Source organism: Hyaena hyaena, unplaced genomic scaffold (assembly GCF_003009895.1).
Source record: "Hyaena hyaena isolate Hyena2069 unplaced genomic scaffold, ASM300989v1 scaffold_160, whole genome shotgun sequence".
Lineage (NCBI taxonomy): Eukaryota > Metazoa > Chordata > Mammalia > Carnivora > Hyaenidae > Hyaena > Hyaena hyaena.
This window is the reverse complement of record NW_024080793.1, coordinates 1,071,680-1,140,911: the sequence shown is the minus strand read 5'-3', so window position 1 is coordinate 1,140,911 and position 69,232 is coordinate 1,071,680. Positions and strand designations below refer to the sequence as shown.

General features: G+C 46.8%; 4 protein-coding genes and 1 long non-coding RNA gene across 6 annotated transcripts; 2 read left to right on the top strand and 3 right to left on the bottom strand.

Moving 5' to 3' along the window:
- The first annotated feature begins 17,003 nt into the window (after positions 1 to 17,003).
- Positions 17,004 to 36,707, top strand: CLTB (clathrin light chain B). Of its 2 annotated transcripts, XM_039239775.1 has the most exons (6): positions 17,004 to 17,384; positions 22,668 to 22,714; positions 30,381 to 30,498; positions 30,777 to 30,888; positions 32,951 to 33,004; positions 36,242 to 36,707. In XM_039239775.1, the coding sequence occupies exons 1-6, from the start codon at positions 17,198 to 17,200 to the stop codon at positions 36,411 to 36,413; spliced, it is 690 nt and encodes a 229-aa protein (XP_039095706.1). In that variant the 5' UTR covers positions 17,004 to 17,197; the 3' UTR covers positions 36,414 to 36,707. The 2 variants fall into 2 exon arrangements, with proteins under 2 accessions (XP_039095706.1, XP_039095707.1); XM_039239776.1 differs by lacking the exon at positions 32,951 to 33,004 and having other exon boundaries at positions 17,006 to 17,384.
- A 1,901-nt stretch (positions 36,708 to 38,608) lies between these two features.
- On the bottom strand, positions 38,609 to 39,569 carry HIGD2A (HIG1 hypoxia inducible domain family member 2A). Its single transcript, XM_039239777.1, has 2 exons — positions 39,359 to 39,569; positions 38,609 to 39,008 (listed from the first exon to the last, which is right to left on the bottom strand). The coding sequence occupies exons 1-2, from the start codon at positions 39,510 to 39,512 to the stop codon at positions 38,842 to 38,844; spliced, it is 321 nt and encodes a 106-aa protein (XP_039095708.1). The 5' UTR covers positions 39,513 to 39,569; the 3' UTR covers positions 38,609 to 38,841.
- Positions 39,570 to 39,718: 149 nt separating this feature from the next.
- Positions 39,719 to 44,510, top strand: NOP16 (NOP16 nucleolar protein). Its single transcript, XM_039239755.1, has 5 exons — positions 39,719 to 39,903; positions 39,993 to 40,101; positions 41,229 to 41,298; positions 43,042 to 43,148; positions 44,076 to 44,510. Exons 1-5 carry the CDS (start codon positions 39,797 to 39,799, stop codon positions 44,217 to 44,219), a joined length of 537 nt encoding a protein of 178 aa, XP_039095686.1. The 5' UTR covers positions 39,719 to 39,796; the 3' UTR covers positions 44,220 to 44,510.
- LOC120236774 lies at positions 40,477 to 47,486 on the bottom strand. Its single transcript, XR_005529767.1, has 3 exons — positions 46,414 to 47,486; positions 45,793 to 45,795; positions 40,477 to 40,490 (listed from the first exon to the last, which is right to left on the bottom strand). It is a non-coding gene; the product is annotated as an uncharacterized LOC120236774 (long non-coding RNA).
- Positions 47,487 to 47,514: 28 nt separating this feature from the next.
- On the bottom strand, positions 47,515 to 55,502 carry ARL10 (ADP ribosylation factor like GTPase 10). The gene is made up of 4 exons (XM_039239754.1): positions 55,236 to 55,502; positions 54,354 to 54,555; positions 51,428 to 51,603; positions 47,515 to 49,733 (listed from the first exon to the last, which is right to left on the bottom strand). The coding sequence occupies exons 1-4, from the start codon at positions 55,416 to 55,418 to the stop codon at positions 49,560 to 49,562; spliced, it is 735 nt and encodes a 244-aa protein (XP_039095685.1). The 5' UTR covers positions 55,419 to 55,502; the 3' UTR covers positions 47,515 to 49,559.
- Between the last annotated feature and the right edge of the window lie 13,730 nt (positions 55,503 to 69,232).

Below are 69,232 nucleotides of genomic sequence, written 5' to 3'. Positions count from 1 at the left end.
AACATCTCCTATAATGATAGATCCAGCGAGACTAAATGAGGGACTGCAAAACCATACATCCTCCAGAGTTGTTGCATGATTCTAATTTAAGATATATTCCTTCAACAGACAAACTTTGTAGTTATATTAAACACTATTGAATGTTCTTCACTTCCTCAAAAAAAATATTTTTTTTTCTTGATCTACTTTTCCGTTTTCTTTGAATTAAGACATTGTTACAAGAGATGTTCTACTTTTTTTTTTTTTTAATTTTTTAACTCTACCAGTAAGAATTTGCCTCAGTGTAGGGAATACAATATGGCAAGGTGGAGAGTCCATTCCCTGTCCAAATGTGGTTTCTGCTTTTTAGCTGTAGTTAATGGCTTCCATGTAAGGCCAGTACTTCTAGAACTTCCCATTTCTTTTTATAGGTAATACCTTTATTTTATTTTTTTAAGTAAGCTCTATACCCAACTAGTTAGGGGCTTGAACTTATAACTGTGAGATCTAGAGTCACATGCTCATGATGGAGCCTGTCAGTCCCCCTAGAGCTCATTTTTAAAAGAGCACCTACAAATTTGGAACTGCATACAAAATCTCCCCATTTTAACATGGTGACAACTTACTCAGATTTTATGAAAACTGCTCTGTCAACTATAATTGCAAGCCACATTCCAGCCTATGAACTACCAGTCTGCCCCTCTGACCTAGATAGAATCCTGATGGTCTCTGTTTGCCATGGGAGAAGTTGGAATTGGAAGAAACCTAAGATTTTTTAATAAGTTCAAGGTGAAAAGTATGGAAAGTGTAATTAATTAATGGCTTGTCCTCTCCTTTAAGAACCGTTTTTCCCCCGAACTTTATTCTGCCTGTTAGGGCAGTGCTGTTCAATGAAAATATAATGTGAGCCACATGTGTAAATTTAAATACTCTATTAGCTACATTTAACACAAGTGAAATTATTTGTAATAATGTAAGCCAGTATATGCAAAATATTCTTTTTTTTTTGTATTAAGTCTTCAAAATCTGATGTGTATTTTATACTTACCCCACATCTCTATTTGGACTAGTCACTTTTCAAGTATTCAATTGCCACATGTAGATAGTGACTACTGTGTTGGGTAGTGAAGTTCTAGAATATTCTAAATACCTTTTTAATAGATTTATTAATTATATTAATCTATAGATTTTTAGGAATTCACTGAACAAATATTTATTGAGTGCTTATTCTGAGCTAGACTAAACTGGATGCTACAATGATAAACAGGACTTGGCTGCCACCCTCTAAGAACACACAGTTTAATGGTAAATTAAATGAATTTCATCACTCTCTGGAAGGATGTGTGTGTGTGTGTGTGTGTGTGTGGTAGGTTTTTGAGGCCCATTTCTATGCCTATAACTAGGATTTGTGACTGATAGCTATTTTAGAGAATTTAATGAATATATTTGTTTCTCTAATTCTAGTAATAGGGCTTTGTTGATGCCTTACCATTTTATTCCTGATAAAGGACAAAATCTGTCCTGCCAACTCATGGAAATCCTCGAACAAGCCTTCAATTTCTAAGTGGCTGGAACATAAGATATTTTCTATCAGGAACACAGCATCTTGATTGTTGAGTAAAGCAGACCATTGAGATGTCAGCTACAGTTTTTTGTTTGTTTGGCCTCCTGCCCCAACAAATTAATGAGACAAAACCTGCTCCCAGGCTTCTGCTAGGAGTATTTGGGCTAATGAAACAAATCAAGCTTGGAGGCAAAGTTTTGGCTTACATAAATCACAAAGTACATCTCATGCTCTTCAGGGAGGCCCAAGTACAAACTGATGCCACCATTAATTGACTGTGTGACTTTGGCAAGTTAACCTCTCTAAACCTCAGTTTGCTTATCGCTTAGCTCTAAACTAATAGTCCTTACCTCATCAGGTCATGGCAATGATTAAATCAAAGGGGACATGTAAAGTCCCTGACCTAATCGTATCTACTTTGCAGACTTGACAAGAGGATGGGACAAAATACTGGATTAAGCAAAGGGTTTGTCAGGGTGCCCCAGTGGCTTGGTCACTTAAACATCTGACTCTTGATATCAGCTCCAGTCTTGATCTTAGGACTCCACTTTGGGTGTGAAGCGTACTTAAAAAGGAAGAGAGAAAAAAAGGCTTTGTCATCGCTAAAGTTCTTTACAGACGTTAGTACTATAGATTGATTCAATATGCATTTGTTACTGTCTTACAGTTGTTGGTTCTTGGGATGACTTGACATCAGGAATCTCCTAGTCTAGCAGGAGATTAACTGCAGTATCAGGTAGGAAGTAACAGAGACCCAAAAGTATGTAGTTGGTAGTAGACTGTATCAGTAACATAGGCCCTATGGCTGCCATCTCATCTCTCACCTGGGTCACTGTAGTTGCCTACTAACTGGTCTCCTTAGTTTTACTCTTACCCTTCTCCAACTCAATCTCATCACAGCTGCCAGAGAATCTTCTTAAAAAACTAAATCAGTTCCTAACATTCCCTAACTTAAAACCTGCTATTGGCTTCCCATTGTCCTTGGAATGGAATCCAAACTCTTTAATGTGGCCTACAAGGCCCTATGCAATCTGGCCCCTACTGGTTCTCTGACCTCATTGCTGGGAACTCATTACTTTCAAACCTCCACTTCATTATTCTCATCTATACCTCAGGGACTTTGCCCTCTGCCTGGAACACTCTTCTTTTTTTTTTTTTTTTTAATTAAAAAAAAATTTTAGGGGCGCCTGGGTGGCGTAGTCGGTTAAGCGTCCGACTTTCGCTTGGGTCATGATCTCGCGGTTAGTGGGTTCGAGCCCCGCGTCGGGCTCTGTGCTGACTGCCAGCTCAGAGCCTGGAGCCTGTTTCAGTCTGTGACTCCCCCTCTCTCTCTGACCCTCCCCTGCTTACGCTGTCTCTCTCTCTCTCTCCTAGAAATAAATAAAAAATATTTAAAAAAAAAAAAAAATTTTAATGTTTATTTATTTTTGAGAGAGAGAGAAAGAGAGAGTGAGCAGGGGAGGGGCAGAGAGAGAGGGAGAGACTCAGAATCTGAAGCAGACTCCAGGCTCTGAACTGTCAGCACAGAGCCTGATGTGGGGCTAGAACTCACAGACAGCGAGATCATGACCTGAGCCAAAGTCAGACGCTTAACCCACTGAGCCACCCAGGCATCCCCAGAACATTCTCTTGAGTCCTTACATGGCTGGCCCTTTTTTGACATTTAGATCTCAGCATATGTGTGCTATATCCTCAATGAAGACCTAAACATATTATATTTTCTTCAAAGCACTTATCACTAGGTGCTCTTATCTTATTTACCTGTTTATTTTTTTATTTCTCAGCTCTGCGTGCCATGAGGATAACAGAGGCCAAGTTGGCTTGGGCCACCACTCAGTCCTCAGTGATATGAACTGTACTGGGCACAGAGTACAGGGTCTGTAAATATTTTGCCCAGGCTAGATCCTTAGAGCAGGGCCTGGGGTGGGAGTCAGGGGGCTTACGAGAGTAAAGACATGGAAACTAAAATGGGAAATTAAGCTACTGCTTGTAGGATATAGAGGGATGATCTTTAATTAGAGCATCTCAAATCAAAAGATAAAAGACCACATCAGTTTTGGGTGATGAGGGAAAAGAGTGATGAAACAGGTGACCTTTAAAGCAGAGATATTTTATGGCTCATTTTAAAGCCCCATGCCCATAAAAAAATTACATGATTTGCGAACTGTGAATGAGTTCAAACAACACCTCAGTTGGCAGAATGGGAAAGGGAGGAAAAACAGGACAGCTATTTACAGATGGTTTAAATAACCCAGATGCATTTAAATTGTCCCCACAATCTTAGGCTCTGACTCAGAGAGGAGGAGCATGTTTCCCAGAGGACAGAGTGTTGGTTCCACTGGAGTGGGTGCTGCAGTTACCATCTGGACATCTTGGGGTCCTGATGGCTGTGAACCTGGAGATGGTGGGGCTACCACACTGGCGAGGTAATGCCTCTGATTACAATGAGGGGGCCAGTGTTGCCGTTACACACCATGGAGTCAGAAGGATTATGTATAGTGTCCAGGGGATTCACTAGAACATCTCTTGGTACTTCCATACTCAGCGATAACAGAAAATAAGCAATTGTAACAACGACAACTTGACAAAGGAAAGGCAACTAAAGGCTCAGACCCTTCTAAAATGAAAGCCTGGGTTAGTCCACTGACGAGCCATCAGGCCAACTGAAGTCTAAGCCAAGAGTGAGGGAATCTAGAATGAGTAATGGAGGAAAGAGATGCTATGATTATCACTTACAGGCTTGGGACCAGCTGCAGCTTCAGACAACTGTAGCTTATCTCCCTAACTTACTTGCCTTCAGTCTCTATAGAGATTCTGCCTGGCTACTACATTAGAGGGATTTTTGTAAGTGATTGAATTTGCACCATCTTTGAAGGAGTGAAGGCATTTTGTCCCCACAGTGGCAGAGAACCCATATTATAGCACGAGACTGGACATAAGGAGGGGAAGGAGCAGCACTGAGCAATACAAGGAGGGTTATTGTATCAAACCTCTTAGGTTTTACCTCAGATCATCTGTCTCCAAGGCCCTGGGCCTTTTGTTTCTCTTCAGCCACTTCTGTGGTGAACAACTCTATGTGGATTCTGTCTAGCCAACACCCTGGTGACCATCTTCATCAGACACAAACCCACAGTGCCTCACCTCACACATGCACCACAGGCGTTCTGCCTCCCATCCAAAGCCTGCCTATTGCCACTGAAGCATGAAACACCACAGGCCAGCACAATGACCATACATGCAAAAATCAGAAGTGCAGGGAGATGGGGCAAAACACTGACAAATAAGATATGGGATCTACGAAATAAAAGCCCATTTCCTGAATCCATGATGAGCTATCTGAGATGCAATCCTTCATACGCTTTCTCTGAGGACAGACCCAATGGATGGAGCAGCACACTTGCTACCAAGCAGCAGCCAGACCCTTGTATTTGGCCTCCCTCTTTCCCTGTCCCACTCCCTTATTCCCTGGGTTGCACTCCCTGGTGAAGTACAAACAAGTAAAGCTTTTGATTCAGGGAGGCCATGTTTTCTATGGGCTATGAGACTTTATATCAAGTCAGTGGCTCAACTACAGAGAAAATAATAATTTGAAGTGAATTTAAAACACAGTAATTTGCCTATATATTCCCAATAGGTTTTGTTCTAAAAACAGAAAGAATAGTGAAAAAATCTTAAGAAATATATTATTATTGATGCTATAATTACTAAGATACTCAGTAAGATACTCAGTAATTATAGCATCGATAATAACATATTTTTTAAGATTTTATTTTTTTAAGTATTCTCGACACCCAACATGAGGCTTGAAACTCACAACCCTGAGGTCAAGAATTGCATGCTCTAGCAAATGAGATAGCCAGGCACCCCTCAGTAATAATATTGATGTTATTACTTTAAAATTATATATATATGTAAGTAGAGTGAAAGTATGTTATACATTAGAACTAAGATTTTTCAGTGAAAGGGAAAATATCTCAAAATAGATTAAGAGAAAATGTAATATTAAGTTTGAATTAGAAATATTATTTGGGGCACCTGGGTGGCTCAGTCAGTAGAGTGTGTGACACTTGATCTCAGGTTTGAGCACATTTGGTGCAGAGCTTACCTACAAGTAAAATTTTCAGGAGTACCTGGACGGCTCAGTTGGTTAAGCATCCAACTCTTGATTTTGGCTCAGGTCGCAATCTCATGGTTCATGAGTTTGAAGCCCCACATCGGGCTCTGTGCTAACAGTGCAGAGCCCGCTTGGGATTCTCTCTCTCTCTCTCTCTCTCTCTCTCTCTCTCCCTCTCCCCTGTACTCTCTCTTTCTCAAAATAAATAAACTTAAAAAAATAAAAAATAAAATCTTTAGGGGCACCTGGGTAGCTCAGTTGGTTGAGCATCCAGCTCTTGATTTCAGCTCAGGTCATGATCCCAAGATTGTGGGAATGAGTCCCACATTGAGCTCCGTGCTGAATGTGGAGCCTGTTTAAGATTCTTTTTCTTTCTTTCCTTCTGCCTTTCTCCCTCCCTCTCTCTCTCTCAAAAAAAAATTAAAATAAATAAATAAAATCTTAAAAAAGTAAATATTAGTAAGAACACAATGCAATTTTTTCTTTCAAAAAGAAAATGTATTTCCTAGTTCTGGAGACTAAAGAGGTCTATAAGAAGTACTTAACTACTGAAGGGCACAGACAATGGTTTCTACCTATCATTTCCCACTAGAAGGTTGTAGAACCCTTTGAGGAAATGACTGATTCATGGGGCTCCTAGGTGGCTCAGTTGGTTAAGCGTCCAACTTCAGCTCAAGTTATGATTTCACAGTTCATGGGTTCTAGCCCTGCGTCAGGCTCTGTGCTGACAGCTAGCTCAGAGATTCAAGTCTGGGACAGGAAATGTACAGAATGAGCCAGGAACACCTTGCTGTACCAAAAAGCAAAGAAGGTATCAAATTATTCCAAGGACCCAAAGATGGGAAAATTTAAGCATCAAAAAGTCCAAGTATTGGATATGTTTATTACCTTTATTGTGTTGAGGGTTCCTTAAGTGTACACACATGTCAAAATTTATCAGCTTAGAAACTTTACATATGTGAAGTTATTGCATGTCATTAATACCTAAATAAAGGTATCTACTTAAAAAGTATAATGCTGGGGCGCCTGGGTGGCTCAGTCAGTTGAGTGTCAGACTTTAGCTCAGGTCATGATCTCAGGTTTGTGGGTTTGGGCCCCATGTCGGGCTCTGTGCTGACAGCTAGCTCAGAGCCTGGAGCCTGTCTTCAGATTCTGTGTCTCCCTCTCTCTCTGACTCTCCCCTGCTCATGCTGTCTCTCTGTCTCTCTGTCTCTCTCAGAAATAAATAAAACATTAAAAATTTAAAAAAAATAAAAAGTATAATGCCCACAATAAATTGAAACACGCTGAATATGTATAAATACAGGAGTTCATTATGATATAAAACAAAACAAAACAAAACAAAACCCAGCCCAACAACAACAGCAACCCACAAACAAATAGCTCATTAACCCCTTTTGGAGATAGCATATCAACTCACTCACTTTTTTCTGAAAGCTGGAAATTAAGAGAAGTAATCAAGCATTTACTTGTTCTCTATGAACTCTACCTCTGGGTAATCAAACTGATAATGAGTGAGAGTTCTTTAAAAATTTCCAGCTAATGACAATGAGATATCATCTTACACCTGTCATAATGGCTAAAATTTAAAAACAAAACAAAAACAAGAAATGCAAGTGTTGGTGGGAATGTGGAGAAAAAAGAACTCTCTTGCACTGTTGGTGGGAATGCAATCTGGTTCAGCCACTTTGGAAAACAGTATGCAGTTTCCTCAAAAAGTTAAAAATAAAACTATCCTCCAATCCAATTGCTGCCGTTGTTGGTTGTTTGGGGTTTTTTTGAATCATAATGAACTCCTATATTTATACATATTCAATGTGTTTTAATTTATCGTAGGCATTATACTTTTTAAGTAGATATCTTTAGGTAAAATTCACATGCAATAAACTTCACATATGTAAATCCAGTAATCGCACCACTGGGTATCTACCCAAAAAATACAAAAACACTAATTCAAAGTGATGCATGAACCCCTATGTTTATGGCAGCATTATTTACAATAGCCAAATTATGGAAGCAGCCCAAGTGTCCATCAACAGATGAATGGATAAAGAAGATATGGCATGTGTATACATATATATATACATATGTATATATACACATACTCAGCCATAAAATGGAATATTTCTCAGCCACAAAACAGAGTGAAATCTTGTCATCTGCAATGATATAGATGCATCTAGACAGTGTAATGCTAAGCAAAATAAGTCAGTCAAAGATACCACATAATTTCATTCATATGTGGAATTTAAGAAACAAAACAAATGAGCAAAGGGAACAATAGTGGAGGTAAAATCTAATCCTAAAAAATATTCAGATGATAAAAAGGAAGCAAAAGGGGCACCTGGGTGGCTCTGTCAGTTAAGCATCTGACTTCAGCTCAGGTCACGATCTCATGGTTCATGGGTTCGAGCCCCACATCAGGCTCTGTGCTGACAGCTCAGAGCCTGGAGCCTGTCTTCAGATTCTGTGTCTCCCTCTCTCTCTGACCCTCCCCTGCTCATGCTGTCTCTCTCTCTCTCAAAAATAAGTAAAACATTAAAAAAAATTTTTTTAAAGGAAGCAAAGAACAGAAAGCAGGAGGGAAGAGAGAAAATAAATAGTAAGGGAGTAGATTTAAACCCAGTCTGATTGATAATTGAATGTAAATGTTTAAACACTCTAATTAAAAGGCAGAGAACATCAGATGTGATAAATAAAGCAAGACTCAATTACATGCTTTCAACAAGAAAAAAAATTGTTTTTTGAAAGAGAGAGAGCATGGGAGGGACAAAGGGAGAGGGAAAGAGAGAATCTTAATCAGGCTTCATGTTGTCAGCTCAGAGCCCAAATTAGGGCTTGAACTAATGAACCATGAGATTATGATTTGAGCTGAAAGCAAGAATGGGTTGGACTGAGCCACCTGGGTTCCACAACAAAAAAATTTATTTTATTTCATTAAATTTTTTTTTTCAGTTTATGGGATTGTTTGGGGGGATTGATTCTGAACCTTATTAATATTGATGGACTTAAAACATTTTTTAATGTTTATATATTTTTGAGAGAGAGAGAGACAGAGCATGAGTGGGGAGGGAGCAGAGAGAGAGGGAGACACAGAGTCTGAAGCAGGAGCCAGGCTGTGAGCTGTCAGCAGAGAGCCTGACGGGGCTCCAACCAACCAATTGTGAGATCGTGACCTGAGCTGAAGTCAGATGCTCAACTGACTGAGTCACCCAGGTGCCTTTGATTGACTTTTTTTTTTTTTTTAAAGAATTGACTTTTAAGTAATCTCCACACCCAATATGCAGCTGGAACTCACAACTAGGAAATTAACAGTCCCATGCTCCACCCACCGAGCCAGCCAGGCGCCCTTTGAGTAACATTTTTTTTTAAGTGTCTTTATTTTTGAGAGAGAAAGAGAGTAAGGATGAGTGGGGGAGTGGCAGAGAGAGAGGAGACAGAGAATCCCAAGCAGACTCCGCTACCAGTGCAAAAAAGAGATCATAACCTGCATAAGACAGTTAACCAACTGAGCCGCCCAGGTTCCTATGACTTTTTATTTCTAAAAAGTTTATTTACTTATTTAAGGGCAGGAGGAGGAGAGAGGGAGGGAGACAGAATCCCAATCAGGCCCTAAGCTGACAGTGCACAGCTCAGTGTGGGGCTGAAATTTATGAACCATGAGATCATGACTTGAGCCAAAGTCTGATGCCCAACCGCCCAACAGACTGAGCCACCCAGGTGCGTCCCCTTGAGTGACATTTTATCTAAACGTTTCCTTTGTGTTATATGAAAATTTAAATTTACAGAATAATAATGGAACCCCTCCCCCCCATATAGTACCCACATTTGCCCATGTTCCTGCCATAATTTGAGAGCTTTGGATTTTTTTCCTCACACCTATTTTTTCTTAAATTTTTAAAAAGTTTTTTTATTTATTTTGAGAGAGACCGAAACAGCACAAGTGGGGGAGGAGCAGCAAAAGAGACTCCCAAACAGGCTCTGTGCTGCTAGCACAGGACCCTACATGGGGCTTGAACTCAGGAAACCTTGACATCATGACGGGGAAACTCAGGAAACCTGGAACTCAGGAAATCAAGCGTTGGACGCTCAACTGAGCCACCCAGGCGCCCCCTTACACTGATTTGAAGCCTGGCAGCTTGGGCCCAATTTACAGGGCACTAAGTACGTAATTGGAAAATAAAAGAATGAGGGTGTCCTATTTCAAAACTTAATTCCAAGATCTAAGTCAGATAACATCAACCCACATTTCTGCTAAGGGTTTATCCAAAGAGGTGAACTACTACTCTCTGGCAGCTAGCCAGCCAAGTTGGCCTATTGCCCCTGGGTACTGAACACAGCCTTTGTTTCCGGATTTAGGGTCAGGCTTATTTTCCAATTGTTAGGCCTGACTGTGAGTGCATGGGAGACTGTGGCCTCCGAGGTGCCTTTGCAGGACAAGCTATTTAAACCAGTAAACCCGCGTTCACCTAGTCCCTCCACCTCTGCCTCGTCTCCGCAGATGCTCCACAGGTTCCCACTAATTCACGGGTCTCCACCTTCCTCTTTCCCTCTCCCGGGTGACCAGACAACTCCTGGTGGCCCCTGCTTCCCAGGAGAAATGAGGATAAAGTTGGAAAAACTCAACCAGATCTAGAGTGGCGTGCCAAAACATAGTTGGGGGAGGCTTCAGCGAGCCAGAAAGGGAAAATCACTTTAAATATAAAGTCACATTTAATGGGTGGGGAAAATATCATGCCAACACTGATCATAAGCAAGCTGGAATGGCTATATTAATATCAGACCACACAGATTTCAGAATAAGGAGTATTACCAACAACGAAAAAGACCTTATCATCATGGTAAAGGATTAAATTCATGAGGAGATCTTACAGTCCAAATTGTATATGTACCTAATAACAGCCTCAAAATACTGAGGAGGCAAAAATTAGTAGAACTGAAAGGAGGAAAAGACAAATCCACTATTACTGTTGGCAATTACTTCTCTCTGAGCAATCAATTGAACAACTACAAAGTAAATCAGAAGGGATATAGAAGACAAACACTACCCACCACCTTGACTTAAATAATATAAAATACTGCACCCCCAAACTGCAGAATACATATTTTTTTCAAGAGCAAGTGATAGACTCTATGCTGGGTCATAAAACAAGCCTCATAAAATTTCAAATTATTAAAATCACGTACAATGTATTCACTGTAAAGCTCTCAAATATTTGTAAATTCACACACTTCTAAATGACTAAATCAAAGAAAAATTCATGATGGAAATTAAAACTTTTCACTTAATTAAAATTAAAATGCAATATATCGGGGCTCCTGGGTGGCTCAGTTGGTTGAGCATCTGACTTCGGCTCAGGTCATGATCTCACGGTTTGTGGGTTCGAGCCCCATGTCAGGCTCTGTGCGACAGCTCAGAACCTGGAGGCTGTCTTCGGATTCTGTGTCTCCCTCTCTCTCTCTCACCCTCCCCCACTCACACTCTGTGTCTCTCTCTCTTTCAAAACTAAATAAATATTAAAAAATTTTATAAAAAAGTAAACATAAAATGCAATATGTCAAAGTTTGTGAGATGCACCTACAGTTTGATAGTTTTAGCATTTATCTTTGTGTCTATGATCCGTTTCAAGATAATTTACATGTGCAATGTGAAATAAGGATAGAGGTTCATTTTTTTCTATATGATGTCCACTCGTTCAAGCTTCAAATGGCTCAGTCAGTTCGGCTCAGGTCATGATCCCACAGTTTATGCGTTCGAGCCCTTCATCAGGCTCTGTGCGGACAGCTCAGAGCTGGAGCCTGCTTTGGAGTCTGTGTCTCCCTGTCTCTTTCTGGCTCCCCCACTCCCCCAATGCTCTGTCTCTCTTGTTCTCAAAAATAAATAAACATTAAAAAAAGAAAACAGTTCAATAACATAAAATGGTACAACCACTTTGGAACACAGTTTGGTTGTTCCTCATAAAGTTAAACATAAACTTTTCACACAACCCAGCAATTCCATTCCTAGATGTTTACCCAAAAGAATTGGAAATTTGTCCTCACAAAGACTGAACATGAACTTTCATAGCTTCTTTAGGCATCATAGCAAAAACTTACAAACAATTCTAATGTCCATCAACAGGTGAAAAGATATACAATTTATGTTACATTCATATTACAGAATTCTGCACAGCAGTGAAACATTGAAACATACTAGATGGATGAATTAACAAAAAGTAACCTAGGGGCGCCTGGGTGGCTCAGTCGGTTGAGTGTCCAACTTTGGCTCAGGTCATGATCTCACAGGGTAATGGCTATGTTTCATATCTGGAGTGTGCTGGTAGTTACACAGGTATACATATCTGTCAAAACTCAGGGAATTTTACACTTACATGGGTGCACTTTATTGATTATAAATTTGACCTCACAAAATTGATTTCTCAAACAGACCTAAGCATAAATAAATGCAATGTGGAGATGTTGTTTGGATCCTGATTCTAACAAGCCAACTCCAAAAAATTTATAAGACAATCATGAAAATTTGAATACTGACTGGATATTTGCTGGTATTGATATTGTTGAAATTTTTTAAGCTATGATAATTATTGTAGTTCTATTGAAAGAGAGAAAAGAATTCCTTCTCTTTTAGAGAAGTACTTATGGATGGATTGATAAAAAAATCATGTGAAATTTACTTTAAAAGAATTAAAGCACAAGGGCAGTGGAAGGGGTGTGGATGAAACAAGTTTGGCCAAATACTGATACCTACTGAGGCTGGGGGATGGGCACAGTGGCATTTACTGTATTATTACAATTAAAATTTCATTATTGTACTTTGTTATCACCTCCACATTTGTACATGTGCTATACATATTTGCAATGTGTTGACCTTGTTTGGATCCTAAGTGAGTAAACTCAAAAAGATACTTATGGGACAATTGGGGAAATTTGAATACTCACTAGCAAAAAGCTGACATTGAGGAATTTGGGGGGAAACTTTTTTGATGTTATAATAGTTCTGTGGTTTTGTAAAAATGAAGTTAAAGATGAAGATGGAGGAGGAGAAGAAACTGCAGCCATTATACTGATCACACCTGGCACACGGACCTTGGCTTTTCATTTTCCACTCAAGGGTACCAGGAGTCTTCTTTTTTTTAATAAATATTTTTTAAGTTTATTTATTTATTCTGAGAGAGAGAGGTATCGTGGGAGAGGCAGAGAGAGAGAAGGAGAGAGAGAATCCCAAGCCCGCTCTGCAATTTCAGTGTGGAGCCCTATGTGAGGCTTGAACTCATGAACTGTGAGATCATGACCTAAGCTAAAATCAAGAGTCAGCTGCTTAACCAACTAAGCCATCCAGACATCCCTAGAAATGGCTTATTCTTTTTTTCCCTTAATTTCTTTTTTTAACGTTTATTTATTTTGAGAGAGAGACAGAGTGTGAGCAGGGGAGGGGTAGAGAGAGAAGGAGACACAGAATCTGAAGCAGGCTCCAGGCTCTAGCTGCCAGCACAGAGCCCGATGTGGGGCTGGAACCTGTGAGCGAGATCATGACCAGAGATGAGGACAGACACCCAACCGACTGAGCCACCCAGGTGCCCCTAGTAATGGCTTATTCTTAAGCCTGGAACATTTTGTTGTGCCAGAAAGTAAGACAGCACTCAAAGATGATGAGGAAATAAAAACCAGGAGTCAGCTTGAAGGGGCTCTCACGGATCCAATCTTGGAGCATTTGAGCACTAAAAGAAATAATGATAGCAAAGTATCACAGCCCATGGGATAAAATAAGAGACTGTGAACCCATGTAGACTGAAACAAACATTTTCTTTGTAGTAAAAAGCCAACTAGTAAATGCATAAGGAAGAATACTGCTAGAAAATTACCATTTGGCAACTATCATAATACCTGAATCATGCAAAAATAAATAGACGCTATAATGAATGAATAGGTGAAAGTTTGAGGAGTGACGTAAAATTTACACAGTCCTTTTTAAAAAATATTTTTTAGTGTTTATTTTTAAGAGAGACAGAGTGCAAGGGGGGAGGGGCAGAGAGAGAGGGAGACACAGAATTAGAAGCGGACTCCAGGCTCTAAGCTGTCTGCACAGAGCCCAACGTGGGGCTCAAAGCCATGGACAGTGAGATCATGACCTGAGCCAAAGTTGGGCGCTCAACTGACTGAGCCACCCAGGCATCCCAAAATTTACATAGTTTTAATATTACCTATGCACAGGATACTTATTAATTATAAAAGGAAAAATAGTTTTGCAGTGGAGAAACCTGACTGACACCACCTTAACCAAATGATCAATGTTAATATCACTAGTATCTGGACAATTGACATAATATACTTCCTGATATGATGCGCTGAGAAGTCAGCATCACATTCACGCTAACCCTGCCAAAAATGCTGACATTGAATTTAACCATGAAGAAACATAAGACAGCTCAAGTTGAAGGACAAAATAACTGGCTAGTAATCTTCAAGACATCAATGTCATGAAAGACAAAGAGAAGAACTGCTTCAGATTAAAATAGATCAAAACAGATAACAATGCAATGCATAATCTTGGATTTCCTTTTCCTCTATTATCGAGGCATTTTGGTGAAATCTAAGTTATGTCAGTTAGATAATGGTATTATATCAATATTAATATCTAAACTTTTATAATTATAAAGTGGTTATGTAAATAAATGTCCTTATTTTTAGGAAAACAATGAAATATTTAGGAATAAAGGGGCATTGGGTCTGCAATTTACTCTCCAATTGTATGGGGAAGGAAAAAGGATAAAGGCAATGTGATGAAATGTTATTATTTGGGGGAAAAAAAGTTTTTTTTTTTTGCATAAGCATTCTTTTGAGTTTTAATGCAAGCATTTTGGGTCATATTTTAAGTTGTATTTTTTTTTTTTTTACAAATTTTATTTGGAGAATCTTGATGAAAGAGGCACATGGGAATTATTTGCAACTTTATGTAAGTCTGAAACTATGTCAAAATAAAAAGTTGGAAAAAGTGAAAAAAAAAAAAAAAGCTTTGAGAGTCAAATCAACCAATCCAAACAAAACAAAAAAGAAATTATTAGTGGGAATTGTGCTCGCTTCGGCAGCACATATATTAAAAAAGAAATTATTAGTGGGAATGTAAAATGCTGCAACTGCTATGGGAATCAGAATGGCAGTGCCTCAAAAAATTAAAATGGGGGTAGCTGGCTGGCTCAGTCAGCAGAGGATGTGATTCTTGATCTCTTCTTATGTTGGCTTGAGAATTTCTCTTAAAAAAGTTTTTAAAATTTCTCCACTTTAGACTTCATAAATTGAAATTTGATTCTGTGAGATCACCTTATATGTTTACTCAACTTCACTGATGTCTTTTGAGCTTTATTGAGTTTCACAAACAAGTGGAGAATTAGAAAAGTAGGGCTGTCTTTAAAGGTCTGTAAAGATGTGCATGGAGGCATCAAGGTACTGGGAATCTCCAACATATAGAAATGCTACATGGTTCAGAGTATAACTTTAATAATGATTTTTGGGATGCCTGGTTGTCTCAGTAGTTTAAGCGTCTGATTTCAGCTCAGGTCATGATCTCACAATTCATGGGATTGAGCCCCGAGGCTCGGAGCCTGCTTGGGATTCTCTCCTCCTCTCTCTCTCTACCCCTTCCCCTCCCTCTCAAAATACATAAACTTTTTTTTTAAAAAGGAAAGGGAAAAATGTCTTAAAAAGTAATGATTTTTAATATTAATGTAAAAAAGTAAGAGTAATGTATAAGGGCAAGCACAGTTGCAGAATAATCTAGACCAGTAACTTGTATAACTAAGCATGGAACTAAATGCTGCTGACAGCTAAATTAGGAGAGCTCAAGAAGGAAGTAGTTGGGAAGGGCTTCCACAGTGGATTTTGCACATGAAAATGCTACGTAGTGTTGCCAACATTATAGGAATCAAATAAGAATAGCCTACGGAGGTCACAGTGGACACAATGTTCATAGTCCTTCTCTCTCCACAAAACCTGGAGTGGACATTTATGGCTGGTTTGTTAAGCTAGCAAACTTTCTAGGTCTTCACAGCACCTGAGCCTGGGGTTGGGGGAACAAGAGACATATGGTGATGGCGGGGAAGTGTGCTTGGATCAGGTTGTGATGGGTCTTTAGTGTTTTTCTTTTTTACGCTCCTTATAAATAACTATATTCTCATTATAAGATTGAGACCTACATCGAAGTATGACTGAGCAGGAGAGAAATTCCCCTTCCCCTCAGCTCTGCTTCTACCCCCCACCCCATAAGGGAACCACTACTCACAGTTTAGGGCGCATCTTTTCTTTCTCTCTTCCATTCCAGTCCACTCTCTTTCAAGTGTCAAATCAGAAAGAGAAAAATCCCAACGTCCAAATCTGATGGTGGCTCTCTGGGTCTCCCAGGGACAGTTTTAAATGTATTCACATGTTTAATGCTTCATTGTGAGAGCACCTCACAGATGATGCTGTGATGGGACATTTATCATCTATTGGTCTCATAGACTGTAATTTCTCCTTGGTCAACGCTATCTTTTTCTGCCACATTTTGGTGCCCTGGTGCTTGGCCAAGTGCTGGCAGGGAGGAGGCAGAAACTTTTACTGAGGGTGGCTGGGTGGAAGAGTGGCAGGGAGCCTGGATAAATTAGGTCTGCCCGTCTTGGGCAGTTTCATACATAAGGGACGTTTAAGGGACCCAGCCTCTAAAGTAGAGGCCCCATCAGGTCATCCAAACTCTGGCAGTCTGAGCAGAGGCCGCCCTAAATGAAGAGAAATGCGTAAGGAGTATACTTTAGCAACCAGGCTTAGTGGGGAATGCCCTGGACTTGCAGGGGACGGTGGGACGTAGTGTCCACTTCTCCAAACCTCCTTTTCCTCCTCTTATAGAGGCTGAGGCTCAGAATAATAGCATTCACAATATCTGCCCAGCTTAGGTGAAGAACTTCGCAGAATGACTCAGGAGCAAGGTCTGCGCAGCCACTACCCCCCCTCGGTGCTCCCCAAGCCAGGGTTGCCTCCCTGCGGTGGATAAATTAGGTCTTTCTCGGACCAGTTCATACGAAGGGACATTCAAGGGGCCAAGCCTCCAAGTTGGGGCCCAGTCGGGCCGCGCAAGCTCTGGAGGTCTAAGCTGTTCATACCCCGGCCACTTTGCCCGGTCCGCTCGCCTCCAGACCGGCCGGGCGCTGTGCCTTGTCCTGGTGCCCCGGCAGAGAGCAATGCCGGCCGGGAGCTGGGAGCGCGCCGCCGTCCTGCTGCCGCCCTCCTGTGGCCGCTGCGAGGCGACCTCCGGCCGCGCCGCGGGCCCCCTCCCTCGGCCGGTGACATCACCGCATTCCCGTCCCGGCTCCTCCCGCCTGCAGCTGCAGTGACAGGCGAGCCGGGCCCGGTGGCGGAGAGGAAGTGCGGGGCCGCCGCGCCGAGCCAGTCCCAGCCGAGGCCGGCTCCCGGGGCTGCTCGGGTGACAGTGTCGCGGCCGCCGGGCGCAGCGCCGGGCACGCGCCGGGCAGAGCCGAGCGCCGGGCGGACGCTTCAGCAGAGACGCGGGGAAAATGGCTGATGACTTTGGCTTCTTCTCGTCTTCGGAGAGCGGGGCCCCTGAGGCGGCGGAGGAGGACCCGGCGGCTGCCTTCCTGGCCCAGCAGGAGAGTGAGATCGCGGGCATAGAGAATGACGAGGGCTTCGGGGCACCTGCCGGCAGCCATGCGGCCGTCTCCCAGCTGGGACCCGCGAGTGGGGGTGAGTCAGTACAGGGGCCTGGGCACTGGGGGGCCTGGGGCTCGCACCCGGATACCCGGCTGCGCGGACCCGGCCTCGGGGCCCTGCGGTGGAGAGAAAAGGGCCTGCTGTGGCCAGCCAGGAGCAGGCCTGGGGCTGAGAGGGACCTGGTGGAAATGGGGAGGAATCTTGTTGGAGAGTTCTATCTGAGGCCCTGCCTGGGGCTGTGGACCTGGTGACTCCACGAACAGGAATTCGTCGTGACATTTCATCCCAGGGCCCAGCTCCACCGCGGCCTTGCCCCGGAATCCAACATAGCCTGGCCCGGAGAGTCCTTCTGAACCTCCCCCCTTGGCTGGTTGTCCCAGGCTCCCAGCTAAGCCCCGCAGATGTGGACAGAGCCACAGACCTCCCAGCCCCTCAATCCTAGCTCTTCCATACAGCTGGGAAAAGCAGGGGATGCCCAGGGCCAGGAGAAGTGACAGACCTTTCCTGGGGACCACCTACCATCCTGCAGCCACTGGGCTAGGCACTGTACTTATATTTAATCATTTCCTATGCATTATTAAACCCATTTCAGAGATGGCAAAACCGAGGCTCAAAAGGTACACTACTGAAACAACTAGTACGTGGCAGTGAGGATTTAAACCTGTTTCTGTCAGACTTTAAGCCCTCTCTGCCTGACCACACTGTCTCCCATGTGCCTGGCTCTGATTTAGACACCAAGGTGGGGGCAGGGGCTCAAAGGGCACCAGGCATGGTGCTAGCCTCTGGGGGTTTCTGTCTACTAATGGTTTTCTAAAGGTGGTCCGGAGCTACTGTGGTTAGCTTTAGAATCAGGGCTCAGGGCCTGGTGTCTGGGATAGCATGTTTATCAATGACACTGTTGTTCTGGTTCTGGCTGGAAAGAACAGTTTCTTAAAATATTTAGCTAAAAAGTAGATACCTTCATGGGTGCATCCGAAACAGCCTGTGCTTCTTGTTAATGTTTTCATTTTGGTTGGAGTTTATGGGCCTGTTGGAATTAGTGGTAGCTTACATATTTAAAAAAAATGTTTACAAGTTAGGTTCCTTATAGTCTTATTTGTATTTATTCAACCTTTACTGAGTGCCTACTGTGTGCCAGGACCACTGGGGATATAGAAATGAATAAGACAGCTTCTGTGGCTGTCGGAGCTTGAAGCATCTCAGTACCCCATTGATCAAAGAAATGTAACAAGCCTTTTGTTACATCTAAGGAACTGGAGGCCCAGAGAGCCTGAGTGTCTTGCCCAAAGTCACACAGCCCTGAGTGACAGATCTGAGACTTGATCCTAGCCCTCCCAACTTTGGGTCCCACACTCTTTCATATGATGTAGCAGTCACTCTCGGAGGTAATGGGATGGAGGAGTGGCTCTGTGACCCAACCTGGCCAATAGTGGAGGTCTTCTGAAACAACAGCTGCTAGCACGTCGTCATGGACCCTCTCATCCAAGGGAACTCCTAGGAAGTACCTGCCTGTAGTTATGCACCAGTAGTCATCAGTCCATACCACCTCCTTCAAGCCACCAGCTTTCTCAATCTGGCTTGGTCTGGGGGAGGCCCTGCTGAGAAGAGCTGATATAAGAACCCTCTGGGAGAGAAGGGCAGGTAGAACTTAGAATAGGGGCACCTGGGGGGCTCAGTTGGTTAAGCGTCCAACTTGGACTCAGATCATGATCTCACGGTTCATGGGTTCGAGCCCCGCGTCGGGCTCTGTGCTGACAGCCAGCTCAGAGCCTGGAGACTGCTTCTGATTCTGTGTCTCCTTCTCTCTCTGACCCTCTCCTGCTCACGCGGTCTCTCTCTCTCTCTCTCTCAGAAATAAATAAAACATTAAAAAAAAAAAAACGAACTTAGGCTAAGGGCAGCTAGAGGTGTCTGGGAGTTGAGCAGGTTGTGGCCTTTCCAGGGACAGTGGAGCTCCATGAACTTACAGCCTGGATGGTAGGTTTCCCTCTGTGGCAGGGGTGGGGCACAGATTGACCCCAGACTGGAGGCAGCAGGGAGAAAAGCAGAGACATGGCCCTCTGAAGGCCTTCCAGATCATACTTACTGAAGCGCAAATGTTCAGCTGCCCTCCAGCGTGAGGCCTGTGGATGTGGGAGGTTTTATGGGTTGATGGCTTAGTTGGTGGCCAGACAGGATGGAATTGATCTGACCTTCGCAGGCCTCGATGGTGCTGAGCAAGTAATGGTCCCTAACCGGCGATAGTGCCAGAAGCCTGGATAGGATGGAGAAAAAGTGCCCTGGCTTGCTGGGAGCTAGGGGAGGCTGGCTTCCGGAGCTGCCGCCAATCAACACCTTCTGTGGCTGTTCTCCTAGATGACGCCACTGTGCTCACTGCCCTGCTGTTGGGCTCCCTGCTACCCCTGGGGAAAGAGGTATCTGATACGAGCCTGAGCCTCAGCCACACTGAGCCTCTCCTCTGGGGCTGGATCTGAGGCCAGCCCGAGCAATGGACACTTTGTTTCCATTCATCAGCCTTGGGTAGGGCCCAGAAGTTTACATTTTCACACCCAGATTTCTGAGCCCAGGCCTGGCCCTGCCCCTGACTTGCCCAGTCAGTTCCTGGCAAGCCTGTTTCCCCTGCTGGGACTCAGTAAGCTCCCAGGAATGTTCTGGACCCTGTCTGCCCTTGTTCCAAACAGGGTCAGGAATCTGAGGGAAGAAACACCCACAGGGTTATCCGTGGGACCCATATCTGCGGCGCTTCTAGTCTGCAGGCCTCTGACTGCGGACATATGATTATAAATGTGCAACAATCAGAAAGCATTGTGGGAACAGACACTCAATTCTGTGTGTAGGTGTGTGTGGCTTCTCAAAGGGCCTGAAATTTCACTTCCAGAGGAGTGCTCACGGGGCTGAGAAACTGAGGCAGAGAGACTTTTGAAAGGCCAGGGTAGGCACCAGGACTGGGACCAGGGACCTGAGACTGGTCTGGTCATAGTGGGGTGGGGTGGTACTGATTCCACTCCAGAAAGGCCAGGTGTACAGACTGGCATAATTATGAATGTACCCTGGTAGCATTAGGCCCTGGTAGAGGACGTGCCCCTGCGGGAGAAGCCCCTTTGCAGATGCTGCTGCCATTGAAACCCCATCAGCCACCACCCCCTCCCCCGACTGAAGGACGAGGCCACCTATGCAGGAGAAGCCCTAGCTGAATGGGTAGGAATGACAGCTGACATAGTGGGTCAGAAGCAATCACTGTTTGAAAATAGCCAATTATAATTGATATCAACCAGGGATTATTTCCATAAGATTAAGTATCCCTCCCTTCAGTCCCCAGGCTGAAATCACTGTGGTTCCTGCTTACGGCTCTATCTGGCTGGTAAAGGGGAACTTGTCCATCTGTGGGAAGCTCGTGTGGCCTCCTGTGGCTCTTTGGTAGGAGCCATCACAGTTTCCGAGAGGCCTCAGGCAGGTCTTGCAGGTAGCAGTGAGCCCAAAAGAGCAACTTACCTTCCCCTTAGCCAGCAATCGCTGCTCAACGGTTCACCCATTCTGTGCAGGAACCCATAGGAGCTGAATACGATACAAAGACTGGCTTGACAAGGGAAGGTGTGCCTCTTGGAAGGTCACAAATAACTGCATAAGAGGGTGGCGACGCTATACAGTATTCTGGGATATCCCAGAGGTGGGACCTTCCATCGGTTGTCTCGGGAAGGAGGGGAAATGATAGAGGGCTTCCCAAAGGAGGTGACTTGTGAGCTGGGCCTTGGAGAATGGCTCCAAAGAGCATTCTTTAGAGAGAGAAGCAGGAAGAAAGGCAGGGGGTGCAGACTGGTGTGTTTGAGGAAGGAGAAAACCAGAAAAGGGTTTGTGAGAGGGACTGGTGGGAGGCGAGGTAAAGAAGTGGGCAGGGCCACAGCGGGGAGGTTCTCACTGAGGTCTGAGGTTTGACGTACTCCTTCGACAGATATTTATTGAGCCCCTAGTATGTGCCAGGCGCTGTTTTAGATGCTGGGCCCTAACAGCGGACAAAACAAAGTCCCTGCCCTCATGAGGGTCCATTCAAGCAGGGAAGCTAGATAATAAGCACATTCACAAAGCAGCCTATCAGGCAGGGGTAAGGAGAGAAGTATTGCAGGGGCAGGAGGGAGCGGTGCCGGGGGTACGTGTCCAGGGTAGTCAGGAAAGGCCTCTACGAAGACAACGTTGGGGCAGAGGCTGAAGAGCGTAAGGGAACAGCCTGTGTGGATATGGGTAGGGAAGCCCTCCCAGGCAGAGGGAACAGTACCTGCTGAGTCCCCAAGGCAGGCACAGGCCCTAGAGGCCACTGTGGTTCACGTGAAGTGGATATTAATTCGGTTTTGTCAGAGGAGGGACATAGATAAATGTGTGCTTTACAAAACGTCAGCCCTGGCGGATGGTTTGAAAGAGGGTTGGGAGAAGGTGAAGCCGGAGTCAGGGAGGCCTGTGAGTGCACAGAAGCCATCCACTCTTTTTCTGATGCGTGTATTCGTGTTTATTTAACACACGTCTCGGAGCTCTAACTGTGCCCACCTCTGGGGAAGACAGTGGGGAGGAGAGAAGACACAAGTCTGGCCCTCGAGGTGTTTGCCATTAACAGGGCAGATAGACCACACAGGGGGCAGGCAACAGAGGGCAGCTTTGGGGGTCACTGTTGCGGCAAAAGCCACAGGAACTTGTGACTAATCAGCTGCCAGGGAAAGGGACCAGGAGGAGTCATTGTTGAGGGCGAAAGAAAATCCTTTTGGGAGGAGCAGAAGGAGGAAAACCAGGCCAGGTGCTGCCTGGTGGGGGCTGCAGTTCCAGCTCTCCCAGGTGGGGCAGTTGCTCAACGCATCGCAGGGACAGGCAGGGACGCGCTAGGCCCCTCTTCCTCAGCTCTCACAGACACCGCCCGGAGCCTACAGCGCCTCCGTCTCCTCACCAGGCACAGGCTCCACAGACAATCGGGCCATTCCTACCCATGGCCGAGGGTGAAGTAATCTCAGGTAGGTGAGGGGCTATTACTGGCTGGGTGGCTCTCAGCAATCACAAGCCTCTCTGGACCTCAGTTTGAGTATCTGTAAAATGGGTTGATAACACCATCACAAAGTTGTAGTGACAATCAAATGTGATAATGGCTGTGAGAAGCCTTTGTGAACAGTCATGGATGGAGCCCAACTTATTTATGCAGCCAGTATGTCTACAAGGGGAGGGGGTGTTAATACACATGTGGGCATAGGCAAGGGATGACTCGGGGAGCTAATGTAGAACCATCCTGTGCTTGCTTTAAGCCGAGCTATGAATAACGCCATTTCTTTGTTCTCTTTCTAGCTGGTTCTGAGGACATGGGGACCACCGTCAATGGAGATGTCTTTCAGGTAAACGAGATTCTGTCTTAGCCGTGGTAGAGACCGACAGCCTGGGTCTCAGTAACTTATGGCCCCTTTATCAGGAGGATCAGGGCTCCAAGTCATTCTGGTCATTACATCTGATGCATTGGGATGGGGACATAGAGAAGGGTTCTGACATGTTTTTTTTCTCTCTTTCTTTCTCTCTTTCTGCCTTCCTTCCTTTTTCCCTTTCTCCCTCCCTTCCTTCCTCCTTTCCTCCTTCCTGCTGTGTAGGGGAAGGGAGTGAAGAATAAGGACCACTAGAAGCAGGGATTGACGGTATGGGGCCTCAGGTTGCCCATGGTGATGTCCAGTAGGGAGAGAGAGATAAAGTGGCCCACAGTGGCATGGTTGCACACTGAGCCCTGCACACATGTGTACCATGGATGGGAGGCTACACTGAGTGGCCATTTCTAACATGCCTGAGCATTTTAAGTGGGCAGATCTTTGATTCACTGATTCTACTTCACAGAATTTTCTCTAAGGAAAGAATTGGACAAGGACTCCCAGACTCCAGATGTTTGCAGGATTATTTTTTTTAATGTTTATTTTTTTTAGAGACAGAGACAGAGCATGAGCAGGGGAAGGGTAGAGAGGGAGGAAGACACAGAATCCAATACAGAGCCCGAGACCGGGTTCAAACCCACAAACTGTGAGATCATGACCTGACCCAAAGTCCGATGCATAACCAGCTGAGCCACGCAGGCACCCCTGTGGGATTATTTATAAGAGCAGACAAACTATATGGTGAGCATAGAATAATATATACAGAAGCTGAGTTCCTAAATTGTACACCTGAAACTAATGGAACAATGTATGTCAACCATACTCAAATAAAAAGTTAAAAAAAAAAAAACAAACTGGAAACAACCTAAGTGTCCAGCATCAAGGGCCTGAGTAAGTAAACTGGAAGATCCTGCTATTTCTTACAAGAGCAATCATAAAGGGGCACCTGGGTGGCTCAGTCGGTTAAGCGTCCGACTTCGGCTCAGGTCATGATCTCACAGTTCGTGGGTTCGAGCCCCGCATCGGACTCTGTGCTGACAGCTCAGAGCCTGGAGCCTGCTTCGGATTCTGTGTCTCCCCCTCCCCTGCTCATGCTCTGTCTCTCTCTGTTTCTAATAATAAATAAATGTTAAAAAAATTAAAAGAGCAATCAGAGCTTTCTGTATTGACATGAAAAGAGGCCCACAATATATTAAGTGGAAAAGCACAGAAAACTATGCACAGTATGATCGAGGTTTTTCTTGTAGAAATCTGTTTGCACAAAATATCTGAAAGGATGTGCACCCACTGTGAACAATGGTTAACAGTGGTTAGCCCAAAGGTTGGGCGTGAGATAAGAAAAGGGCTTTCATTTTCACCGGATTGTTTTAAAATTCCTCGGTAGTAGTCTTATACCCCCCTCCCCCCCCACCTAATAAGGATATTTCTAGTTAGATTGCTCTCTGTACCCACCTACCACCTCCCCTCATTTATACACAAATTGGTTTAAGAGTCTATACACTGGGAGAACTTGGACCACTAATGGCATCCCCAGGACCCCCACAGATGCAACAGTCCCTCCCCCCCCCATGCTTGGTTGAGGTAAAGTCTTCCCTGGATGAGGCTTAATTCCCACTGGCTGGGCCGAAGACCCTTGACACCTGGGGCTGCAGCTTCAGGATCTCCTGAGCCCCACCCTATTGAAGAGCTGTCCTTGCAAATCCTCAGTGGGGAATAAACAATACTTTCTTATGTAAGGGGGATGGGCTAGTACCTTACACAAGGAACCTAGCCAAGTCCCATTTCTGGAAAATTACTCAACTATCAGAGAGCTAGAAAAGTCAGACTCTAGGACTTTAGGAGCTTTGTATCCCTTCGGGCCTGAGAGCACCAAGAAAACAGTATTTATTCCTGTATAAATTGGTGGGTCATTGAGACCCAGGCGGCCCCTGTCCTGGACACACTCAAAAGGACTTCACCTGACCCAAAAGGTCTGTGTCCTAAAGTGGACCTGGAGCTGGAGATACACTTAGGACCACAGAAATACCTAGAACACTGTGAGCAAGATAATTTTCCCTTTCTATAGGTTAGGATCTTGAGGTCTTCTCCTTCCCTGGGCCCCCGGCCTTACTTTCTATTTGGCGGCTATAGGGAACCCCAGGGCTCCTTCCCAGTCTCAATGGGGACTCTTATTCTCACCGCTACTCACAATCTTGGTGTATTTATTTGTTAATCATTTCACTCCATGCCATCCTAGAATCATTACAGGCAGGGGAGGGGTCATGGATGAGGTGAGTTACTCAGAAACCTAGTGGCAAAACTCAGGTTCCCCTAGATCTGCTACCCCTGATCTGGTGCCCTTTGTCCCACCCCCGTGGAACTGGCTGGCCGCAGCGGCTGAATCTTAGGTAGAAAGCCCCTGCTGACTTTTTTAAGATTGAGCACAGACCTGGCTCTGGTTTGTGCTGCAGAAGGAGGATCTGGGGAAGCCTTGCTTGTACATGCCCAACACTTTCAAGTGTCCTGGGCAGAGCTTTCTTACTATATTTCTTATTCTTTCCTAGCAGCCTCTGGGCCACAAGGGGTTCAGCTATAAACCTAGTCTTCAAGGCGTAAGGATAAGTCTGCCCACACCTATTCCCGTTCCATCTGGCACTGCCAGGCACAGGATAGAAGGCCCCAGCAGGACTCCCTCCTCCGGCACAAACTCCCTCTCCCCCCACGCACTGCCATCATCCCCCTCTGAGCTACTTAGAGGAATCCACGGCTCAGCTTAGCTTAGCTTTAGATGGACAATCCCCAAGATGGATATGCCTCATCCTCCTGACTGTCTCCAGAGGCGCAGCACACCCTGGGCCTGCCTGACCCAGGGAGGCCCTTGCAGTGATATCGCCCAGCGGGGTCTCTCAGGAGAGGGGCGCTGGGCAACTGGACCAAGATAAGCCTGGCCCTGACTGTGGCTTTCTGCTTTTTGGTCCTGGCCATTCCTGCCCCCTTCCCTGTTGAGCTTGGGGGTGCTCAGAGCATTCCTGCAGCCACTGGGGAGCCCGCCTGGGCTGCCAGCCTGCAGCTGACCCAATTTCCTCTCTGGGACACTCAAGTGATTAAAGAGGAGCCCTGCTGTGGGCCCCAACCTCGCTGCTCACTGGCAGGGGCAGGAAAATAAGTCCACAGAGTGGCTGGAGAAGAGGAGCCAGCAAATGGCTTCTCAGGGCTCAGCGTGCCGGCAGCATCACGTGCGCTTCCTGGACCTGGTGCAGCATGGGCCCCAGCAGTGTGCCACACAGCCCTGCTGGCCCGCACACGTGCACATCCTCTACAGGGTACAGGGCGCCCACCGCACTGTCCCATGTGGGCTCTGCTTCACACTCCCGACTGGGTTGTTGCCACACCCATTCATTATCTATTTATATTTTTAAGAAAGTTTTTATTTTGAGAGTGTGTGCATGCGAGCAGAGAGAATCCCAAGCAGCCTCCGCACTGTCAGCACAGAGCCCCATACAGGGCTCCAACTCACGAACCGTGAGATCATGACCTGAGCCAAAATCAGGAGTTGGACGTTTAACCCACTGAGCCACCCAGGTGCTCTGTTGCATTCCCATTTAATAGGTGATGAAACACTAGGTGCTCAGGGAAACGACTTCTCAAAGGTCACACATCCAGTGAGTGGCAGGAAGAGACCGAAAACCCAGTCCCTCTGATGCTGTGTGCCAGGCTGTTCCTGCACCCTCCACGTCACTTTGCAGGCAGCCATCATCCCTTCATTTAGTCAACTCAACTGCTGTGTGCGCCACGCACTAGGCTTGGGGTGGTGTTTTTTTTTTTTTTTTTTAATTTTATTTATTTTGAGAGAGACAGAGACAGAGTGAGCAGGGGAGGGGCAGAGAGAAGGGGAGACCAAGAATCCCAAGCAGGCCCCACACTGTCAATGCAGAGCCCAATGCAGGGCTTGAACCTGTGAACTGTGAGATCATGACCTGAGCCGAGCTCAAGAGTCAGATGCTTAACTGACTGAGCCACCCAGGCGCCCTTTGGACTGGTGTTTGTAAAGGCAAATCCACTAGCTGTTGTCCCCTTCAAAGCAGCTCTCTTGCAATGGAGGACAGAGACCTGGAGAGGAGTGATGCTAGTGCAGGATGATAAGGCTCAGATACAGGGGTGGCATTAAGAGCAAGGAATCTGAGGGCGCCTGGGTGACTCAGTCGGTTAAGTGTCTGACTTCAGTTCAGGTCATGATCTCAAGGTTCCTGAGTTCAGGCGCCCATCAAGCTCTGTGCTGACAGCTCAGAGCCTGGAGCCTGCTTCAGATTCTGTCTCCCTCTCTCTCTGCCCCTCCCCTGCTCACGCTCTGTCTCTCTCTCTCTCTCAAAAGTAAATAAATAAATAAATAAATAAAACATTTTTAAAAATTTTTAAAAAAAGAGCTAGGAACCTGTTTTCTTGACAATGTGTCAGGCATCACCCAAGAGCCCAAGAGCTTTACATGTAAGCTCATTTCATCCTCCTAACACCCCTAGGATGTAGGTTCTGTCATTACTCCCATTTTACAGACCAAGAATAGGTCGCACAGAGGTTTAATAGCTTGCTCTGGTTATACGGCTGGGAAGAGCTGGGACTTGAACCAGGCGCAGGCGCCAGGTGCTGCACTGAATCAGGAAGTACATCAGGGAGGGGATGCTGGAAGTGGGTTTCCAGGCTGCCCGGGGGCATGTGGGTGGTTTTGGCTGATAGGAAGTTGTGGTGCCAATTACAGAGGGTAAGGCAGACTTCGTGGGCCTTGCCTGAAGCCTGGGGCCTGCTGCAGATGGGTGGTGGTGTGTGGGTGTGAGAGAGAGATGGGGGATGGGCCGGGGGTCACTTGGAGGAGTGGGCTTAGTCTCTAATCTTGGGGAAGTAGACTTATCTGGGAGATGGAGAGTAAGCGTGACTTTGGTCCCTGCTGCTATGTGGCCAAGTAAGTTCACACCCAGGAATTCAGCTGGAATCTCTTCCAGTTCCCAGCTGGGTGACCTTGGGACTCTGGAGCCAGAATTTCTCTACCTGTAAAACACAGATGATAAAACCCATCATGTAGTGTTGTAAAGATCAAAGAGAACTATTTAATTGTGATTTCTCTGTAAGTTTTAAAGCACTATAACCTGGGAATCTTAATTTTAGGGCAGGTTTTATGGAGATAGTGGGCCTGAGGACACCAGGGTTACACAACTCCTGCTCAAGAGACCCTTCTCCAGCCCCCACCCCCCACCCCTTCCCCTCCCACACCTGGCAGCATTTCCCAAAGGCACTGGCCCCACAGGGGCCATACGCTGCTGGCTCTGGTCTGAAATGAACTTCCCCTGTCTCTTCCCATCCTGCTCTACCCCCAGGCTAGAATGGCTGTGTCCTCTCTTGACCCCACTCTTTACCTGTCCTGGTGCCTTGGTACTCATCTGGGAGGGACTCCCCCTGCCAGGCTCCCTGAGGGAGCGGGTCCTCTTATTCATCCCTGTCCCCTAGCCCAAGCATATGCTGATTCATTCAATAAATGTTCTAGAAATCCTCCTAGAGCCGGGCCTTCCCTGTTGCAGATACTCTACAGAGGTAGGCATGGGACTCACTCACTTGAGGTTGGGGCGGGCGGGAGACAGATGGTAAACACGGAAACAAACATGTCATTTCAGATAGCAAGTAGTGCCATGAGGAAAATGAAACCCAGCACCCGAATAAACATATATACACAAAAGTAACTGCAGTTGTCTGCAGATGGGACGTTCCTTTTTTTTTTTTTAATTTAAAAAAATTTTTTTAAAAAATTTATTTCTGAGAGGGAGAGAAAGAGACAGCATGAACAGGGGAGGGTCAGAGAGAGAGGGAGACACAGAATCTGAAACAGGCTCCAGGCTCTAGCTGGCAGTCAGCATAGAGCTCAGTGTGGGGCTCAAACCCACGAACCATGAGATCATGACCTGAGCCGAAGTTGGACACTTAACCGACTGAGCCACCCAGGCACCCCTGCAGATGGGACATTCTATAGGATCGGCAGGAGGCCTGCTAGCCTGGCCTCAGGACAGGGTTGTCCCGAAGAGGCAGGGTGGGGCTCACTCAACATTAGTGATCAACTTGTGTTTTTCAGATTAGGGCCCTCGGGTGGGGTGAGAGACTCTCTGGATTGAGGTGTAATGCTGGGCTGGAAAGAGGAAGGGGGCAGTGTTCCAACTGTCCCACCCAAGGCTGGATGCCAGGCAACACACCCTGCTCTGGGCCTGCCCTTCCCCCTCCCCCCAGACAGCTGGGGACTACAGCCCTCATGTTCCCACTGCGGGCTCCTTCACTCTGGCGGCCCACACCCCTGTGGGCAAACGTTTGCCCAGAACCTCCTCTGACGTGGGTGCATCAGGCTCCGGGGGTACTTATCCATGCAGACACTGGTTATTGAGCACCAATGTGTTCCAAGGACAGTGAGGAGCACCCCTGGACAGAGGGCGCCCGAGACACTGTCTCGTGTGGAGAGGACATTAAACACCAAAGTTCCTGACAGTTTTGATGAGTGCTTGAAGGAGGAGCCCAGGGAGTGATGGAACAGGGAATCAGGGGCTACAAATAAGGCCCAGCTTTGCTCACCAGGAGCTCCTGGTCCAGCGGGGAGACTCTTGTGCAGAAGGTGAAGGCCGTGATAGAGCACAGAGTAGAAGGGATGTGAAATCTGCCAAGGGGGGTAGATATTCCAGAACTGGTGACTTCAGAGCTGGAAGCTCGTGGGACAGAACAAGATTTCATCAGCCGGAGAAGGGAGGGGAGACAATTGCAGCTAAAGCAGGAGACAGAGGCGGGGCTGCAGGAGTGTGTGGGGTGTGTGCAGACTGGAATGTGTAGGGCCGGCAGAGCGCCAGAGGAGCAGGCAGGAGATGGGGCTGGACTGGAAAAGGTTTCTGGGTTTACGAGACCAGAGGGGAACCATGTCCTTGCCAGGCTGAGCTCTCAGCCCCCAGCACTCAGGAATGGGCAGAGCCCCTGGCCCGGGAGTCAGAAGCCTGGACGCCTGCCACTACATGGTGCCATCTTTCCTGGCCCCAATTTTCTCCCCTATACAATGAGAATGAATAATTATGATAATTATGATAATTCTACCATTCATTGAGCCATCACCCCATGCCAGGCACTCTTTTATTTTTTATTTTTTTAGTTTATTTATTTTGAGAGAGACAGAGAGAGTGCAAGTTGAGGGGCAGAGAGAGAGGAAGAGAGCGGGAATCCCAAGCAGGCTTGGCATAGTCAGTGCACAGGGCCCAGATATGGGGCTCAAACTCACAAAACCATGAGATCGTGACCTGAGCTGAAATCAAGAGTTGGATGCTCAACCGACTAAGCCACCTGGTGCCCCAAAATCCTTTACATTTTTAAACTGATTTCAACTTATATCAATGTTAAGGTGGACACTCTTACTGAGCCTGCTTCATGATGAGGAAGGTGAAGCACAGGGAGGCTGGGTAACTTGTCCAGGGTCCCCCAGTGGAAGAGTTGCTGGCAAAAGGCGCAGCAAGTATAAAGGCAGGGTATAGTTGTAGTCACCAGACGCAGCAAGTGGGAGACTGTTGGAGGCTGCTGGGAAATCCAGATCCTGGCAGTTGGGCAGCAGAGACAAAGGGGCAGGTGTACCAGCTGTGCACACTGCTGTGTATTTGTGCCCTAGGAGGCTAATGGTCCGGCAGACGGCTATGCAGCAATTGCCCAGGCCGACAGACTGACTCAGGAACCCGAGAGCATCCGCAAGTGGAGAGAGGAGCAGAGGAAACGGCTGCAAGAGCTGGGTAAGGGCCGGGCTGAGGTTCGGAGCGGCTCCCAGTTAGGTTGACTGTTTGGGATATGGTGGGGGTGGGGAATCCTTAGGGTAGAGGACTCCTTCCACCACCCCACCCCACCCCCCCCGTCACCTCCCCCCCCCCCTCCCTACTGCCTTAATGTGGGTATTGGGTGAGATTGGGCCTTGAGGCTGCCTGCCAAGGGCCGAGGGGAGGAGCAGCCAGGGCAGCCATGCCCTCACATTCCTACCGGAAAGCTGCCACTTATTCTCCTGCTGGGGTCGCAGATGCTGCCTCCAAGGTGACAGAACAGGAATGGCGGGAGAAAGCCAAGAAGGACCTGGAGGAGTGGAACCAGCGCCAGAGTGAACAAGTTGAGAAGAACAAGATCAACAACCGGTGAGAGGGGGTGTGGGGACGTGAGGGAGCTGTGGGGACACAGGGGACATGAGGGGGTGTGGGGACATGAGGGGGCTGTGGGGATATGAGGGGGTGTGGGGACATGAGGGGGCTGTGGGGACATGAGGGGACTGTGGGGACATGAGAGGACTGTGGGGACATAATGGGACTGTGGGGTTATGAGGGGACTGTGGGGACATTAGAGGACTGTGGGGACATGAGGGGACTGTGGGGACATAAGGGGACTGTGGGGATATGAGGGACTGTGGGGACATGAGGGGGCTGTGGGGACATGAGAGGGCTGTGGGGACATGAGGGGCTGTGGGGATATGAGGGGACTGTGGGGACATGAGGGGACTGTGGGGACATGAGGAGGCTATGAAGACATGAGGGAACTGTGGGGACTTATGGAGACAGGAGTGGCTCTGGGGACATGAAGCCAGCCATGGGGACAGTGAGACAAGTTATAGGATGGACTGTCTCGAGGATGGGCGATTTAGTGGCAAAAACATAGAGTGGGCAGAAGCTGAAACCCTCAGGGCTGCTTCCTCAGTTGCCTGTGGAGTTCCGAGCCCTTCAGAGGTGGTACACTGTTGAGCTGTCATCTTACCATGACAGAGAGAGGCAAGTTCTGCAGTCAGCAGAAGAGGTCCCAGGACCCTGGCATGGGAGCCAGACTGTCCGGGCCCCAGCAGTTAGTGTCACAGGGACCACAGGCCTCGCTGAGAGCAAAGAACCAACCTGGGCACAGGATTTTACTGCCTGTAGAAATGGCAACACTTCAACACAGAGAGGCTAAAGAATAAAAGGAAGTTAGTGGCCTGTGTAACTGAAAAAGCCGGGGTGGGACTGCAGGTACACTAGGCTCAGGGGCTCAGACAAAGTCGACTGGTGCTCACTTTTACTGTCTCTCAATGTGGCATTCCTCTCTTGTCCTGGGATGGGGCAGAAAGATGGCCACCAGTAACCCCAGACTTCTGCCGTTTTCTCTTGGCAACTTCAGTGAAAATAGCATCTTGCTCCCACTAGCGCCAGCTGAAATCCTTGACCTGACCCTCATTGGTTTGATGTGGGTCCTGTGCCCATTCCTGGCCCAGTGACTGTACCGGGGGAGGGACTCTTGATAGTTCGCTCCCAGCCTGGGTGACAGTCCCATTCCTTAGACGTGCATGGGGTCAGTCTCACCCAAACCACAGGGACTGAGGTGGGGTCAGCCTGATCCTGCAAAAGGTGAATAGGGGCCCCTCCTGGAAGAAGGGGGTTGGATACTGGGCAGGCAGACAGTGCATGCCCATCAGAGAGCACCTGCATGGACATGGTCTCAGACCACTTCTGAGACTCTGGCCAGCAGCTCAGCCTTTGAGGCTGTGTCCTTCAAGGTACTTGGCCTGCCCAGAAAGGAAAGACTGGCTCTGGGAAGCTGCCGCACTTCTGTTCAAGGAGCTGCTGCACGCCAGCCTCTGGGTTGGGCACTGGGGAGACGGAGCTGAGGACCCAGTCTGTATCCTTGAAGAGCTCAGAGGAGAGAAGCACACATGTGCAGGTGAACTCAACAGTAGGGCTCTCCGCAAGAAGGCCGTGGAAGCAAGGGCTGTGGGTGGGGGAGGGACTTCCATGTCTGAGGAACTGGGCTTGGAAGGATGACCAGAAGTTCATCAGGGAAAAGAGGGCGAGGTTGAGGGAGGGTATTCTAGACCAGGGAACAGCATAATATGAAAGAGAGGATGTGTCTTGGGCACCAGGGAGTCAGAGAGTGGTAGGAGAGAAGGCATGAATGAGGGGTCGCCTCCAATGACAGGGTTGGACAGATGGGGCGGTGAGGAGCCACCGAAGACGGGTGAACAGGACAAGTAATACGATCGGGGCAGTTTTAGAAGAGGCACTCAGGCCGGTGGAGGGTCCCTGCTCTCCTCTCTGGGTTGTGGATAGTTGCCAAGCGTTCTAGAACTGTGCTTCCTAACACTCTCCAACTGGAGGTACTAACGCTGTCTCCCTTTCTCTTTAACCCTCTGCCTGTCTGTCTTGCCATCTGTCTTCCCTCACCTAACCCTTTGCCCTCGAGGATCGCTGACAAAGCATTCTACCAGCAGCCAGATGCTGATATCATCGGCTATGTGTACGTGTCTTCTTTGCTCCTCTGTCAGGGAGTGGAAGAGGGTGCGGGCCCCCTTGTGGAAGTGGTTCTGTTTCTTGAGTCTTCTGCTTGTGGGGTATAAATGAGGCGGGGGGTGGCAGTGATCAGGGCAGGTGGAACTCCAGGCCTGGTGCAGGCACTGACCTTCACCTCTACCCCTGCAGCAAATGTTTATTGAGCATCTATTCTGCCTGGAGATTTGCTGGAGATTTGCTAAATCTAAGCAGAGAAAAGAATGCACTGGCTATCCCAGGTGGGACAGGCAAGTGGTGAGAGGGGCAAATGCAAACAGCCAAACTCCCTTCCTCTGAGATGCCTCTTAGGACTGGGAGGTGGGATGAAGGAGTCTTCTGTTGAATACAACATTGAATGCGAGAGGCATAAAGAAGAAGAGGTGCTCCCAGGAGCATCTCCATTCTCTCCTCCTGCCCCCAAGTGCACTGCTCCTCCTCAAAGCTTCGGCCCAAGTTTGGTGACAAGACCCTGCCTAGGCCACCCCCAAGGGTCCCTCTCACATGTTCCTGTTATGTCCAGTCAGAACTGTGACTAATCTAGACTGGAGATGGCAGAGGCTTCCTCTCATGCCACCCCAAATGATTGGTAGTGACAGCCTGGAGGATGTGTTGGGGATGGTGAGGCTGAAGGAAAAGCAGTGATGAACGTGTGATGTCTGCCACGTGCGTGTGTGCCAGTATTTGCTGTTCCTCACTCTGGGTTCACCCTCGGCCGCCCTCAGATGCTGTCTGGGCTAATACTTCTCTCATGGAGCATGAACCTCACCAGAGAAACAGCCTGTGTTCCCTCCTTCTGTCCAGTACTTGCTGGGACTTTCCCAGGGACAGTCTCTGTTGTTCCAACAGGAATAAGACACAGCCTGTCCCCCCAAGCTGCTCATGGTCAGGAGGGTGCTGTCATAAGGGCTGTGTGGAAGGGCACACTGGGCTCCGGGAGCCACCGTCTGCTGGGCGAGTGGCTTCGGAGATGCGGGGCCTTCAGTATGAGAAGGAAGGGATGTGCTGGAAGAGGACAGGGCAGCCTCCATGAGCGAAGTGCGGGGGCCGTGGGGATGGGTGGGAGCTGAGCATGGGAGGTCAGCTTGGGGCTAGTTGCAAAATGCCTGTTGTGCCAGATCTATAAGCTGGGACTTGATTCTGAAAGCGGTGAGGATCCACAGGTCTCGAACAGAAGAGTGGGGATGACAGCGGCATGGCTGCTGGGGAATATACCACAGGGGGTTCAGTGTTCTTGTTGTACTTGAGGAAATAGCACCCAGAGGGTTCCTGAAGAGAGAAAGAGCCTAGACCAGTGCTTCTCTGACTTTTTTGTGCCTATGAATCCCTGAGGGATCTTGTTCGAGGGAGATTCTGACTCAGTAGGACTGAGGTGAGGTCATGATTCTGCATTTCTAACAAGCTCCATGGTGATGCCAATGCTCCCTGACCTGACCATGCACCACACTTCGAACGGCAAGGTTAAAGGAGAGCCTCTTGACCTAGAAGGGACAGCTCCTAAGACAGAACTGCTCAGCCCCACCGGTCCTCCAACTTCACACAGCCTTTTCCCAAGCCTGCGCACACTCACCACTTCGCTAGATTCTCAGTCCAGTGAGATAGATCAGCGAGGCGGAGGCTGATACTCACTTTATAGGTTAGGAAATGAGTACGTGGAAGGAAAGGAAGATCACTAACTAGGGAGGGGCACCTGACCAGGTCACCTGATCTAGGGCCAGCTCATTCTTGGCACAGCCTGTGGGGATCACCCCAAGAGCTCCTTGCCTGGCATGTGCAGAACTGATCCTGCTTGAGATACAGCAGGGGCCACAAGGGGAAAGGGGCTCTCCAGGGACCCCTGCCCGTCAAATAGGATATAGACCCAGCCCTCTCACTGGAGATCAGTTTTTGTCTTTTTCTTAGATTCCCTCATTAGGGTTTTGTCCACTGCACTGTATCTACTGTACTTTGTTTCTCCATTGTTCCTTAATCAGTGGTTTCTATAACTGTCCACCAGAACTTCTGATAAATCACCAGTTTTCATCCAAACTTGATTCCAACCAAAAGCAAAGACTCTAATGGAGTATTCCTCAGACCATGGCTCTATGGAGATAAGTCATTCTGGGCTATAAAGGGCTATACAGTCAAATATGCTTGGAATGTGGTAGATCCTATCTGCATCTTATACTCCACCTGAGAGGTTCAGGATGAACACCAGCACATTAAAGGCTTTGAAAGTCTTGCTTTTAAGATCCTCTTTAACTATGGTGTATTTCTATGTGTATTTGACCAGACTGCTTTTCTGGAGAATACATATTGGGTCCACAGCACAGAGAGGCAATGCTGAACCAGTTAGTAAGGTGGTTAGTCAATGTTCTACCTCTGTCAACATTTTGGAAATGTTTAAAATAGCTGAGGTACTGGGGCGCCTGGGTGGCTTAGTCGGTTAAGCGTCCGACTTTCTCTTAGGTCATGATCTCGTGGTTCGTGGGTTCTAGCTCTGCGTTTGGCTCTGTGCTGACTGCCAGCTCAGAGCCTGGAGCCTGTTTCAGAGTCTGTGACTCCCTCTCTCCCTGACCCTCCCCTGCTCACGCTGTCTCTCTCTCTCTCCTAGAAATAAATAAAAAAACATTAAAAAAAAAATAAAAAAAAAAATAGCTGAGGTACTGCACTAGTTCCTCTAAGGTTCTTTAGTTGTTGGGATTCCCAGGCTGGGAATTCCTTTTTTTTTTTTTTTTGAGAGAGCAAGTAAGCAGGGGAGAGGCAGAGAGACACAGAGAGAAAGAATTCCAAGCAGGCTCCGCACTGTCAGCAGAGTCCAACGCAGGGCTCCAACGCACGAACTGTGAGATCATGATCTGCGCTGAAGTCAAGAGTCAGAGGCTTAGCTAACTGAGCCGCCCAGGTGCCCCACTTGGGAATTCTTGCTGGGGAGGTGAGGCCTGCACTCAGACTTGAATGAAAAGAAGCTACAAGCTATGAGCAGGTATAGGGGAAAGCACTCCAGGAAGAGGTAACAGCCAAGTACAAAGGCCCTGAGGCAGGACCAAACTAGGCTTCCTCTGATGCCAAGGCTGTCCCTGGGGGCCTGAGGGCATAGGACACAGGGCTAACTCTGGACAGAGCACCCCAGAGTAGGCTGGAGGAGCTTATTCAATGGGAGCAAAGCATCACTGACTGGGGAGAAAGACAGACAGCCATGAAACCTCTGTCTTGTCTCCACCTGCAGGGCATCGGAGGAGGCTTTCGTGAAGGAATCCAAGGAGGAGACCCCAGGCACAGAGTGGGAGAAGGTGGCTCAGCTGTGTGACTTCAACCCCAAGAGCAGCAAGCAGTGCAAAGACGTGTCCCGCCTTCGCTCAGTGCTCATGTCCCTGAAGCAGACGCCGCTGTCCCGCTAGGTGCCTGTCACAAGCATGGCCGCAAAGCATGGGCTGGGTCTGGGCACAGGAGGAGCAGCTGCTTCGGCCAGCGGGGACAGCGCCTCCAGCAGCTGCTGCACACAGCCTATTCCGTTCCTCCCCATCTCCTGGGGCTGCGAAGGGGAACCCTCACCCCTCTCACCCCATTCCCTCCTAGCCCTGTGGCCCAGCCCTTCACACCTCCTCTCAGTCCACGAAATTGTGACTGTCCCTCCTGATGTATTTTTTTTTTTCTTGGCTTAAAGGGTGTGTTGTTAACTCTTTTTACACTTATTTATTATCATTCTCATTTCTCTGGAAGCCATAACTGGTGTCAGGGCTCAGTTTGTGCTTAGAACTTCCCCAGCTTCGTGGCCTTGAGAGGTGAGGCTGTTTCCCTGGCACCCCTCCCAGCTGGAAGTGGGTGTCCCAACCTGTGTATGTCTGCTGCCTCTGGCTCAGGAGGAAAGACAACCTCTGATGGAATGCTTTGCAACCTTGATCCTTTCTGATTCTTGAATGAGCCGGTGAGATAAGGATTCCTTTGTCATGATAAAGCCATGGACACCAAGGCTCCCAGAGAGTAAGAAGCTTCAAGTGGGAGGGAAGAGGCAAGGCCAGAGGTTCCCAGTGGTAGCTCCCCTCTCAACCTGGGTGAGAGGCTGGTGACAGTGGCTCCTGCCAGACTTTGGGTCTGGCCAGTACCCTCTAGATGGGGAAGGCCCACTGCTCTCCCTCCTTCAGCTGTGCCCCTCTGCAGATCTGGGCAAAATAACCAGTGACCACACCTTCTTCCTCTTCAGCAGAGGTTGCAGACAGGCTATGTTTCAGCCGCTGTGACCTGCACAATGTATAAAAAGATCTGAGTAACTACCAACTATTCTTTTCATAGAGCTGCCATTACAAAGTACTGCAGTGTCTGGCTTTGAACAACACAAATTTATTGTTTCACCATTCTGGAGGCCCAAAGTCCAAAATCAAAGTGTCGGCAGGGCCATGGTCTGTCTGAAGGCACTAGGGAAGGATCTGTGCAAGCTTCTTTCCCAGCTTCTGGCAGCCTCAGGCATTCTTTGACTTGTAGGTGAGGTCATCTTCACATCATCTGTACCTTGTCTATCTTTCTGCCAAATGTCCCCTTTCATAAGGACGTCAATCAGAATGGATTAAGGCCTACCCCAACGATCTCAGTTTAATTATCAGTAAAGACCCTATTTCCAAATACGATCACATTTTGAGGTAGTGGGTTAGGACTTCAACATTTCTTCTGTAGGGGAACACAATACCACCAACCACTAAAAACAGTGGCCTTCATCTTTAAAAGTGCCCTAGTCCTCACTACTCCATATCAATTCCTTGAATCTTGAGGCAAGGGTCACCATAAGGTATTGCTTTAAATTTATAATCCCTGCCTTACATAAACTGAGAGACCATGATGGGAGCAAGAAACTTAGTAGGCCCTAGTCATACACTCCTCCATTTTGAAATTTAGATTGTGTTACGAGGCTCAAAAAGTGGGTATGTCTTCTTTACTCCCTCTTTTTCCCTTCTGGCAGCTTGCGGATGGTGTTGAAATTGATGAAGTCACACATGGAAGGAACTTGGATCCAAATCAACATGTTGGATCTGACCACAGTCCAGGAATACTTGTTTGAGATTTTACATGAATGAGAAACTCATAGGTTGCCTCTCTTCCAGAGTTTGCTCAGGTCCCCAGTCTCCTTTCTTCCTTAACCCTGAAACAGCAGGTACACAAACCAGTGGCAAGCTTTGTGACTATGTTCTCACCACTACACCAGGCTGCTTCTCAGCCTGTTTCCTGTTCTGAAGATGCATCAAGAACCAAGCCAGGAGAGTCTAGATCAGTGGAGCCCTAGGTGCTCTCAGGAGGTGACAGCGGGGTGAGGAGCAAAGTGTCCTGCCTTGGACAGGGCCACAGCTGCTGGCCTAGTCTGAAGAAAAGTTTTCCTGTTGAAAGTTTGAAAATTGTTGGAAACATCAGTTTTTTCCAAATAGCATCACTTTAGGGAATCTCTACTTTTAACAAGGTTCCCAGGTGATTGTTACCAGGAAAGCTCAGGAACGAATAAACTATTAAGATTTCTAAGGGTCCCTGAAGTTTTTAGACAATTTCGTCCTAAAACCAAAGACCAAGAACCTTGCGGGGGGGAGGGGTCCGAAGGAATGAATTCACCAAATTACAAGTGGATCAATTTATTAAGTAGGAGGTGGAGAAAGTGAGGCACAGATATAAGTATGCAACACCCAAACTAAATCGAATTTTAAATTCCTGAAAAAACATGTGTCGGTCACACAATTGGCCACTTCGACTTGTCAGGGGAGATGAAGGAATAAGTCATGTGACAGGGCCGGTGGTTGCTCCTGGGGCCGGGAATGATCTCTGCGGAACTTTCAAGGCCAAATCTCGGGCTCAGGATCGAGACCTCATAGCAGATGCAGCCAGACCCAGCAAGATGGCTGCGACCGTGAAGCCCTGGGCAGCGATCCGGGTGCGCATCATGAGCTGAGAGCGGTGGCTCTGACCCCGGTGGAAGCAGTAGAGGCCGTAGGTTAGGGCGGCCGCCGTGCCCAGGCAGCCTGAGGAGGGGACAAAGCAAGGGGCGAATGCTGACCCCGTGGGCTCCTCCCCGCTTTGGGCCCCCCTTCCAGAGTGGAGAGCTCAGAAGAGCGGCCGAGGGAAGGGAGGTGGGGCCGAGTGGGAGGCTTTGGTCGAGGTAGGATCTTCCCAGTTACAGGGCTCGCCCCATCTCTGCGTCCCCCAATCCCGTCCAGCTTCAATCAGGTTCAGCCCTCACCGCCCGGCCCCTCTGCCACAACTCTGGTCCCGGTCTCACTCACGTCCCCCTTGGCTTTCCCGGTACCCCCCTAATTCATTCCCTCAGACATTACTATCCTCTTGGTCTACGGTTCCTGCAACACCTGCTTACCTATGGGTACCATTGGGTTCTCGCGGGTCTTGCGAAGGAATTTTTCCTTGAAGCTTTCTGGGGTAGTGTAGACGCTGGGGCTAAAGCCCTCAATGACTGGGGGCTGTGATGGCTCAAAGGGTGCCTCTGGAGTCACAGGGCCAGGAACCGCCATGTCCCCGCAACTGCTCTAGGAGAAACTAGGGACGCTAAACTCCGCCTCCTGGTGAGGTCATGAGAGGGGCGGGGAAAAGGAATTTGCTGAGCATTGTACGCAGGCGCCAACCACTCGTTGCATTCTGGGAGTCGTAGTAAACTGTATGATATCGTTCTAGGGAGGACTACATTTCCCAAAAAGCCTGCAGAGCCCTTGCGCGTATCTGCCGGAAGTAGTCTGCTACACGAGGTGCTGCGAGCGAGAGGCGCCCAGTTGTAGTTGCTGGTGCGGTAGTTACTACAATGCCCAAGGCCAAGGGGAAGACAAGGAGACAGAAGTTCGGTTACAATGTTAACCGGAAGCGTCTGAACCGAAATGCTCGACGGAAAGCGGCGCCGCGGATCGAGTGGTGAGGGGCGCGGGGTTTAGGAGGCAGGGGAACCTCAGCTGAGACGGCCTGCGAGATGACGGTTCCGTGATCTCTCTCTTTGCCCATAGCTCCCACATCCGACATGCCTGGGACCACGCTAAATCCGTGCGGCAGAACCTGGCCGAGATGGGGTTGGCTATGGACCCCAACAAGGCCGTGCCCCTTCGTAAGAGAAAGGTACTGACATGGCAGGGTCCCCGCCTTTGACCCCTGCTTCCCGCCGTACTTAGCTGGGTTTCAAAACTTCCTCCTGTCCATTCCCACGCTCACGCTTTTCCTGGGTTTGCGACCTTCCCACAGCCAGCTCGCAGCCCGCACTGATAAAGGATTCTTTACCACCACGCTCAGACTCCTCAGCACACGTTGGGCCAGGGTTGGAGCTTCCCCCTTTTCTTCTCCATTCATTTTTCCCTCCCAAATGAACCTGTTTGGGTCCCTTGTCATCTCAGTGGTGTTTTCCAGAATTTATCTTTGTCTGCCCTTAACTTTCCTAATAAGGACTCCTCAGAGTTTGGGATCTTCACTTCCTCTTCCTTACACCTTCCTCTAGTTATCCTGGTCTGAGGCTTCCTTAGTTTCTCCCAAATAGGTCTCTTCCTGGACCGCCCTTCCAAAAAATTGCACCTTTTTTTTTTTTTTTTTTTACTAAGTAATTTCTTCCCTGCTTTAATTCATAGCACTTGTAAACACTTGATGGTGTTTTATATATTTGTTTATTGTCTGCGCCTCTTTACCCCAACATAATCTCCTTGGAGACAACTTTGTGTTTTGTTCACTACTAAATCCCCAGTGGTGCTTAGGATGTGACTAGTGCTCAGTAGTTAACTTGATGAATGGGCTTGCAGATTGAATTTGTCCCATTGCCTTTAGACAAGTTTTCTTTTTATTCCTTCATGCCAGAGTAAATGGCACTACTGCTTCTTGATCGAATATGAAACTACCGCTAAGCACTGTCGGGTTGCTCCTCTTCATAGAGAAGGTATCTGACATCTCCTCATTGTAAATTATGAAGAGGTTTCATGTACATTGTTTCACTTGATTAGCACACATGAGGTGAGGTAGGCACAGGGTATTATGCCCATTTTATAGACAGGCACAGAAAGATGAATTGCTTGCTTGAATGCCTTTTGGGAACCATAAAGCCTCTGGAGCAATGGTTCTCTCTGTCATCTCTTCCTGCCTGAACTTGTGTAGGGATTCTAATGGGTAATGCAGTTGTGTTGGGAGGGCAGGAACCTCTAGAATTCTCCCTCATCTGGGATCTTTCCTTTGTCTATTGGTCTCACAGCCTCTCTTCTCTGCAGATAAAGGCCATGGACATTGACGTAGAGGAAAGGCCTAAGGAGCTTGTGCGGAAACCCTATGTGCTAAATGGTGAGTGCTGGCCACATTCCTCTAGGTCACCATCCTGCACAGTCAGGGCTAAAAAGGGCCCTCAAATGAGAAAGGGGGGAGAGAGAAAAAGAAAAAAACAAAACAAAAATAAAAAAGGGCCCTCAAATGTCTTCATTATACAGATTGAGAAACTGAGGTTCAGAGGGAAGTAGGGAGCCTGTCCAGGGCTCCCAAAGTTAACACTGTGTCTCTGGGACATTTTTAGTCTACTTATTAAATTCCAGTGTGTGAAATGAGGTCAGAGACGCTCAGGGGGATGTAGCCAGGTGCCTTAAGAGAATAGAAAAGAGGGGTGCCTAGGTGGCTCAGTCGGTTAAGTTTAAAAAAAAAAGAAAAGAATAGAAAAGAAACCATTAAGTCTCATGCATGTGTTCAGCTTGTTGTGAATTTAAGGATGAACAGGATTTTTTTTTTAAATTTTTTTTTTAATGTTTTATTTATTTCTGAGAGAGAGATAGAGACAGCTTGAGCAGGGGAGGGTCAGAGAGAGTGGGAGACACAGAATACGAAGACAGGCTCCAGGCTCTGAGCTGGCTGTCAGCACAGAGCCCGATGCGGGGCTCAAACCCATGAACCGTGAGATCATGACCTGAGCTGAAGCCAGATGCTCAACCTACTGAGCCACCCAGGCGCCCCTCAAAGTTAATTTTAAAAAGTTTTACTTGTCATCCTTTAAGAAAAATTAATTCTAAATTGTGGTAAAAAAGCATATTACATAAAGTTTACTATCTTAATTATTTTTAATTGTATAGCTCAGTAGTGTTAAGTATGTTTATGTTGTCATGTAACAGATCTCCAGAACTTTTTCATCTTCAAAACTGAAACTCTACCCATTAAACAACAAATCCCCTGTTCATGTCTCCCCTGCCTCCCAGCTCCTGGCAACCAAGTCGAAGATCATTTTGACCATAAGCAATTTAACATTTGACCACCTTCTTTCTGTGAAATATTTTCCTCCTAGTTGAGAAATGAGGACTGTTTGCCTAACTATTTTATTTTATTTTATTTTTAAGTTTTTGAACTTATTTATTACAGAGGGAGAGAAGGAATCAGCAGGGGAGGGACAAGAGAGAATGGAGGACTGTGGATCTGAAGTGGGTTCTGTGCTGACAGCAGCAAGCTGGATGCCATGCTTGAACTCATGAATCATGAGGACATAACTTGAGCCCAAGTCGGATGCCTAACGGACTGAGCCACCCAGGCGCCCCATGCCTAGCTATTTTAAAAGTGAAGCCACCATTGGCTCACAGCTTGGCTTTTTCCCTCACATGGATCAGTGAGATGCGTGAGGCACAGCCGCAGGCCTTGCAGCATTAGTTCTCATTCAGACCTTTCCATTTCACAATATTGTTGTAACACTTCAAGAAAAGAAGTTCTCCAGAAGTTTTAGAGATGGAAGGGCGTCCCAACCTATGGTAGGCAATGTATCTTCATCTCTGTCCTCAGGACCTGGTACTAAGTAGAGATTATTAGTTTGATACCTGCCTCTTCTCGAGCTGAGACCCAAAGAGAGATGTCTTTTAGGTAGTTGTAGCACTGATAGATGATTGTGCCATAGGCAGAGCCTGGGATCCAAGGAGCTAAAGAGTCCTGAATTGGGGATGGAGAGGCAAAGCCCATCTGATGGCCGTGGTTTGGGATTAGGTGAGAGTGTGACTGGGCAACTCAAAAAGTTCAGGAGGCAAAACCTCATTTCTTGTCTCTTGGTTTCTCTCACCCTAGACCTGGAGGCAGAAGCCAGCCTCCCAGAAAAGAAAGGTAACACACTGTCCCGTGACCTCATCGACTATGTGCGTTACATGGTGGAGAATCATGGGGAGGACTATAAGGTGAGTGGTTTGGGCCCTGCAGGAAGAACCACTTGAGTCCATTGGGAAGGCACCCTGACCATTTGGGGTCTGATCTTGACTCTTGCCTGAGAGTGAGTTGAAACAAAGAAAGGAAAGAGACTTTAGGAAATTGATCTCATTGACAGATGCTTAGAGCTGGGATAGACTGCCTGGCCTATGGTTCTTATCCCATTCACAGATAATTCTGTTTTGTTTGCATGGTATTTTGAAAGAAATTGAACTAGTTGCCATTTTAATTATGGGAGGCTTCAAATAAAAGTTCATGTTTAAAAACAATTTTTTTTAATGTTTAATTTATTTCTGAGAGAGAGAGAGAGATCGCGTGAGCAGGGGAGGATCAGAGAGAGAGACACACAGAATCTGTATCAGGCTCCAGGCTCTGAGCTAGCTGTCAGCACAGAGCCCAACGCGGGGCTTGAACCCACGAACTGTGAGATCATGACCTGAGCCGAAGTCGGATGCCCAACAGACTAAGCCACCCAGGTGCCCCTAAAAGTTCATATTTTTGACTTCTCTTAAAAATGGAAAGATCTAGATCTAGAAAAATCTGCTTCAGATTCTGTGTCTCCCTCTCTCTCTGCCCCTCCCCCACTCATGCTGTGTTACTCCCTATCTCAATAATAGACATTAAAAAAAATTTTTTTTTTTAATTGAAAAATTTGGCTGCACTGGACTCTGGTGGCCAAGTGGGATCAGTTGGCTATGGATGGAGCATTAGCTACTCTTCTGGCCCCAAGTCTGCCGGGTCATGGAGGACATTTGCACCCATTTCCCTGCATATACCATTGTATTTGAGGTGAGGCATCTGAACCCTGGGGACATGAAGTAGCTTGCCCAACTCAGGCAGAACTAGGAGCTGAACTTTGCCTGTCCAGTCCTCCTCAAGTGGCCCTTCTCCCTTCTTAGGCTATGGCCCGGGATGAGAAGAATTACTATCAAGATACCCCGAAACAGATTCGGAGTAAGATCAACGTCTATAAGCGTTTTTACCCAGTGGAGTGGCAAGCCTTCATTGATTCTTTGCAGAAGAATAAGATGGAGATTGAGTGAGTGGCTTATGCCTGCCCCAGGCTGAGGCCTCCTCCTGGACCAAAGAAGCTGGAAACCAGGGTTTAAGGCAAGGAGGGGCATGCGGCTAGATGAGGCTGGCCAAACCCCATGGAATCAAAAGGTTACATGTGTGCACACATGTGCACACACACACATACATCCTCCTCTCTCTGGGGAAGGAACCGTCTCCACAAGGCTTCTGAGGGCCCTGGGAAAAGCCAGAACCTACTGTTTTCAGAGTGGGTGGTTTGTTTACATATAATGTGTATATAATAAAATAAGGCTATTTTACTTCTCTGACAGTTATTTTCCCCTCCCAGCCAAGCCCTGGACTGCCCCTGTGAAAACCAATTCAACCAGGGCAAAGAGGCCATCCAGCCCTTTGTGTGCCACATCCCCACGCCCTCTTAGGTGTGGCCTCCCTCCTCTTCTCCCCTGTTCTGGTTCCATTGCTCTGCCTTGGTTTCCTACACAGCAGTAACCCTTCCACAGAAGCCTGCTGGCCACCCCAGGCTGCTCAGAAGGGGTCTGTGTTGCCAACACTAGCCTTACTCTGAGGCTGGAGGTTGCCAGATTGGCTGTCGCATGGCCCTACGCTGTGGGTTGATGGCCAGAGGGCAAGTAGCTGTACTGCTGTATCCTTGTGACTGGCCTTCACTGCGTCTTCAGATTCTTGCCCCCAGATCTGCTTTCTGAGACTGGTGGACCACATAATACCACTCAATGCTGTGCCAAGCACTGGGCTACACACTGTGTGGCCAATCAGGGGAGGCCTAATTTGGTCATGTGAGGTGATGACTCACAGAACAGGATCACAGGCATGTTGTGGGGTGAGCACTGGGCATTTGCTGGCCTTGGTACTTTATCTTCAGTTATAATTTTTTAAAATGTTTTTATTTTTGAGAGAATGCAAGTGGGGGAGGGACAAAGAGAGAGGGGACAGAAGATCTGAAGTGGGCTATGCACTGATAGCAGCAAGCTTGACGCGGGGCTCAAACTCATGAACTGCAAGATCATGACCTGAGCCAAAGTCGGATGCTCAACCAACTGAGCCACCCAGGTGCCCCTATCTTCAGCTATTATAATTTAAAAACCCTCATATTCCTAATGTTTCTCCTAGAAGATCCCCTAAAATCTGGTTCTTCTTACTGCTCTTAAAAAGGAGTTAATGTTTTTACATAAATCATTTCATGTAAAATCCTATAAAGTGTGTGAAGGCTTTATCCTTTTACAGGTAAGGAGACTCAGGCTTGAGAAGTCAATGTGAAGTTTGAAGTCAGTTCTGTCCAACAGCTAAGCCTGGACTTTCATTTGCTATCCTCCTCTTTGAAGGCAGCCTTGAAACTGATCAGGTTCCCAGAAACCCCTCCTAGAGGACCCAGCCAGCTTAGGCCCCAGCAGTGACTGGCCATTGTAAGCAGTGTACACACTGATGGCTGGCCCCTTGTTTCTTTACCCAATTCAGGTCCCAATTTTAGGAACCCTTTCCTACCACTGTGCCCAACCCTAGGCTGTGTAAGCGTCCTGTTGTCCCTATGCCGCAGACTTCCTGTAGCAATAAATCAGTCATAACTGCCTTTTAATCTGCTTGACATCACACCCCCTATCAGACTGGCCTTGAGTGTGGGCACCTTAAGTGGGAATCCAGAGCCCAGCCCAAGGCAGGCGCTAGGGGAATGCTCCATTCTGATCTCTGGGATGGAGGCAGTTAGAAGACATCCTTTGCTCCTGTTTGCACACCCTGGCTCTAGCCCCCATCAGCTAGAACTCCCAAGGGATGTCAGCCAGCTTTGGGTACCTCCCAAAAGGTACTGAGCTGTGGGCTGAAGCATCAGGACACTGGGACGCTTGGTGTTGACCAGTGATTGTGTCACAGGAAGTATTCTGGGACCACCCTCCATAGCTGCCCCTCACTGGAGCTGTAAGCATCCAGCATCTACTCCTCAAAATCAGAATTCAAATGAAACCACATCCAAGTTTTTGGCATTTATTGTGTGGCTCAAACTGCTGCCGGCACTCTTTTAATGCAGATTGTCCTTGGTAACCCCACAGGTCTCGGTTCACAGGGCTTGGACTGGGACAGCAAGGCCTCTTTACTTCCAGGTCTTTGATGGGAATTCTCCCCATGTGCCTCATGGGCCCACCTCGCAGAGGCAGCAGATGAGAAGGTCCTTTCATAACTACTAGAAAGGACTTGCAGGTGCACGCGGATGAACACCACAGGTGAGTTTCAGCAGCTAGTTCAGTGTGCTGGCAATTTCTACCAAGCTAGCATAACAAAATGTTTTCTGAAGACAAGTGGAAACATTTTTCGGAGAATCTAGTGTTTCATTCAGGCAGACAGGCAAGAATCCTCAGATTTTCATCAGCACCTCTCCGGAGGACTGGGAGGGCTGTGATGGGACTGATTTCACCACCCCACTCCCATCCTTACAGCGGGATGCCAGTGTGTCAGCGTAAGCTTACAGCCCCCATCCAGGCACCAAGAAGTATCAGAGGAGGCTTCTTGGGATAGGCAGCCAGTCCAAGGTGATGGTCTCAGCAGTCTCGGGAACCTAATTTTGCTCAGACCATCACACGACCAAGCTTTGGGCCAAGTTGACCTCTCCTCAGAGGGTTGGCAGCAGGTCAGAATGGAAAACCAGAAGCCACATTGTATTAAGTAATTCTTAAGAACAGAAGCCCTCACAGGCCAGGGTGAATGATCAGGCCTTGGTTCAACAGGCAAGCAGAAGCACAGGCTTCCCTTTGGTGTGGAGTGCCCATCTGTTCTTTCAGACCCAGAGCCTTCCTTCCAGCTGCCTCTGTTAGGGGAGCTGCTGACATTTGACCCCTAACCCGTGCTCAGGTAGGCTGGGAGCTGTAGTGTTGGGCAGTGGGGGTGGGGTGGGGTGGAGACAGTGTCACCCAGGTTAGCTCAGAAAACTTTGAGATGAATTCCAGATAATGGCTGGGTCACAGGAGCAGGTGATCTGGGTTTGTGAATCAGAAAGTCACATTTGGGAGCAACTAGGTAAGAGCCCCACAGGCCAGCCACATACCTGTTCATGAGCGAGGCCCATTCCTCTACTTCACCTGGTCTAATCCTGGTAGAAACCAGAGCAGATAAGCACCCTGCCTGGAGGACAGGCCAACACCCCACCAGAGCACAGGTGTCGGTCACAAATGTGATGAGGCACACCCACAGGCCGAGAAAACGTCTGTATTCTGCACTTTATCAGTGGGGTGGTACTCTGGGCCTTCAGCACCCCTCAGTGGTGTGTCATCTGGGGTCTTCAAAAGTTGCTCAAGTAGATACAGTTAAACTCTTTATTTAAGTTCACTGCCCTCACTGGAGACTTTGAAAATTGTATTACATGATACTCATTAGACCAAAGGCAGATCTTAATTAGAAAACACTGCTGGTTCCAAAGGTAGATGTCAAGCACTGGAGAACAAGGAGTTCATAAAACAGAGAAGTAAAGTGTTAGAATCTTTCAATGTCAAAATGAAAACTTGTCGGCAAAGTTTCAAAGCCTACCCTAAAAGCCAAGTCATTCCTTAAATGTTTTAAATAAAAGACAAATCTTTCTTCTGCAGAAAGTTAATCAGGATTTCAAATAACAGTGATTCTGTTGCTATACCCACAGCCCAAGAGCACAGCAGGCCACTGTTCTAATAATCACACTTCTGGACTTGGGGAGCTTCTGTCCCCACCTTCCTTCCCGGTGCCTCTTCTCACATAGGCCACAGCGTGGAACTGAAGCACACTGAGTAAGTGTCAAATGAAATGAAGGCACATAATCTGTATTCTCAATTAAAAAGCAAACGGAGTTGGATATCACCTTTAAAAAAAAAAAAAAAAAGCCCATTTGTGGCTACTGATTACTCAGTGGCCCTGACAGACAAAAGTCTCCTTTTGCCTGCAGTAAAGAGAAGTGTCAATATACAAATTGGCTGATCACCAGAGACAGGAGAATCCTGGAGTGTGCACTGGAGAAAATCCAGAAATTCTGTCCAACTTTGCTTTACTTGGGGAATCGGCAGGTCCAGGAAGGCTGAGTGAGGTACCCAAAGCCCTCCTGTTGGCTGATCTGCTAACTCTTTCTTTTTACCAGGATTTATATGATGGAAATTTTCTCTCCTAGAGTCACCATCTACACAGAAGGGAGTGTGTCCTTTTGACATATTGGGCCAAGTTGGAGTTTAAGTTCATGTGGATTAATGTGAAGTACGATACTGAATACAGCTATAAATGATTTGAGGGCCAGGGGGAAGCCAAGCTTTGTCTCCACTGACATGTCGAGGCTATCACATTGCCTCACAATTGCAGCTATTTTCCTCAAAGACACAAATTTTCCATGACAGTCATCTGGGGTTTTGATAACAGCACCTAGAAACAGAACCTAAAACTTTGGCCTGTTCCTTTTATAAATAAATAAATAATTAAAATGCAGTTCTGAGGCCAACACCCAGCTCCAGTTAACAGCTGTCTCCCCAGGGGCATGGGCTCCTTCCCCAGACTTCTGTAAACATGGACATTGGCACGGTTAGTGCAAGAGCAGCTGCTTCTGTGTCCAGATTTGGGGGGGGGGGGGGGGCCTTTAGTTTTTAGGATCGGGGGTAAATACCACTTGATCCTGTAGTCTGGCGGGCAGGCCTTGGCTTGCAGAAGCAGAAGGTTTCAGAGAGCTCGCTAGGATCTCTAGTTTCATTCTAGCACTTCTTACCTTCACGGCTGGAAAATGTATTTCCAAGTTAGAAAAAAAAAAACAAACATGGACATCATCTCTCTTTAAAAATGATGGCCCCAGGACCAGGGAGGCAGAGATTGCACAAGGCCATGACCCAGTGGGGCAGATCTGGGACTGCAGGACATCGTGGGCCTTGGAGCCAAGGCTCACTGTGTACTGCCCAGAGCCCGCCTGCACGAGAGGGCGTGAAGTCATCATGAGGGGATGGTTCAGACTGGGAGTACCTCTGACACTGTAGTCGTTCTCAATCCCCACAACCTGCAGTGGTGAGAACTGAGCCCGCTGAGCACCTTACTGTACACGTCAGAAAGGAGGGTGCAGGCCCTCACTGGTGAAAGGTGGATCCGCTTCCAGCCTGGAGTGAGCCAGACACTATGCTCTCCCACTATGTGGGCCCCTGCCTCCCTACTTCAGCCTCACGGCCACCTCACCAGGAAGGCCTCTGTGTGGTTCTTGGCCTTGCTCAGGCCCGGTTCTGGAGCATGGAAGGAGAAAAGGGAGGAGTTGCCACATGGCTCCTGCTTCAGACCGAGGCTGGCAGTAGAGAAGCAGGGGTGGCAGAACGGGGGTCTCCAGGGTTGGGTGGGTGAGCAGGTGGGGGGCCAGCCTAGGAGAGAAGCTCCAAGAGCAGTCTCCAGATATGCACGGTGCCGGGGTCTTCAAAGCCAGGTCCTGCAGGGGCGATGCTGGCTGCCAAGAGGAACACCTCCCGCTGGCTATCGAAAGCCTGCAGGCCCAGCTCCTGCTGCAGCTCCACCATGCTCATGGCCTCGCTCAGGTCCTGGGATGAGATGGAGAAGCTGGTTGGAACAGAGCTGCCAATTTCCCAGCACCCATGCTGTCACCAAGAAAAGAACTGTTCTTTGGCTACCCTGGGGCCTAAATTCCCAGAAGTGGCCTCTGGGCCCCTTTGTCTAAACTCTTTTCCTCACCTCTGACTTTCCTTTGTACCAACCTTGTTTAAACCACCACCAGCCACTGCGGTAAGAAAACGGCACTTCCTTTAAGCCAGGCATCGTAAGAGGCACTTAAACTTATTTGATTCTCACGGTCTACACTGAACTGATGAGGAAATGGACTCAGGGAGGTGAAGGCATTTAGCTAAGGACACAGTGACAAAGGCAGCAGGTTGTTCTGATAACCAAGCCTACAACCCTTACAGGAATCCTAGCTCAGTTTCCTAAACTCAGTAGTGGGGAGATCTTATACTAGGGTCATTTCCAGACAAGGGCCTCATCTGCCCCGGACTCCTAGACACTGGCTGAGGGAAAAAGGCCATTGCAGAGCATGGCTGGTGAGGGTACATTTTAATTTCAGCCTTGGTCCCAAATTAAAATAATTCTTAGATCAATTCATAGAATGCTGGGACCTTAGGTGTTGTCTCCTGTAGGTTCTATATTGCTATAAATTATAATTTATACATAGAATGATGGCATAATTCATCATCCAAACCAGGGTACTTCTGGTACTCAAAGTGGGCGCTATTAATAATTATACCAGAACAACAGGCATAAATGGGGACTGTCCCAGGCAAACCAAGACATATGGTCATATTTATAACTGTCAAGTATTTCCTGATAGGCAAGGGAAACTGGGGTCAAAGACATACAGCTTCTTTTCCAGGCAGGTTGTGAACATGTGCCACACAGCTCTCAGGGACATGGGCCACGCCACAGGAGAAATGACAGAACTCTGTACCATGGCAAAGCTCTACTTGGTATGTATTGAGAATGGTACCTTAGGTCTGGCCAAAGACTCAGGAGAAGTACATGTGGTTAAGAGGAATCTTTGAGGAAGATCTGAGTTCAAGTCCTGACTTTGCCACATACCAGCTGTAACTCTGGGCATTGAGGGATAATAACAAGGCCTCTCATGGGATTTTGCAGGATTTAAGTGAGGTCATGATTGTTAGGTGGTTAGCCTGGCACACTCTAAGCGCACTTATAATAAATGTTAGTTATTATTGTCATTTCAATCTGCTCAACTTATTACTTCCAGCTTTAGCTCTCTGAAGCTGGAAGTCACAAGGATGTGGCAATGCAAAAAAGGCACAAGTTTTGGGTTTAGACATTCCAATTCCACTATTTTCAAGGTGTACAGCCTTGGGGAGCTTACAAGACCTCTCTGAGCTTCAGATTACCAATTTGTAAAATGGGAATAGTATCCCATAACTAGTAGGGTCAATTAGAAGCATGCTATGAAATGCTATTCAAAACCATACCTGACACATAGTGGTGCTTAAACATTATCATTCTCATTTCTCCAGGATAGTGGGTGACAGAGAGACAAAGAGGAAGGTAGACAGAGGATGAGAATCAGGGATGAGGAAAAAGCACAGGCAGAAAAGCAGGGGACAGAATCTCAGCCAGGTGCTCCAGCTCATGGACCTGAATCTCTTTCCAGTGCTCCTTGCCCCTGCCCAGGGATTGGTGGATCAAGCCCAACTGGCCTCAGCCAGCCTCCCATGGCCCTCACCTGCTTGTTGGCCACCACGACGACAGGCAGGTCAGGGTCCTTGTCCAGCAGCTTGTGCAGTTCCTGCCGTGCCCAAGGCAGCCGCAGCCGGTCAGCCGAGTCCACCATGAACACCAGCACGTCTACTTCATTCACAAACTCCTTCCAGTAGAAGCGTAGGTTCTGACTGCCACCGACTAAGGAGAGGCCAGGGGCCAGCCAGCTCAGAGCCTCCCTGGGCCTTGGCTCTGTACATAGACCCCCAAGACAACCCCTCTTCCAGCTTCCCAAGGCTCCACCAGCCGGGGGCAAGGAAAAGACAACTCGTTCTGGAGCCGATCGGACCTGGTTAGCTCCAGCTCTGACAGCTGGGGCTCCCTGGGTAAGTCACTGCCTTCAAGCAGCAGCATTCTCCTCCTCTCTGAACTTACCTACTAACAGTTTGCAGCAAAGCCCCAAGGTACCGCACGCAATGTACCTTTCACAGGACTGGTGCTCATTACATAGTACTCTCTAGTTCTTTTTCCTGGGCTGCTTCCTGCCAATTCCTAGCTTCCTCCCTGGCCACTAGTGGTGTGGTCAGAAGCCAGGACTCCCGGCCCAGCCTGTGCATAGCCATTATCCCTTCAGTGTCTCTTGTTCAGTCTGGCCACCCCATTTCTTTCCTTGCAAACATCATACTTAGTCCTACTACCACGTGGCTGCCCACATAGTACCCTGGGTTGCCTTTTTGTTCCTCTCTGTCCCTCTGCACAGTCCTCATTAGTCACACCACATCCTAGTGTTGCTGAATAGATTTCTGATACTTGTGGACTCTGTGCTCTTTGAGAGTTAGAGCTGTTTACATCTGGATCCCCCCCCACCAAAGCCCTCAGCACAATGCCTGGCACATAGCAGGCACTCAACAAGTACTTACTGAGTGCCTACTAGGTGCCAAGCACTGATCTGGGTGCTGGGGATACAGAGGTGAGCAAGGCAGACAGGGCCCTGCTCTCAAGGAGCTCCGTCTGTGACCAAGATGGACACAGCAATAACACATAAGCACATTTCAGAAAGGAAGGAAAATCAAACAGAAAAAGTGAAAATGGCTGAGGGTGGCTTTGGATTGGGTCATCTGGGAAGGTCTCCCTGAGGAAGCAGCAATGTGAGCTGAGCCTGGAGTCATGAAAAGGAGGTAGCAAAGGGAAAAGGCAGAGGAAAGCAGTACAAGCAGAAGGAAGAGCAAGCTCACTGTGTTTGAGAAACAGAAGGCAGCCAATGTGGCTGAGGGAGGGAGGAAGAAGCCACAACCATCAAGGTTGGTCAGGGCTTGAACACACAGGAGCTGTAAGGCTACAGTGAGGCTCTTGGGGATCCCCTTAAGGGTTTTAAGCAAGAGTGACATGGGTTTCTGAAGATACTGCTGGCTGACACCGGGACAGAGGTGGAAGCAGAAAGACCAGCACAGAGGCTTTTACAGTACTGACATGATGGTGGCTTGGATCAAGCAGGCAATGGTGGAAGTGGGGAAAAGTAGACAGATGCAGAATCTATTGGAAAACAAAGCTGAAAGAACTAGCTAATAAGATAGATGTAGGAAGTGGGGGGGAAGGGAAGGGCCCATTCTTGACTGGGCTCTAGGCAGAGCACTGGAGACCACAGCCAAATGAGTGTTGTGGGAAGGGAAAGCCCTAGGACTTGACTGGGAGATCTGAATTTGAGTCCAGGAGTGACCCTATGAAACTGGGATTATACCCAGTTAGACTCCTGGGTAACATGAAAACACCAAATCCCCTCTTCCAGGGATGGGGGAAATCTTGTTTAAAGGACCAAAATCCAGGTGAATATCAGTGTTTGTCACAGTCGTGGAGGAAAGATATAGCCAGGACAGGCCAGCAAGCAAGCGTCTGAGACCAGAAGAACTGGGTTCATTCAGGCCAACAGCCAGGCCCTCAGAGCCTGATCCCACTACCTAGCACTTAACGCACCCAGTCTTTATGGTCTAAGTCCTGTGGGTGGCAGGAAGTCTACTTGTCCCTCCCCACCAAGTGTGTAGCTAGACACAGTTGGCTAAGTACTGCTGTCCTCTCCTGGGATCCCAAGAAGCCTACCATTGAGGACAGGGGCTGCCCAGGCCCCCTCTGATCACTCACTCAACAAGCTCTCCAAGGTATCTGCTTGACCCTGGGCCCTAGGGGCCGGAACTGGATCAGACCCACCTGTGCCCCACATGCCTAGTCATGGACATAGCCTGGTATGTGGCAAATACCAGCTCAGGGGAAGAGCCCTTAACCTAGCCTGGAAATCAGAGAAGGCTTCACCAGGGATATGATATTTGACCTAAATCTTGAAGTTGTAGCAGCTCATCAAGGGAAGAAGGGCTTTCTAGACTGAAGGAACAGTGCAAGCAAAGGGCAGAAGAAAACAGCAAGTACCCTTCAGAAGCGAGCAATGTAGCATGATGCTTAACACCGAGAGCTTAGAGCCAGAGTCTGCATTAGCAGACTGGCAAGCTGGGTGAGCCAGGATAAATTATTTAACTTGTTGGGCTTCCCTTTCCTCATGTATGTAACAAGGGTAATGACTGTTTCCAGATTTCTGGAGTTGTTGGGAGGATTTTATTACATAATGCCTGTCAAGTGCTTGGCATACAGGAAACTTTAGTTTTTGGTATCTCAGTGTTAGGCATGAGAGCTTCAGTAGGGGTGAGGGACAGGCAGTGACCAAGCTGGAGTTGCCGATCATGAACGGCCCATCACTTCAGAATACAGATCCTGGACTATATCCTGTGCCCCAGAGAGGCAGGGGACGAATGTCATACAGAGACGTGTCCTGCTTAGATACGCATGCTGGAGCCACCCCCAGGCAGAGATCCCCGGCTTGGGTCCAGCTGGTGATGGGGAGACGGTGTGTGTGTGTGTGTGTGTGTGTGTGTGTGTGTGTGTGTAGGAGGCGGGGGTCTGCTCACTCTCTAGCAGGTCCACCTCGAAGTCCTTGGTGGGCAGCCGCACAGAGTTGAAGCCCCAGGTGGGGATGTGGCCTTCCAGCGGTGGCTTCCCAGAGAGCACCCGCAGGAACGTGCTCTTCCCTGAGCCATCCAGCCCCAGCACCAGCACCTCACGCTGCTCCAACTCCTCCAGCGCGGGCTCTTCGTCTTCCTCGTCTTCAGGCTGTGGAGCACAGGTCAAGTTGCGGCCGACAACCTCCCTTCGGACCCTCCCTAAAGTAAGACCGAAGACACCAAAACGTCCATCCCGCCCTCCACCCGTCAACGGGCAGGCAGTAATGGTCTGGCGCAGTGGAACCAGCGCTGCCTTTGGAGTCCTGAATCCCAAACCCTATTCTGGCTTTCCCTGAGTGACCTCGGTGAAATTCCTTCCTCTCGCGAAGCCGCAGCCTCCTCAGACTGGCAATCCCCGCGACCCAGGATCGCAGGTACCACGGACAGGGAAAAACTCTCTATTCGGCCCGGGACCGGGAAGGGGGCGGAGGCCTCTCCCGGCATGCCCTAGGCCGCGGGGCTGTGCGTACTGCGCAGGCGCCCGGCGAGCGCGGGGTGGACACAGCGCGGGCCCGACCTCAGTCCGGGGCCACGCCTACGGAGCTCTGGCGCCCACGAGGAAGCCCGGGCCCCGCGGCAGCACAGGGCGGTGCCAAACACCTCCTGAAATGCCCAGCCGTCTCTCGGTTCCGGGACTCACTACTGCCTGGCTGCCCGCCGCGCGCCCTTTAGCTAGAGGCCAGGGGGCTGCGGCGCCAAGTCCCCGACCCAGGCGCTTCCGGCCTCGCGGGGCAGCGTCACACCCCTCAGCTGCACGTGCAGAGGCCCAGACCCCGGCCCGGCACTCACGTCCCACTCGTCCCACTCAGGGAGGCGGGCAGGCTCCGCGCCCCACCAGGCCTCGCCCCGGTCCCAGCGCCGCTCCCGTCCGCGCCCGAAGTAGGCCTTCCAGAGGATGAAGAGTACTGAGCCCAGCACGGCCGCGGCGCCGCCCAGCGCCAGCACCAAGGGACTCAGCGGCCGCGGAGCCATCGGGCCGGGCGAGAGGCGCGGGTGCGGGCTGTACAGGCCGAACCAGCCGGCCTGCGGAAGATGGCCCCGCTGCGACTGCAGCGGCCGCGCCCACCCACTCAACCCCAGCCGCGCACTACAAGGTCCACAATGCACCGCTGCTGTCGGCGACAGGCGGCCCGCGCAGGGGCGGTGGGAGTGGGTCTGCAGACCAGAGCGCGGGGACCTCCCGCCCCCCGCTGCTAGGTGCGGTGTGGAGCGAGAGGCTGTACCTGGGCGTAATGGGAGGCGGTGATATTGGCATTTCCCGAGCACTTACTGCACGCCTAGTGGTTAGGTGACCCCTGTTCTCGGTTACTCCGTAAAACAGGGGTTCCTAGAAGGGAAAACCGAGGCCCAGGTCGCATTGTAGTGCATGGTACAGCCTGCACTCAAACCCAAAAGATGTTTTCTGGGCATCCCTTGAGACCTCGGGGAACAAATTAAGACAAGTCACAAGACTATGGGGTGCCGGGTTGTGGAGTGGCAGAGGCGGGACTGGAGCCTGGATCCCAGACTTTTGCTACTCTCCCTTCCCTTGACTGTTCCTCACACCCCAGGGTTTCTGTTCTCTTGGGCTTTTGGGTATGACAGTGAAGCAGACAGAATCAGGAGTCAGTGTTCAGATCTCCTGATCACCCAGTCTTTTGTGACTTCTAGTGACTGCCAAGGTTTCCAGGTGTAGCAGGAGAAATATCCTGAGGATTCCGTGAGGGGCTGCACGGTGAATAGATGTTTTTATTGTAAACAACCCCAAGCCATTTAGTTGACCAGGAAGGACTAGGGGCTCTTTTCTAGTCATTCACAGATATGCTCAGATCTCTCTTGTTTCAGGAACAAGTTACCTCTAGTTACCTCCACTCCTTTGTATCACAGCCTTACTTCTGGATAATATGCGTTTCCTGTCCCGTGCCCCACCCATCCAGGAAAACTGCTCTCACGTGGGTCTCTAAAAAAATCCCTCTTTATTAAATCTGTTGGTAACATCTTAGCTCTTGTTTGCTTGATCTCCTCGCACCATTTAACACTGTTAAATGGAGTCTTAGGAGAGATGCCATTCAAAACCTGGCCAGGGTACATACCAGCTCACTCCTTGAGGGATTACCTCCCTGGCAAGATAGGAGTGCAAGGTTCCCAAAGAGAAAAGTTAGCACCAGTGAATTTACCCAGAACTTTGCAGTCAGAAAAATTTTTAAAGTTTTTTAAAAATGGGATTTAGTCTTGGCATTCATGTAACTTTTATGTCATTTCATTTTTTAAAATGTTTTATTTATTTTTGAGACAGAGAGAGACAGAGCATGAACAGGGACGGGGCAGAGAGAGAGGGGGACACAGAATTTGAAGCAGGCTTCAGGCTCTGAGCTGTCAGGACAGAGCCTGACACGGGGCTGAAACCCACGAACTGTGAGATCATGACCTGAGCCGAAGTTGAATGCTCAGCCGACTGAGCCACCCAGGTGCCCCAACTTTTATGTCATTTAAAAAGAGAGCACCTTAATCCCTTTAGAGCTAAAGGCTCCTCAAGGTCTAATTTGGCCCTACCTTTCCTGCCTCCTGACACACAGTGGGTGATCATCATCTTTTCTCTCAGGTACAGTTCAGTCACCCTGTTTGGTCACAGTCTCTGCCTGAAAATTTTTCTGTCACTCCATTTGAGGATGTTGACCAGGCCTCTGTCATCTTGGCATCTGATGTGCTCAGTATAAGACTGAAGCCCAGAGTTCACACTTAACAGATATTTGCAGAATTGAATAAATTGCATGTGCTCCTCCCTTGGCTTCTACAACACATTTTTTCTTGATCTTTTCCCTCGTCTCTGACCAATCCTTTTCAGTCTTCTTTTACCTGGCATTGGGTGCCATTAGCTGAAACTAAGTGGACCATTTGCAAGGAAATTTTGGAAATGGGATTGTCAGGAGTTAGACACAGAGCAGGGCAGGTGAAGGGTGAGGGACAAGTAAACAGGCACGTGACCAGCACAGTCCACCCCTTTGCACCCAGTTTTACTCTTATATCCATTTTAAACTTTGTGCTTCCACTAACATGATATAACATCCATTGTAAAAATAGCCACCCTTTATCTTCTGAAAAAAGGGAAGACAAAGTCCCATTAGTCAATATATCCATCTCTGGGTAATGTTAATTTCTCTTCAGTCATAACCGCATCTAGATATCCTACAATTAAAGATTAAATTTTTGGGGGGTGCCTGGGTGGCTCAATCGCTTAAGCATCTGACTTCGGCTCAGGTCATGATCTCACGGTTCGTAGTTCGAGCCCTGTGTCGGGTTCTGGGGTGATGGCTACCTCAGAACCTGGAGCCTGCTTCAGATTCTGTGTCTACATCTCTCTCTGACCCTCCCCTGCTCACGCTGTCTCTCTTTCAGAAATAAATTAAAAAAGAAACGATTAATATTTTTTTAATGTTTATTTTTGAGACAGAGAGAGACAGAACATAAGTGTGCAAGGCGCAGAGAGAGAGAGGGAGACACAGAATCCGAAGCAGGATCCAGACTCTGAGCTGTCAGCACAGAGCCCAACATGAAGCTCGAACCCATGAATGTGAGGTCATGACCTGAGCTGAAGTTGGATGCTGAACCAACTGAGCCACCCAGGCACCCCTTAAAATTAAATTCTGAAGATTAACACTGCCAACTTTCCTTATACAGTCCAACTTCCATATTGCTACATAGCAGTCTTGACAAAACAAAAGCTGACAATGTCAGTTTTTGCTTAAAATTCCTCAGTGGCTCCCCATCTCTACCAGCATGAGTACTACATGTGTCTGATGGTGGAGCAAGAAGGGCAGCAGAGGACTGATATTTAATGATCATCTACTATATATCATGCTTTGTTCGGGGTAAAGTGTACTGTTATGCAAACTTTTGTCCGTCTTCGTCTCCTGAGAGTTGTTTCCTTAATGATTGAATTAACTGAAAACCTGCCATGTTTATGTGATACTTGACACAAATAATTAGTCCCAGGATAATGACTTGGATCAAGCTGTACGAAGAAGACCCTTCCATGGGATTCTTAAATTTGGTACGCAGAGTGTTGTGATCAACCTGTCTTGGGTGGGTTACGAGGTAAAACTTACCAGCTATAGGCAGCCATTTTCCCCACTTGTAAAGAAGGGTTGAGGTCAAAGAGGCTGAGGTAGGAGCAGGAAAAACAAAGAAAGAAGGTAGAGGTGGGATCCTGGTGCCATTTGCATCTTTGTGCACTGTTGTTTCTAAAGTTCAGGGTCTATTGTGTTCAACCCTTTTATAACTTCCTTCCTTCCTTCCTTCCTTTTTTTTTTTTTTTTATTACTATCTGGGGAGTCGCAGTATGCCCACCCAATCTGCAGGAAGTAGCCACAAACAACATAGCATACAATGAGAGGACCCACTATACAGTGAGGGGCAGGACCCGTGACCAAAGGGCCCACTGGTTCTGTCATGCACCATTCCATCCGGAAGTAGCCAGCTTCACACAACACTGACTTCACCTTCTGCCTTTCAGTTATTTATGCCTTTGTTATGCTTTTAAGGCAATTTCCTGAACCTGATCTTCATACTTGCCTATTTGGTCCTTGGCTATATCCACTCTGCTATTCACCACAGCCTTTGGGGGCTTTATTTAATCTACAACATTTTTCATATCTGGTTCTGTAGTTGGTTCTTCTTTATGATTTCTTGTTTCCCCATTCATATTTCCAAAGTCTTCTCTTTTCTTTTTTTAGAATAATACTTAAAATGGTAATTTTCAGTTGTTGCCCTGCCTTGTCCATTAACTCTGGTGTGTCTGGATAAGGTAGTCGTGTATGTTGTCTTTCTCTTGTTGGGTGTGTGCCCCTCAGACATCTCTTATCTGCCCCTGTGAGCTCCTCTTTCCTTAGGGCCGGAACTAAGTGCCTGGGGAGAGGCGGCATAGTCCAAGTGTCACTTGAACTATTCTGGTGAGTTGGGAAGGAGGCTCTCTGGTATACAGTCTACACCCCTATTATCCTCAGCAGACAAGTGCATCCCTGGAGAACCTCTCTGTAACTCTCTTGGTCCAGGTAAGACTCTTACGAGAAGTTTGAGCCCCCGGTCGCTTTAACTTAGTGCTTGGGTACAGGGAGAGGGAAGAGGAGTGGTGGAAGAGAGGCCGCTAAAGTACAGGCTGGTTCACTACACTGTAGTCTGTTCCTGAGGTAGAGCAGGTGCCTGCCCAGTGACCCAGCCAGTGTCTTCTCAGCCTGTAGTAATGGTGATAGGGCTTGCCAAGGTCTCCCTGTGACAAGGGGGAGGGGGCAAGAAGGGGAGTACATCTGTCTGAAACCCAACAGGGCCTGATTCCCTTCTTAGAGCTCTGGCCTCTTCTGCAGTGGGTTGACATTGTTCACACCCAAGCCCAGTCCTCTTCTGATGGCCACAGGGCTGATCTCTCTGATCTGCCAGCTTCCATTTGACTCTCAGGTACCCCCTGACCTGGGCTGCCTTGTGCGATCTGCCATCTGGTCAGCTTATCTCTATCTCATAAAAGAGAAAACAAGCTTAGAGAGAGGAAGTGGCTTACCCAAGAACATATATTGAATAACTGAGGCAGCTATGATTTGAACCAGGTCTGTGTGTCTTGAAAACCATGCTTTTAATATCTATTTCTCCCGTATAGATCCAGGAATCTAGGTCCACTCATTTTATCAAACTTTTCTTCTGAAAAAGAAGGGAAACCCGAAGGATTGGCTCTGAAATTTCTCACATGTGTCCTCAGTTGGATTTTAGGATGTTTCTGTTTCACAGATGTAGATGAGCTCTGGAGTTGTTCATCGTTTTAATTAATCGACTCTTAATGTTTTAAAATTTTAAGATATTAAATATCACAAACAGGTTCAAATACCCATATATTGACCAAAATTTGAGAGCATTTTGCTCTATTCTTTTTTTTTTTTTAAAGATTTTTTCAGGGGCACCAAGATGGCTCAGTCAATAGAACATCTGACTTTTGATTTCTGCTCAGGTCATGCATGATCCCAGGGTCATGGGATCAAGCCCTGCATTGGGCTCTGTGCTGAATGTGGAGCCTGCTTGGGATTCTCTCTCTCTCTCTCTCTCTCTGTCTCTCTCTGTCTCTCCCTGCTACCTCCCCTGCTCACACATGTGCTCTCTCTCTCTAAAATAAAAAATAAAAAAATTGTTTCAAACATAACTAAGATGCTATTCCTATCTCCAAGTGTGACCATTATCCTGAAGTTGATGTGTATCATTCCCGTTTATGTCTTTATACTTTTATAATGCACATATCCAAATTATTAAAAATTTTAATAATATATGTAAATGGTAATGTGGCATATTCTAATTGGATAGGGAGCCAAGGCATGGGTGGTGAAAGATACACCCAAGGCAGAACAAAAGAGATAAAAGTTTATTGAAAACACTGCAAAAGAGCCAGCAGGCAGGGCAGCAAAGGAGAGACTGTCTGCCAGAAGGTGGTGTTGAAGGGCTATAGGTAGAGGGCAGAGTGAGGAAGTATGGACCGTATGGAATTTTCCTTTTTTTGGTGATCTTAAGAACTGTGCCTGGTTGTAATTGGTCAGTTAGAGCCTACGGCTGTTTTGAGGTGGGTCTCTTGATGAACCTTTCTGTGTCAGCTTGGTGGTCACTGTGGGCACTTTTGCCTGGTTCAAGTTTCTACTGCTCAAGCCTATTGCCTAAGAGTGTCCGGTACAGGTAACATACTGTTGTTATCTTTTTTTAATCCAACATGATGTTTTTGAGATTAACCCATGTCATACATGGAGATCTAGTTTCATTTCTAATGGTGTGTAGTATTCCCTTGCATGAATATACCACAGTTTACTTTTTTATTCTGTTGTTGAAATGGTTGGACTGACTACACATTTTTGCTCTCAAAAACTGATGCAATGAAGGTTGTTCTATGCATCTCCTTGAGCACATTTGTGAAGGATGTATATGTGAAGTATATCCTAGAGAGTGGATTGCTGAGTCATTCTATTTGTGCATCTTCAAAGTTAATACTGCCAAATTGCTCTCCCAAATGGTTGTCCTAATTATTAATCCATTCCAAAAGCATATTGAGTCTCTATTTCCCCCTATTCTTACCAACATATAGTATTATCAAACTTGACATTTTTTGCAAATCTGATGGAAATGAGCTTCCATCTCTTTGTTTATTGGTATTTTTCCCATTGGGGGTGAGGCTGAGCAACTTTTTATATGTTTATTCTCTAATCAGTTTTCTTCTGTGATTGTTCATATCCTTTTACCATTTGTTTAATTAGCAATTTGGATGAATATTAGTTTACCACCAGTCCCCTGTGTTAGAAGGTAGGTGCCCTGAGGGCAAGACTGAGTCACTGCTGATCCAGCACTTAGTGCAATTCCTGTCCCTTCAATATTCATCCGTCCTTCATTCGTTGTTGAGTGGGTCCTGAGTGCATCTACTGTCTGCTGACATCTACTGTTCTTTCTGTCTTCTCCCCTTTTTCCTATGGGAATGCCTCTTCTATCCCAGTCATGCGATTCCTAGGGAAGCTAACATGGTAGAACGTAGCATGCTCCTGGCCACAGATGGTTGGCTGCAGTGGGAGGGAACAATGACCCATGCCAGAGCAAGCATTTGAGGCTTTCAAACTGGATTTGAGAAATAGCCATACTCTTGGCGGAAGTAAAGCTGGAGAACTATCAGCATTCATGTTCCCTACAGACACAGAAGAAATGAAGATAACGTGAAAAGATGAGAAAATTAGAGCTTCTGGTTTCAAGTATTCAAGAAGGATTTTGTGAGTTAAGCTGGTGGAGTGGAGTTGATGAAGTTTTGGAGTGGTTGTTGGGGGGGCAGGTCTGGAGCTGACAGCCAAGAAAAAATTCTTGAAGACGTGTTTGGTGCAAAAAGGTGATGTTATTAAAGCACAGGGACAGGATCCATGGGCAGAAAGAACTACAATGGGGTTGTGAAGACTGACTGGTTATATACTATGGAGTTGGGGGAGGTACAGACAAAAGGGAGGCCTCCAGAAAGATTGATATACTAAAGAGGACTCTTAAGATACTGGAGGCTTTGCTACTGCCAAGCTAAGGTTGTTTTTCCTCTAGCAAGGCATAACATTATGACAGTAGCGGGTTTGTGGAGAAATGTTATACTCTGTATTTGCCTCAGGTATTTGTCAATGGGCTGCAGCTATAAATTTAATTTTCCCTGACATTTCCTTCTTGCCTTTGTTCCCCACATCACTATGGAAGGAGGTGGGGGCTGATGGGGTGATATTAGGGGCTCCAGGAAACTGAGTCTATAGGTTTCTGGAGATTAGGCTATTGACATGAATGCCTTTTTCTTGTAATTTACTAAGATATTTGTAAACTGTTGGAGACTCATGTCCTGCATGACTGTGATCTCCATCAGGTTCCTATTTGTTTTCTTTCCTTTGTTCTTGGGCAGCCAGGAGTGCCTGAGGAATATCACACATATGCCACCTGGGGGGTGGGGGTGCTAGCTTGTGCTTTGCCCTCAGCTTGACTTATGGTCCCATGTCATATTCCCCCTAATCAGTTTTGACCTTTAAATCTTTAAGGTTGCTGAAGGTGGAAGGTCTCATCTTCCGTAGCTTCTTCCTGCTGAGGAGCGGTGTAGAGATGTCCCTACCTATGGGTCAACATTGGTTAGTGCGGGAACATATAGGGGTGTTAAGAAAGGCAGAGGCAGTTGAATCCAAGGTGGACAATGTGTATGGACCTCCTTGAGTAGAAAGGATCATCTGTTGACTTGAAGTTATTGTAGTGATGGAGTCTTAGCACCAGGCAGAGAGACATGGGAGAAAACAGTAAAACATAATTAGAATGACAAGAAAGAAACCCCAAAAAAATTCCTAGGTAGTTGACAAAAATCCTCCAGTCTAGATGTTTAACCAATTATTAAAGGAAAGAGAGGGATGGTTAAAAGTGCCAATTTGAGCCTTCATGTTGGTTTGAAATCCAGAAATATTCATGTGGTAACCTGGAACGTGTACACAGATTGTTTTGTTTTTGTTTTACTTTGAAAACTGCATCTCAAAGCAAACTTTATTTGTTCAATTAGTTTTAACAACAGCATTTTATGATTAACACACTGATTTTTCAAGAAGGTAACTCATCTTAAAAGAAATATTTTTATTTTAAAAATAGGCTTGTGTTCCCCTAAAAAATTTTTCCCCCAGTTCTGATCAGATTATTTTGATTTCAGGGCACCTGGGTGGTTCAGTCGGTTAAGAGCCCGACATTGGCTCAGGTCATGATCTCACGGTTTGTGAGTTCAAGCCCCACATGGTGCTCTCTGCTCTCAGAACAGAGCCCACTTTGGATCCTCTGCCTTCCTCTCTGCTGCTCCCCTGCTTGCTCTCTCTCTCTCTCTCTCTCTCAAAAAAAAAAAAATTACTTTGATTTGGGAAGAAAATATCATTTTTTAAAAATTTATTTCTAGGAGAGAGAGAGAGAGACAGCGTGAGCAGGGGAGGGTCAGAGAGAGAGGGAGATACAGACTCTGAAACAGGCTCCAGGCTCTGAGCTGGCAGTCAGCACAGAGCCCGATGCGGGGCTCGAACCCACGAACCGCGAGATCATGACCTAAGCGAAAGTCGGACGCTTAACCGACTAAGCCACCCAGGTGCCCTGAAAATATCATTTTGATAGTATGAAATGCAAATTTTAAGTTTTTTTAAAACATCCCAGTACAGAATTTTAAAAACTATTAATGGAAAATAGGTTAAGGACATTAGTGCACAACACTAATTATTGGCCAGCTGCTGGCATTCGGTTTCTTCCCTAGTTCTTCCAAGAAAAACTTAAATTCAATCTTCAGAAGAATGCCCTTTAAATATATTTTATAAGCTAAATGAGAGCTTTTGTTTGTGTAGTTTTTAGATCTTGCTGTCCCTAATTTTATTCTGAAACTCAATTTTACCCCGAACCACAATTACCGTATTAACTTTGAAATGCACAGTTGTATACAATTCAGCAAGCAGTAGTCTACCAGCAGGCTCTATTCACCCAGAGTTCAGGAAAAACAGGATTGGTCACACTAATTTAAAAACAAGTGTCACATTATTTGCCAATGTGTGGTTGCCATCTAAGTTCTGACAATGAAATATATGGATATATATCTATATCTCTCATCTTAATTTTCAAAGATAGGCAAAGGGAGTTCTTCACAGCTTAGCTTTGCCTGACTGAAGCTGAAGGTTTTGTAACTTCATAGCCAGACCTACGTTGCCAGTGATTTTCAATATGCCTTGAAAGAAGGATGACTAAGGATTCATTTTTTCCAGTCATTAAAATCAGTAAGGCAGAGTCAGCCATCATGATTGTGCAGTCAGCCTTCCAATGGGAGTTAGGGAGCCCTGATCCTTTGCCATTCTTCACATCCACCACCCAGGTGGCTTCTTAACCCCCAGGGCCATCCTTCACCTTGAAGGGAAAAATACTACCAATTTTCTTCACAAACTGTTCCCCTCCTCTTCAGGTTTCTTCTCAATCTCCTTAAAGACAAGATTTGCCTTAAATCTGTCAAATGCAGAGCTGATCGGAGCCAAAAGGTTCAATTTGATGAGTTCTAAAAGAACAGCTTCTGGAAAACCCATCTTGTAGAGCAGTCTACACAGCATTGTTTTTATGAGAGCACAAGTTCCACCTTGTGTAGCAGTTAAAACATCTAATGCCATTCTCTTTTGTCTGTTTTATGCATTTGAGTTTAGTATTTAATAATATAATGTTATTTTGAGAATCATTTAAGGCCTTAACTGTGTAACAGATTGTGTATAACCATCATAGACTCTGTTCAGGAAGCAAATAAGTACTTCATAAGAGGCACTTTTATAGAAACGAGAAATACAGGTTAATGGTTATAGCAGATTACAAATCCGGTGTCTGCCAGAGCTGCCAGTGAGGTTTTTAGAGGTCAGGCTTGAAGCATTCTCAGATGGGAGTAGAACAGGCAGCAGGAATCAGGAGGGTCTTTTTGGTTTGTAATTCAAATGTCTTTGGTGATCCTTTTGAATGGTCCCTTGTAAGAAAGAATCATCAGTATAAATTGGGAAAAGGAGAATGAAAAAGAAGGGTGAGACCATCGAATTGACGATGAAATTGACCATGACCATCGTAAAAGAAGCTTGAGATCTTCCGACAGGTTTATAGGAATAAGAAGTGCGTTAGTTTGCTCATGGTTTCCTGTGAAGGAGGAACAGGTTTCATTCTAGATGTATGAGCCCATGAAGAATGCCCCTCTAATTTTATTGCAGTGGGAGTACATAATATGACCCAGTAGGGGCCCTTTCATTTTGGAATTAAATCCCCTGCTGTATTAGACTTTCAACCAAATCTCCTGGGTTTATATGGGATGGGTTTCTAGTAACTGTGAAATCAGGTTTAAAGGGGATATGATTTGTATATTCACTTAGAGACTTATGAATTAACCCAGTCTCAAGTGAATAATAAAGTGCTATAGTCTTTATCTATTGATAGGTCTACAGTGAGAAGAGTCTTTTTATATACAATTGTTGGGGGAATCCATCCCATTAAAAAAAAATATGCCCATGGGGTCCTGTTAGTATTCCCACAGAATAACAAACAAGAAGATTGTCCATACCTGTGCTATTGTGACAATTTTTCTGAAGTTTACCTCACGTTGTTCACCTTAGGCAAACACCAAGCAGGTAAAGACAATCAGAACTAGAATTTAACATCCATAAAGTTGCGTTATTGAAACATAATTTTTGTAAGAATCCTCATTTCCAGAGATAGCCAAATCAAGACTCATTTGCTTGTAAAAACAAGTCCAGGTTTAATAAACTTGGCCTAATTATTTACATAAGCACAGCAAAATAGTGATTGGCCATATAAAATCTTTTATAATTTGCTTTGCTAGAACTTTTTGTAAGGCATTTCTAGACTGAACTTTTAGTAGTCTCTCCAGGCCAGAAGTCAGCCACACACTTGCCATCAGACATGCCTGCAATAGAGGGTTGGGCAAATTCCTCTTCTCGAGCTCCCCAAGATATCCCGAGGTTCCTGCAGCTGCCAGGAACTGGCATTCCTCACTCACCTGGTAAGGCTGCTGGGATCTCTGTAAGCAAGGTTTCAGGCCAGCATTTCCAGCGGGCTTTATTGGCCTCATACTTCATAAAGTCAACCTTAGTTCCTTAAAGCTGTTTGGTCATTTCTGAGTCTATGCAGGACTCTCAACTATGACCTTCCAGGCAAAACCTTGGTAAAATAACTAGTATTTCTTTTTTTTTTTTTTTTTTAATGTTTTATTTATTTCTAGGAGACAGAGAGAGACAGCGTGAGCAGGGGAGGGTCAGAGAGAGAGGGAGTCACAGACTCTGAAACAGGCTCCAGGCTCTGAGCTGGCAGTCAGCACAGAGCCCGACGCGGGGCTCAAACCCATGAACCGCGAGATCATGACCTAAGCGAAAGTCGGACGCTTAACCGACTAAGCCACCCAGGCGCCCCTAAAATAACTAGTATTTCTAAAGGTGCCCTGTTACAAGGAGAACAGATTCGTATCGAACTTAGGCAAATAACTGTAATTGCCATGAAAAAGAACACTCATTGGGAGTCTTTAAATTTTAGAGTGTTCAGGTAGAGAGAAAGGTTAAATGTTTCGGTTTGGTTGCAAATGAATGCCTTATCCTATTTTGGAATATCATGGATATTTTAAGAGAAAGTTTCCTTAATCTGGAAGAACAAACATTAGAGAAACAGCAATTGTTTAAAACAAGTGTCACAACAACTATAATTTTCTTCAGTTTATTTTGTACCGTGTTCCAAATTTTTGTTCAGTTGGAATGAAGTCTTTTGGTTCTGGAAATTCTTACCCATTTTAGTATTAATCTTAAAGATGTCAAATACCTGTATTTGTCTTAAAAGTCCTTTTTATAAATCTTGAAGATGAAAAACGTTTTGTAAGAGCATCAGAACAATAACTACAAATGACAAAAGACTAAAAAATGGATATGGTTAACAGTCTGAGGAGTGTTTGTTATGATGCAACTGACAAGAAAATTCGGTTATTTCTGTGACACATAACACTTTGTTAATCAGAATATCAAGTGTCAATCTTATTACCAAAACATATTACAATTTTAGCAATTACATATGTATTTGAAGAGTTATAGGATTTACCCAAGCAATAAAACCTAAAGTTTACCATTATTTGTCTGATAGTTTTTTCAGAGTAACTTAACATACCAAACAAAAAGGCCTAATTAGTCAAAAAGATTTCATTTACAATTTAAATCTTGGGAAGTTTGTTAAAACCTTAGAAAGTTATGAAGCACATCCTAAATAGGATTATAGACCATTACAAATCTTTTTTTAAAAACATTTATTTATTTTTGAGAAACAGAGACAGAGCACAAGCAGGGGAGGGGCAGAGAGAGACCCACACACACAGTCTGAAGCAGGTTCCAGGCTCTGAGCTGTCAGCACAGAGCCCGACGTGGGGCTCAAACCCATGAACTGAGAAAACCTGAGCTTAAGTCAGACGCTTGACTGTCTGAGCCACCGAGGAGCCCCTCGATTATTACAAATCATAAAACTTTAAATTATTTATTTAACCAAGATGGCAATAAGAGATTTCAAAAGCAAACATGTAAGGGTTATATAGTTGTTAGCAAAACTTGGGTCCTCTAACACTGAGAAATTTCAACTTTAAGTTATCAAAGACAAAACATAAGCTTTCATTTTCCTGTCAAGAGAAAAAACCCTTTGCATACATATATGCAAATTTAATACATATTTATATCATATATATATTTATCAAGAGCAGAACAATCCAAGAAAACTTTGCCTTTTGAGTAGAGAGAAAAGAGAATTTTAGGGGTGCCTGGGTGGCTTAGTCGGTTAAGCGTCCGACTTTCTCTTATTTCTTGATCTCTCTGTTTGTGGGTTCGTGCCCCGTGTCGGGCTTTGTGCTGACTGCCAGCTTTGAGCCTGGAGCCTGTTTCAGTCTGTGACTCCCTCTCTCTCTGACCCTCCCCTGTTCACGCTGTCTGTCTCTCTCTCTCCTAGAAATGAATAAAAAAAAACATTTAAAAAAAATTTTTTTAGACGACAAATTTATGAACCCATTAAGCACAAAGCGTGTTTACCAACAAACCCAAATAGCCTTAGTTTCTCTGCCAGAAGAGATCAAAAGCACAGACCTACATGGTTTTAGCATTCCATTCTATTTGGAAAAGACCTATATGTCCAATGAATTCAATCCCATGTATCATGCAAACAAAACGTTTAAGTTACAGATTACCAAAGACTTTGAAAACTATCTTAACAATTACCCATGAAAACTTTGAGACAGACAAAATTAACTATTATTTTAAGTCATCTTTTTACTAACAAATTGGAATAGAGATAACATGAGCTTATGTGACCTTCAGCAAATCTAGATAGAATTAGTTCCATACTTAATACTGATAACTTAAAGACATGTCTATCTTAATTAAACCAACAAAATTAAATTAGTTTTTTTTTAATTTTTAAAAATGTTTACTTATTTTTAAGAGAGACAGAGAGTGAGCAGGGGTGGGGCAGAGAGAGAGGGAAACACAGAATCCAAAGTAGGCTCCAGGCTCTGAAGTGCCAGCACAGAGCTGGATGCAGGACTCGAGCTCACAAACCCTGAGATCATGAACTTGAGTGGAACTTGGATGCTTAACCAACAGAGCCACCCAGGCACCCAACTTAAACTAGTTTAAAAAACCGAATATGCACCTGTGTCCACTTAAAAGTCAATCAATTGTTCCCCATTGTCAGTTTTTACCCGGGAATCTGAAGTGGGCAGTCCA

What these genes read in the sequence shown, in the direction of transcription:
- HIGD2A (XM_039239777.1), bottom strand. Translation starts at nt 39,512, where the DNA reads ATGGCGGTTCCTGGCCCTGTGACTCCAGAGGCACCCTTTGAGCCATCA. An exon ending in GAACCCAATGGTACCCATAG is followed by an intron (nt 39,009 to 39,358) that starts GTAAGCAGGTGT and finishes TCCCCTCCTCAG; the next exon opens with GCTGCCTGGGCACGGCGGCC.
- NOP16 (XM_039239755.1), top strand. Translation starts at nt 39,797, where the DNA reads ATGCCCAAGGCCAAGGGGAAGACAAGGAGACAGAAGTTCGGTTACAAT. An exon ending in GCGGCGCCGCGGATCGAGTG is followed by an intron (nt 39,904 to 39,992) that starts GTGAGGGGCGCG and finishes CTTTGCCCATAG; the next exon opens with CTCCCACATCCGACATGCCT. An exon ending in GAAACCCTATGTGCTAAATG is followed by an intron (nt 41,299 to 43,041) that starts GTGAGTGCTGGC and finishes CTCTCACCCTAG; the next exon opens with ACCTGGAGGCAGAAGCCAGC.
- CLTB (XM_039239775.1), top strand. Translation starts at nt 17,198, where the DNA reads ATGGCTGATGACTTTGGCTTCTTCTCGTCTTCGGAGAGCGGGGCCCCT. An exon ending in AAGAACAAGATCAACAACCG is followed by an intron (nt 30,889 to 32,950) that starts GTGAGAGGGGGT and finishes TTTGCCCTCGAG; the next exon opens with GATCGCTGACAAAGCATTCT. An exon ending in GCTGATATCATCGGCTATGT is followed by an intron (nt 33,005 to 36,241) that starts GTACGTGTCTTC and finishes CTCCACCTGCAG; the next exon opens with GGCATCGGAGGAGGCTTTCG.
- ARL10 (XM_039239754.1), bottom strand. Translation starts at nt 55,418, where the DNA reads ATGGCTCCGCGGCCGCTGAGTCCCTTGGTGCTGGCGCTGGGCGGCGCC. An exon ending in CTGAGTGGGACGAGTGGGAC is followed by an intron (nt 54,556 to 55,235) that starts GTGAGTGCCGGG and finishes TGTGCTCCACAG; the next exon opens with CCTGAAGACGAGGAAGACGA. An exon ending in TCGTGGTGGCCAACAAGCAG is followed by an intron (nt 49,734 to 51,427) that starts GTGAGGGCCATG and finishes ATCTCATCCCAG; the next exon opens with GACCTGAGCGAGGCCATGAG.